General features: G+C 39.6%; 7 protein-coding genes across 17 annotated transcripts; 4 read left to right on the top strand and 3 right to left on the bottom strand.

Annotated features, from left to right (window-relative positions):
- Positions 1 to 6,298: 6,298 nt before the first annotated feature.
- zgc:113184 (uncharacterized protein LOC553745 homolog) lies at positions 6,299 to 14,235 on the top strand. 3 transcript variants are annotated; one of them, XM_034694506.1, is made up of 5 exons: positions 6,299 to 6,431; positions 11,265 to 11,351; positions 12,578 to 12,712; positions 12,798 to 13,165; positions 13,262 to 14,235. In XM_034694506.1, exons 3-5 carry the CDS (start codon positions 12,601 to 12,603, stop codon positions 13,436 to 13,438), a joined length of 657 nt encoding a protein of 218 aa, XP_034550397.1. In that variant the 5' UTR covers positions 6,299 to 6,431; positions 11,265 to 11,351; positions 12,578 to 12,600; the 3' UTR covers positions 13,439 to 14,235. The 3 variants fall into 3 exon arrangements, with proteins under 3 accessions (XP_034550397.1, XP_034550411.1, XP_034550403.1); XM_034694520.1 differs by having other exon boundaries at positions 11,265 to 11,388; XM_034694512.1 differs by having other exon boundaries at positions 6,312 to 6,441.
- Positions 14,236 to 16,195: 1,960 nt separating this feature from the next.
- nab2 (NGFI-A binding protein 2 (EGR1 binding protein 2)) lies at positions 16,196 to 23,582 on the bottom strand. Its single transcript, XM_034679820.1, has 8 exons — positions 23,198 to 23,582; positions 22,880 to 22,991; positions 21,681 to 22,586; positions 21,373 to 21,506; positions 20,764 to 20,815; positions 20,496 to 20,610; positions 20,217 to 20,402; positions 16,196 to 17,807 (listed from the first exon to the last, which is right to left on the bottom strand). Exons 3-8 carry the CDS (start codon positions 22,575 to 22,577, stop codon positions 17,710 to 17,712), a joined length of 1,482 nt encoding a protein of 493 aa, XP_034535711.1. The 5' UTR covers positions 22,578 to 22,586; positions 22,880 to 22,991; positions 23,198 to 23,582; the 3' UTR covers positions 16,196 to 17,709.
- A 4,115-nt stretch (positions 23,583 to 27,697) lies between these two features.
- Positions 27,698 to 37,409, top strand: dnajc14 (DnaJ (Hsp40) homolog, subfamily C, member 14). Of its 3 annotated transcripts, none has more exons than XM_034679797.1 (7): positions 27,698 to 27,850; positions 31,090 to 32,517; positions 32,641 to 32,747; positions 33,054 to 33,173; positions 33,316 to 33,476; positions 33,590 to 33,692; positions 34,022 to 37,409. In XM_034679797.1, the coding sequence occupies exons 2-7, from the start codon at positions 31,306 to 31,308 to the stop codon at positions 34,314 to 34,316; spliced, it is 1,998 nt and encodes a 665-aa protein (XP_034535688.1). In that variant the 5' UTR covers positions 27,698 to 27,850; positions 31,090 to 31,305; the 3' UTR covers positions 34,317 to 37,409. The 3 variants fall into 3 exon arrangements, with proteins under 3 accessions (XP_034535688.1, XP_034535680.1, XP_034535696.1); XM_034679789.1 differs by having other exon boundaries at positions 27,836 to 27,945; XM_034679805.1 differs by lacking the exon at positions 27,698 to 27,850 and adding an exon at positions 28,143 to 28,217.
- Positions 37,197 to 44,702, bottom strand: inpp1 (inositol polyphosphate-1-phosphatase). 2 transcript variants are annotated; one of them, XM_034679843.1, is made up of 6 exons: positions 44,384 to 44,702; positions 43,471 to 43,676; positions 43,317 to 43,377; positions 41,122 to 41,322; positions 40,856 to 41,030; positions 37,197 to 39,579 (listed from the first exon to the last, which is right to left on the bottom strand). In XM_034679843.1, exons 2-6 carry the CDS (start codon positions 43,672 to 43,674, stop codon positions 39,087 to 39,089), a joined length of 1,134 nt encoding a protein of 377 aa, XP_034535734.1. In that variant the 5' UTR covers positions 43,675 to 43,676; positions 44,384 to 44,702; the 3' UTR covers positions 37,197 to 39,086. The 2 variants fall into 2 exon arrangements, with proteins under 2 accessions (XP_034535734.1, XP_034535725.1); XM_034679834.1 differs by having other exon boundaries at positions 44,359 to 44,701.
- A 5,170-nt stretch (positions 44,703 to 49,872) lies between these two features.
- LOC117815684 (protein S100-B-like) lies at positions 49,873 to 51,985 on the top strand. The gene is made up of 3 exons (XM_034687553.1): positions 49,873 to 50,085; positions 50,249 to 50,392; positions 51,661 to 51,985. The coding sequence occupies exons 1-3, from the start codon at positions 50,071 to 50,073 to the stop codon at positions 51,805 to 51,807; spliced, it is 306 nt and encodes a 101-aa protein (XP_034543444.1). The 5' UTR covers positions 49,873 to 50,070; the 3' UTR covers positions 51,808 to 51,985.
- Positions 51,857 to 62,074, bottom strand: LOC117815658 (bile acid-CoA:amino acid N-acyltransferase-like). 6 transcript variants are annotated; one of them, XM_034687505.1, is made up of 13 exons: positions 61,961 to 62,074; positions 60,876 to 60,941; positions 55,416 to 55,536; positions 54,730 to 54,939; positions 54,499 to 54,598; positions 54,154 to 54,344; positions 53,883 to 54,058; positions 53,638 to 53,754; positions 53,403 to 53,488; positions 53,135 to 53,228; positions 52,912 to 52,992; positions 52,665 to 52,800; positions 51,857 to 52,563 (listed from the first exon to the last, which is right to left on the bottom strand). In XM_034687505.1, the coding sequence occupies exons 2-13, from the start codon at positions 60,876 to 60,878 to the stop codon at positions 52,466 to 52,468; spliced, it is 1,413 nt and encodes a 470-aa protein (XP_034543396.1). In that variant the 5' UTR covers positions 60,879 to 60,941; positions 61,961 to 62,074; the 3' UTR covers positions 51,857 to 52,465. The 6 variants fall into 6 exon arrangements, with proteins under 6 accessions (XP_034543396.1, XP_034543414.1, XP_034543387.1 ...); XM_034687523.1 differs by lacking the exon at positions 60,876 to 60,941 and having other exon boundaries at positions 61,961 to 62,063; XM_034687496.1 differs by lacking the exon at positions 61,961 to 62,074 and having other exon boundaries at positions 60,876 to 61,010.
- Positions 62,075 to 64,114: 2,040 nt separating this feature from the next.
- Positions 64,115 to 69,118, top strand: sys1 (SYS1 golgi trafficking protein). The gene is made up of 4 exons (XM_034685864.1): positions 64,115 to 64,276; positions 66,143 to 66,405; positions 66,502 to 66,569; positions 66,851 to 69,118. The coding sequence occupies exons 2-4, from the start codon at positions 66,244 to 66,246 to the stop codon at positions 67,089 to 67,091; spliced, it is 471 nt and encodes a 156-aa protein (XP_034541755.1). The 5' UTR covers positions 64,115 to 64,276; positions 66,143 to 66,243; the 3' UTR covers positions 67,092 to 69,118.
- Positions 69,119 to 69,461: the final 343 nt, after the last annotated feature.

Below are 69,461 nucleotides of genomic sequence, written 5' to 3'. Positions count from 1 at the left end.
CTGATAATGAAAAACAGCACTAAAAAATGTCTTTATGACTCACAAAAACAAACAAAACATCAACAACATATAACAATTTCTGTAACTTAATATTTAACCACTAAGAGGGGGTAGGTGTCAGACAAAATGATTTACAGCACGCTAATGAAAAAGCCTTTGTTGACTCTTCCTACAGCAAGAATTCCCAGTCAGTGTTACATCTACTGTTAATGGTACAGTGTGAAGTAATGGAAATATTAAGCAAAATTGCTGACTCCTCTCGTTGGTAAAATGATGCTGGCTGAAAAATAAATTCCTGTGATGCATGATAGATATGATCCTCTTTTTGTGAAGTTTTTACAAGTTTGTCCATTCTGTGCTTATGTAGAAACATGGTGGTGCATGATGGCAGCCTTCGTGGCCTCTGACCTGCTCCTTATGTAGATGTGACAGGCTCATTCTATGTTAATAAAAACACAATGAGTTTTTAATTACCACACACTGTGCCTTTCAAAGAGAGGTTTTTTTGGGGGGGGGAAACCTACTTGCAAATTTACAGGACAAGATCAGCAAAGATGTAAGGGGTATCAGTTTGTCCACAGGAGGCGCATGAATCAACACAAACGGGAGCTTTAAACAAAGACATTGTATGGATTTATTACTATGTCCAGAAGCAGTATATATGTCTGCTTATGTATGGGTTTGTGTGAAAAAAAGCCCTCTCAATGCACCAACATTACTTTAATGAGATTAAGTTTCATGATTTCCCACTGCAACTTTATGTTGGCACTACACTGAGGAAATTCCTTTTCTGCAGACATGTTTTCCTTATCATGAAGTGGAACAGGAGGAAAAAAACTGCCAAAGAAGGAGACAAAAACAGTGAATTGAAACGGTCAGACAGACGACTGACTATTTTGTTTTATTAGCCTAACATTTCAATTCTGATTAGTGTGAATTTAATGCAGCAGGAGGATTGCGGTTGTAAGATAATAATAATGTGTGTACATGTGTGCGCGCGTGTGCATGAGTGTGTGTCACTATGTTGGAAAGTTGTCTCTGCTCAGGCGGAGAATATGAGAATGTTACAATTATAAAACAAGATTGACAGGATGGATAGTGTTGCACTGGCAGATGACAGTTCCTGGCAACTTGCCTGGAAGTTATTTACAGCAGTGCCCCCCCCCCCCCCCCCCCCCCCCCCAATGCACACACACACACACACACACACACACACACACACACACACACACACACAAACATACTTCACAGACCCTCAAATACAGGGATCAAGTGCAGGGATGGCAGTAGAGGAGGGAGGGTTGTTGGACAGGGTGTGGTGTTTCATGTGTTTGTGTGTCCGTGTGTGTGTCCGTGTGTGTGTCTCTATGTCCGTCTGTGTTTAGGGGTTCAAGGTCAGAGCAAACACATGGCACAAACCAGCAAACACACTTGAACATGTGTTTTACAGTATAGAGTACAGAAAAAGTAGAAAATAGCTTTAGCAATTAACAGTTCGCTCTCTGACTAGATAATAAAGATGAAGATGAAAACATCCCCAACTGTAATTTGAAAATATACCTACTACAAGATGTGAAGCAGTATCTGACACATGCATCTAAGAGCTGTGGACGTGATAAGACATCCCACGAGTCCTTGGAAACCTGAGGAGTGTTAAAAATAGTTATTAACAGGCTTTAACAAAGTGTACAGGCAGAGTGTGAGGGTTGTTCATTATAATTGACAGTTTTAAACAATACCTAAATCACTGTCTTTTTTAAATGCCATATCACTGTGAGCTGAAAACAGAAATTTGTGTAGTTCTATTTCCCAAGCTGTGTTTTACTGAGTTAAATTATAGACACAAAGAAATGCAGATTTGTCACTTCCAAAAATGTATGACTTTTGCATTATTGGCCAACTAAAGTAAGTAAGTAAATTGACTTAAGATGACACATAGCACAATGTTTGGTGACCCTTCATGAAAAGCGTCACCACATTCTTTTCTATATGGTTTATGTATCCTATAAAGAATCAACAGGTATTTTTATTGTTTAGCGTCTAGATCAATGTGGTTTGGTATTACTCGGTGCCATGTCAATAAGCAGCTAATGTTTCTCAACAGAACAAGATAACAAGAACTGTATTATAACATAGTGACACCAATTAATATAGGGATATTACACAAACATGACCTCTTGGAGGAGAGGTGACTTGATAAATACATGACTCTCTTGGTATCAGAGAGATGAAAAGTAGTTCACACAGAGTTACATAACCAGTCTGAAGAAGAGGGATCTGGCACCTTGCATGGATCACAAGGTTTAGAAACACAGCTGTCAGGGGTTGACACTGAGGGCATAAACTGCTGCTGCTCCTAAGTAAATGGATGGTATAGAAGTCATTCTGACACTCAGGGGACTCTGCTAATGTTGGTCTATTTTTAAATAAATATCAGTCACAGAAAACACATGACACACACACACACACACAGAGATTACATACCTGACGATACAGGCATGACTAAACGTTCACATCCACCTTCTGATGGTGTTAAGGATCAAAATTAGCAGAGTTAACATCGCAGCATAGTTACTTATTTTTCACAAAACTATTTTCCCATGATTTCTCTCAGTAAGTTTATTCTTAAAGATTTGATTTTTGCCTTTTAGCTTCATTTAATTGGACAGACATTTGAGAGGGACCGATAATATAGGACAAGAGTGGTATGAGATGCAACAAATCCTGTTGGGACTTGGTTTCAATCCTATGACCTCTGTGATGAGGACTATAGCTACTCTAGATGAGGCACCTGCTGTAACTGAGCTAAACTGGAACCCAAGTAAATCAATTTAAAGCTTAAAGGAGATCTGATAAAGCCACGGTAACAAACAGAATTACACATTTTTTATAAGTAGTGAACATAGTTAAGCATGAAGCAGCTCAAGAGCTGCAGATTATTTGGGTTTTGTTGGTGACCAAAGTACAACATATAGGCTGTGGCAAGAAACACCACTTTGTATGAATGACACAATATAGGTGATGAAATCAGTCCTGGTGCTGCTATGTAAAATATTTGTGTAGTACAATTATAAAGCTGAAATTGATGCCAAGCCAGTAGTGGTGCCAGGAAATTGTAACTCCACAACTCAACAATTAATACATTTTGGTACAGAAAAATCCGAATCAAAGTGAAGGCAACAGAGGATGAAAAAACACTATCTGTTAGCGAAAAAATACTTTGGCATTAGCATTGAATATTTAACTGTAAAGCATATTTATTCTGTTATACAGCACTATGGAAACAGCATGACATAGCGAGTAACTGCCTGTTAGTAGCAGGAGCGGAACCAGGGGCCACCCTTGCAATCTGATTGACCACCCCAGTTACCAACCTAAAATCCTAAACCATGGCTATTTGCCTTGTCAGAGGCGGCCCTGATATTGAAAGCAACTGTTTGGGTTGTTCTTCAACCCGTTGCAAGTAGGTGCTTTTGCATTTTAGTGTTGAACATTTTCTTTTCTTAGAAACTTTAGAAAGTCATCTTCATTTAAGTCCTCAAATAATTCAGTTCAGTAGATTGAAATGTTTCCACTCTGTAAAATTATCTATTAAAGAAAAAATATATACACAAGGATATAACTTGTTTTTCTTTGGATTCTTTTATATAGGAAGTTAAAGTAGATGTGAGTAGTGAAGATCACCCTCCTAGGTTTGGGGTAAGCCCCTAATGTGTACCACGTCGGGCTACCCCTAAATGTCAGTGCCCCAGTTTAGTCACCCCAGTTAAAAAAAGTCTGGCTTCACTGCTGGTTAGTGGTAGCAAACAGCACACACAGCTCATTACAGAGGTAGCTTACTTTTGTAGCTCAATTTTGGCAGTCCTCTTTACCCTCTGAGCTCCAGCTAATTATCATCCCCCTGCAAAATGATCTCTTACACTTCTTCAATTACTGGCTAAAAAAAAAAAAGTAATGTTACCTAAAACCAACTGATTCGCACAATGTTATTATATTTCACCAATAAGATCACACTCTTGTTACCTAGTCATTTCTAGATTATAATCTATTGGAGAAACATTATTTGATTTGCTACTTCACATAACACACAAATAGACCCATGAACACTGGTGGACAGTAACCAACCAAGTACATTTACTTCAGTTTTGTACTTAAGTACATTTTCTGAGTATCTGTACTTTACTTAAGTATTATTTTGTTGGGGGAACTTTTGACTTTTACTCCACTACATTTCTATCAATGCTCTAGTTACTCACTACTTTTGCTTTGAAGTCAGCTCCTGAATTTCATTCTCTTTTCTGAAATCTGATCCCAAAGACAGTAAAATGTGTTTGTGTTCTGTTTGTCTCAGTGGTTTAGTCGTCTCTGTATAGTGTGCAAACATAGAGCAAATATCACTCAGATCAGGCAGTTTATTTAGAGGTGGTAATGATGGCTATAATTCTCCACCTGAGCACCCACGGCCATATCTTCAGCCTGTGTTAGAGGTTTTTGAAATGAAGAATGATACGTATAGTTTGAAATGTTCTCCTTGTTTCCCACTCTGCTCAAACATACAAAACATTCACAGTCCAGCCTGAGAAAGTGTGCTGAGCTACGTAACTTTTATTTCATTCCAACATTTCAAACTAAGTTGTCTGTGCTTGGAGTAACTTAGTTGCTGTTTTTATTGCATGGTATAGTTTTTAAGAGATTTAAAATAATGGTTTCTAGATAAACATAATGTGCAGAGCACTTAGGTCATCAAACCAGCTGCTCCTGGCAGTACCTCGGTCCAGACTCTCTACTCATGGGGACAGAGCCTTCTCAGTGGTGGCCCCAAAGCTGTGGAACAGCCTACCTTTCCAGGTTAGAGCTGCACAGTCTGTTGATCACTTTAAAATACTCCTGAAAACCTATCTTTTCTCCTTGGCGTTCAGTCCCAGCTTAACAAGAATCCTTGGCTTTTTACTTTTTTACTTTTTTTTCCCTAAATTGAGCTCTTACTATTCTTTTATTGTTTTTATTTATTTTTATATTTTGTATGATTATATTGTATTTTAATATCTGTACAGCACATTGGTCAACTGAGGTTGTTTTAAATATAAATAAAGTTTGACTTGACTTGACTTGACATAATGTAACATAATGTACTCCTATGTATTCTTTACTGCACTTATGTATTGTGAAAATACAATGTTTAAGAATGTTTAAGAAGTATTTTGTATACTTAAGTTTTTTTAAAAGGAAGTTCTTCTGTACTTTAACTCAAGTAATAATCTGACAGAGCAACTTTCACTTGTATTGGAGTAATATTTGACCAGGAGGATCTATACTTTGACTTAAGTAATGAAGCTGTGTACTTTTCCCACCACTGCCTATGAAGCCTCTCATTAAGCAGCAAAGGTCAACAATCATTAGGCCTATCACTCACATCACGAGTGTCGATATTTAATAAAAATGTGATCAACTTTATTTTTCTGAACTAATATTAACCACAGGAATGTCTCCATATGTATATTATACTATCTTTAGACTTTAAATAGACTTTAAAATCCTGCTGATGGTTTATAAAGCACTGAATGGTTTAGGCCCAAAATACATTGCTGATCTGCTGCTACTTTATGAACCACCTCGACCTCTGAGGTCATCAGGTACTGGTCTGCTTTCAGTTCCTAGAGTCAGAACGAAACATGGTGAAGCAGCGTTTAGTCATTATGCACCACATATCTGGAACACACTCCCTGAAAGCTGTAGGTCTGCTCCAACTCTCACCTCTTTTAAATCAAAGACTAAGACTTTTTTATTTGACACTGCTTTCCTATCTTAGATTATTTTAACCCACTTTAAATTAAAATTTTAATGTAATTTTTAATATATTTCTAATTTTCCTTTTCTTTTCTGTTTTATCATATTTGTCATTTTAATTGTGTTCTTTTATGCCTGTCTGAATGTCTCCAATGCTTTTAATGTGTTAATGTAAAGCACATTGAGTTGCCCTCGTGTATGAAATGCGCTATACAAATAAAGCTGCCTTGCCTTGCCTTGCCTTTAACTTTAACAGGTGTATGACAAATTCTGTTGCAGAACCTAATCATCACTGATTAAAAGTGTTATATGGAGATATTTCTCCTGGTTGCTGCACAAACTTCTTTCAGCGTATTAAAGACGGGAAAGAAACAATAAATCAGATGGTTCAATGTATTGGAATTTAATTTTGAAAGTATTGTAACCTTTTTTAAATTTTATTTTGAAGGCAGACTCTTTTGGAGGAAACTCATTTTTGCAGGTGTGTCTGGTTTGACGCAGGTGAACTCGATTTGTAGGTCGAGGTAATTACGTCATCAGAGGAAAATGCGGATCCAGTTCAGCCGACAGAAGGAAAGCTCCTCATCACGAGCTCCGTCTATCGCTGTGTTAGCATTTCCTGTGGTGACTGACCGGGTCTGAGTGTAAGTAAATGTAGGTTTATTATTCCGTCTGATCCATAAGAAGTAGAAACTAAAATTACTTTTGATGTGAGTCCCTCACTCTTTCAGTGAAACTGAACATGTCAGTTAAATCACACAGTTATGATTCATGTTTAGTCAGTTAGGGGAGACACGTCCAAAGTTATGCTGATTTAGGGCTTTTGCTTAAATAGAAGAACACTCAACAGAGATTCATAAACAGGACACTGAAAAAAGGGTCACCTCAGTTTCACTAGTAGAAGTTTTCCCCATCTTTCTTTCTTTGTGTCATAGAGAGACATGATATCTCACTGGTCAGCTAACACTTCACACAAAGGGGTCTAACTGACTGTGACAACTTATTACACTCTAAATGTAATGATTGACGCTGAATACACACATGAATACACACCATGTTTACTGAATGACCAGGTTTAAACTGTGTCACTTAAACTTTAATATTGCAACAACCAAATACTTTGATGGGCTGCTTACACAATTACTAACAGAGGAAAATTTTACTGCTCAAGGCTTTCTCTTCTAAGTATCTGGAGACAAAATTGAGATTCTCACTTCAGCCTCATTCAAGTTTCAAATTGTTCTCATTCATTTCTCCTAAAATTCACTAGGAGAAATAGTTGAGACCATGACATGAGTCTTATTTGAGACTTAAATGAGAGATCTCATTAATGGCTAATTTTCTTCTCTTTTTTAAAATGTGTTTTTGGCCTTTTTTACCTTTTATTTGACAGGACAGCTGAAGAGAGACAGGGAATGTGGGGAGTAGTGAGCGGGGGGCAGGCATGCAGGAAATGGTCGACCGGCCGGGAATCAAACCGGCGACCCCTACGACGAGGACTGTAGCCTCTGTATGTGGGGCGCTTAGTCCGCTAGGCCACCAGACAATTGAGAGAGCTCCCTGATTTCTCCACCTGAGCTCAAAAGGAGTCACAAAACTTGAGAAATACCTGAGAATCATTTCAGATTTTGACCAGATCTCCTTTTGAACTGAAAGGGAGACTAAGCTGAGACTTTTTGCAACTTTTTTTCTAAAGGCAAGAATGAGAAACAGGAGACATAAGCTATAGTCTCATTTTGCTTTCAAACAGATCTCATTGTTGTCTAGGAGACATAAATGAAACACTTTTGAGATCTCCTCTCTAAATTTATTTTCCTATGGGTATACACTGCGTGCACAATTATTAGGCACGTGAGTAATTTTGTGAATATGTTAAAAACTATGTTAACAGTCTTTTTCAAATTGGTCAAGAAGTCAGATAGTGAAAATATTTCTTCAACTGTGTGGTTAAAATGAATCTTTTCAAATTACGTTGACTGTATTTTTAAATAAATGCAGAATCTGCAGAAATGAGCGTGCCAAATTATTATGCAAGTTGGTGATAAGAGCATATAAGCATATATATATATGCTAGAGAAAATAAAACTGTTAATGTCTTTAAAACATTTCAAATATAAAGTGTTTCTCAAATGGCCATTATAACCTCCTTTTCTTTCAGTGAGGGTCAGAGGTCACTGGTAAACTGATTTAGTGAGGTTTCTGATGACTTCTCTGCTGACACTGTGAGCTGTACCTTGTATGGCTTTCCAAAGAGGTACTTTTGAGCTGTATTTCTTGCCATTACTGTAAATGATCTTCTTCAGTATTGACCACAAGTTCTCAGTCGGGTTGAGATCGGGTGAGCAGGCAGGCCAGTTCTTGGAATTTTCATGATCTTATATAGGTGTATGTAAGAATGTCTATCTATTGTATTCTTTCAATCTAAGTGTCAAGTTTAGAATTCTAAATCCCAATTAAAGTTTCTTTTAAATCTTGTCAGACTCAGACATGGTAATAGCAAATAAAAGTTTGCACTTACCAGTCTTTGTCGTTAAGACTCTTGTTCGTGACCCCAATTTGTGATGGAATTCATCAACAAACTGGACACTGGACACAGAAGACTCAGGAGACTCTGACGGCTTACGTTGAAATAGTTTATGCAGAACTTGGCCAAGGAGAAATAACATAACAGTACACAGGCAGGAGAGTGCAGTGCAACGCCAAGTCAGTTCTGCCAGACAAATCCTCAGGCATGGTATTTATTCTCCCCAAAGACGACACTAAAGTTAGATAACCATGTTTGGACAATAGGAACACAACAAGTGGGAAGAAGACCTGTGCTCTGGTTCTGGAGACAGTAAGTCGGCCACAACACATAGATAAAGACGGGAGCAGGGGGAGACACCTTGACTACTACCCTGACACTGGCTGTTTCCGAAATCCCCTACTATACTAGCAGTACGTACTGATATGTCCAAAATTCAGTATGTAGTAAGTAGTATGTGAACAAGAGCAAAATCTGCAGTAAGCCAAAACTCCCTGGATGTCTACTGATCAAGCGGCAAACTCCGGTCTCAAACGATGAAGCCAATGCGGAAGTGATATAAACTGCAATACATCGAAAATCCGCTTGAGGCTGGCTGCAGAAACACCAGAAACCACATAGATATGAATGGGAAAAAGACGATCTTTGCAGCATTAATAAACATGTTTACAGCCTGGTTCAAAAAACGGCTTGGCCCTACAACGCTAATCTCTCTAATGGCACACACTGTACGGGGGCCGAATTTTTTTCTAACATGACGGTTAAGAAGATATTAAGATTATGAGTTTTGCCCAAATAAGGACATGACTGACGTGACTCCCGGTCGGGAACACACAGCCATTGGCTAAGAGACTCACACTACGTCACACTCTGCCTAGTTGAGTTCCGCATTACCAATATGGCTGCTGCCGTCGATTTGCTTCAAAACAGCTCTCAGGAACAGATGGGTGACGTCACGGATACTACGTCCATATTTTTTACAGTCTATGCTACTGATACGGGAAAATATCTCAGTGTGCATCGGACCAGTCTGCCTCGCGTACTGTTTCCCATAATGCACAGCGCTCGTTCTGCTTTTTCTTTTTCCTCATTTTTTGACGGGAGGAAATCTGTTTTTGGGTGCTGTGAAAGTTATCAAATTACATATAAACCACTTCCTAACTTTTTAAATCATAAATGGATGCTAAATAAGCATTTTATTTATCGGCTTCGCCGTTGTTTACTTCCGCTTTCCGAAACCGGAAATCCAGCGAAGTCTGGCTCAGCATGCTGCATGACAGATCGAACAGAACAGTCATACTACATACTAAATTCAAACGCAGTATGTAGTAGGCAATACCTACTGCCTACTACATTAGTAAGTAGTATGTAGCAGGCCGTTTCGGAAACAGCCACTATCTCGCCCGTTACAGATGACATAGGAATGAAGTTACTCTAAACTTGACACTTGGATTGAAAGAATACAATAGATAGACATTCTTACATACATATATATATAGAAGATCATGAAAATTCCACAACACTTTTCCCTTGTTTGATATTAAGGCATTTACATTCAGTGTGCAATACGTTTTATGAAATCATTTTAACAAACCTTTAACAGTGTGACCAAGTACATTCGTGTTAGGCAGGGCCTTGCTGGTGGGATTATCATCCATCTCTTTTTTTGACTTTTCTGTCGGACACAATTATTCTTAAATGTTAAAATAAAAGACAATCACATTACAGACTCTGTCAGGTATCCCTCATGTAAATCAGAATCAGAATCAGAAAGAACTTTAATCACAATGTATCTCAAGAATACAGAGAATTTGACTCTGGTATTTTTGTGTACTCCACCCATAGGAAAAGAAATTTAGAGAGGAGATCTCTAAAGTGTTTCATTTATGTCTCCTAGACAACAATGAGATCTGTTTGAAAGCAAAATGAGACTACAGCTTATGTCTCCTGCTTCTCATTCTTGCCTTTAGAAAAAAAGTTGCAAAAAGTCTCAGCTTAGTCTCCCTTTCAGTTCAAAAGGAGATCTGGTCAAAATCTGAAATGATTCTCAGGTATTTCTCAAGTTTTGTGACTCCTTTTGAGCTCAGGTGGAGAAATCAGGGAGCTCTCTCAATTGTCTGGTGGCCTAGTGGACTAAGCGCCCCACATACAGAGGCTACAGTCCTCGTCGTAGGGGTCGCCGGTTTGATTCCCGGCCGGTCGACCATTTCCTGCATGCCTGCCCCCCGCTCACTACTCCCCACATTCCCTGTCTCTCTTCAGCTGTCCTGTCAAATAAAGGCAAAAAAGGCCAAAAATATATTTAAAAAAAGAGAAGAAAATTAGCCATTAATGAGATCTCTCATTTAAGTCTCAAATAAGACTCATGTCATGGTCTCAACTATTTCTCCTAGTGAATTTTAGGAGAAACGAATGAGAACAATTTGAAACTTGAATGAGGCTGAAGTGAGAATCTCAATTTTGTCTCCAGATACTTAGAAGAGAAAGCCTTGAGCAGTAAAATTTTCCTCTGGGCATGTACAAACATAAATAGACAGACACTAAAAATCAAGTACTAATAAAAAATAGATAAGTACAAAAGGCATGATGAAAGAAACAATAGTGCAACCATGTAAAGAATAAGTGAAGAATGTCATGTGCAAAATCATTGGTGTATAATCTTCAGAAACAGCTGTGCTTTTCTTGTATAGAACAAAGCCTGATATTTTGTCTTTCGGGTGAAACATAATCTCACAGTTTAAAACTGAGTGTTGGCGAGGTTCCTGTTTATGCAAAACAGATTTCACTTCCCTGTTTTCAGCAGCTACTTCCTTAGGTTTGACGTTGTCCAGCTAGTTTCTGTTGTTTGTGGTGCATTATTTCTATTGACTTACCTGAAAACAAACAGGCTGGGGAGTAAATATGCTTTGAATATGGATTTACATTTGAGACTTTGTATCTGACTCCATGACAGAGACAGGAGGCTTAATGGAGTCTGGATGGGAGAAAACCCTGAACCCCGCTGTAAGAAATGAGGAGGAGTTGTGAATTCTTCAAAGTAGTAAGTAAATGAGTGTGGCTGCAATAGACACTGTACTGTAAGTAACTCATTACCTTTAAATTGTACTTACATGCTAACAAAATAGATACATAATGGCTTCACTTTAGGAGTGACATTTGACACAGGTCTCTGCTTTGACACTCATGTAAAAAATACTTTTTAAATCCGGTTTTTCCACCTCCAAACAAATCTCCTCTGATCTGTGCAAAGTCATCCATGCTTTTATTTTTTCTTGTCTTGATTATTGTAATGCACTTTTAACAGGTGTCAGTCAGAGCTCCCTCCACAAACTCCAACTAGTTCAAAATGCAGCCGCTCAGATTTTAACAGGCACATCAAAATATCAACACATCACTCCTGTCCTCGCCAGCTCACATTGGCTGCCAGTTTTTTAACGTGTCAATTTTAAGATCTTATCGTTTACTTTTAAAATTTTAAATGGACAGGCCCCAAACTATTTAAGAGACCTTTTAACCCTCTATGTGTCTGGGTGGCCCCTCAGGTCTGTGGATGCATCTCTGCTGATTGTGCCAAGATCCCGCCTTAAAACAAAAGGTGACCGGGCCTTTTCAATCAGAGCTCCAAGTTTGTGGAACTCCCTGCCACTGATGATTAGACAGTCCACAACTGTAACTGCTTTTAAATCCTCACTGAAAACATTTTTATATAAGAAGGCATATCTCCACCCCTAATTCTTGAATTTGCTCTGCATTCAGATGTCTTGTTTTGCTTCTGTCTTTTTCACCCCCCTGTTTGCACTGTTTTTTATGCTTTATTATTTTCTGCTTTTTGTTTTGAAGCACTTTGTGTCCTTATTAAGAAAAGTGCTATATAAATAAATTTTATTAATATTATTATTACTGTTATTTGGATATGGTTTATAATTTAAAACAAAGGTGTGTATAGAAAAAAAATAATGAAAAAAAAAATTAAAACCAAAAACATGATGTGGCAATTTTTATGTTTTTAGTAATGACCATTTTTTTTTAGATAACTATGCTACAGGAATTAAAAGACAACCTTATCTAACTTTGGTTTCTGCAAACTCATGTAGTGCAAAAAGTCAAACAGAGATATTTGTCTTTGTCATTTGGAGCATGTTAGCATGTTGATGTTAACACAGCTGCTAGTCCAGCTTCACAAAGCTGCTTGCATGACTGCATTATTTTAGTGTTTTTCCTAATATCTCACCATCTGTCTGTGTGTATCATTATTTGTTTGAATAGCTGCAGATCTCTGAGCTGCTGAAATGGAGGAAGCGTACAGTGAATTGTACCAGCAGTTTATTCGCCTGAGGTCCCTCTGCATGAAACAGGCAGCTCTGTTACACCATCTCACAGCTGCTCTGCAGAAGCAACAAGGTGCACATCACAAAAACTGTTATACCAATGCTCATTATAATGTGACAGAACTTTTCTTAACATATTTAAACCTATCTGTTTGTAGGTGCTCCTGTTCCAAATAGAGAGAGTGATACGATGCCCTTTCCTGTCCAGTCCACTCAAGAAATCCCCGTTTGTCTCCATGAAAAGCCTCAACAATTCACAACCACAGCATACCACCCTGCAGCGCAGTGTGGTGTTGATGGACCCCATGGAAATGTTGGGACTTTCTCCAATCTCCTTGCTGAAGATATGTCCAAGCTCTGTGTGGGTTCACCTCCTCAGAGAAAGGAGGATTGGACCTTGGAACAACAAAAGGTTGCACCTTTGTTAAGTGTGGACTCAGGGTGGCAGGGTGCCTCTTTCAATGTCTCAAAAAATCTAGGCCAAGCAGATCATCTTGGTGGAGATAACATGGTGCTCACTGAAATGGTAAGTATCTTTGCCCATGGGTTTTTCAGTCTGTGCTTGGAGTTTGACTATGTCCTTCCTTAAAACATGTCCAAACTTGTGCTCTTTGTTGTTCAGATGCCTGTGTCAGCAGGTCCCGCCTTAGTCGAGGACTGCCTGTGTCCTTCCAGCGGGATGCTGATGTCAGACGTGACACTGCAGTCGCATGTTTGTGAGTTCTGCCAGGCAGTTTTCCCTGGAGACACCACCACCAGAGGAGAGTTCCTGAGACATCTTTACACCCATGTTAGCTGAACTGACCTGACTTTTCTTCTCAACATTTGAGTTCTGTCTTTTTTAGAATACACAGTGGTTGACCAGGTATAACTCAGTGGACCTGGGGCCTCATGTACAAAGACTTGCGTGGATTTCCTACTGAAACATGGCGTACGCTCAAATCTAGAAAATGTTATATGCACAAAAAATATCCAGACGTATAAATCTGTGCGCAAGGATCAACAGCTGTAGGATCGTGCGGATGCCAGCCATGAAGTTGGCGTGAGGCACCGTACATTTCCACGATCATTTCACTCTTGACACATCTGAACTTTGCCGTGAAAAAGAGCGTACGCCACGTTTTTGTGTGTACGCACTTTTGTACATGAGGCCCCTGGTCTCTCAAAGAAGCATTGAAGTTGACCCACCTCATATGGATTTTGTTTGCCTTTGAATGATCTGTGTAGAAGATGGCGTCATATTCATCTGAGATGTAAAATAAAGGGTGATAATGACCTCGTATGGTGCCTCTCAAAAAACATATATTAACCTGACAGCAATTTTTCTAATGAATGCGTGTAATATGTAAGCATATTTTTATTTGTCTAGTACTTTATATATTTAACTGTGATTAATGTCCTGTGTATGGTGCCCAATGATTTAAAATATTACAGTTAAAAAAGATAACAACTCTCATTCAAACACCTGTTCAAACATCACTTTGAGAGGGTGGTTTTAACCTCATCCAAAGCAGACCTCATCAATACACCTGTTCTTTTTGATCCAATGTATTTTCACATTTTGTACATAAAGGAAAACACTTACCTTTCCTGTTATTAAGTGTGTACTGATGTCATCATTTTTAGATGCATGTGTTTGTTCAGAATTAATTTGTTGACAGTTTTTTGAAGCTCTGTGACGTATTTTACAAAAGCAAACAATATTTTCCCAAAATAACATCGGCTCAAGTTGCAACACGAAAACATAAAAATGAAGAAATTAGAAATGAAATCTGAATGCTCAACCTCATGATCCCTTCAGAATATTTAATTGCAAATACAATTTCTCAATATCCAGAATGGTCATCTAGCTGTCATGTGATCAGCTGTCTGCTGCTCGGCCCTGTGTAACTGAGGAAAAGTCTGAGCTAAAAATAGACTCAAAGATTTGACTCCAATTGTGTGGTGCTGACAGATGATGATGTTGCCAAACCGACTGTTGCTCTCCTAGTCACAACAACTCAGACATGGGTGCTTCTTTAAAGTAAAAAAGGTAGATGGTAAAGTCTGCAGGATTCATACTCTGGGGAACCAGAATCAGAATCAGAATCAGCTTTATTGGCCAGGTATGCTTGAACACACAAGGAATTTGACTTAAGTAAACTGTGCTCTCTTTGTACAAGGCATAAGAATAAGGCATACAAATAAAAATAATAACAATAACATCAGCTATCAATACAAAAGAACAACAAATAGGCATGACTAATATGTACAGGCTAAAATAATATGATAAAGTGCAGTGGTGAGTAGCAGAGGTAGTTTTTACATTATAAAAATTGTTAGTTAAAGAATACAAAAATAGAAATATGGAATTCTGCTTGGAGAATTGTTGCATTGTATATTTACATGTATATTTACAGAGAGTATTTATCTGACAGGTATGACACTGTTATGGTTTAGTGTTCATCAGAGTGACAGCCTGGGGGAAGAAACTGTTCTTATGGCAGGTTGTTTTGGCGCACAGTGATCTGTAGCGCCTGCAGGAGGGGAGGAGATTGAAGAATTTGTGCCCAGGGTGTGAGGGGTCAGCGGTGATGCTACCTGCCCGTTTCCTGGCCCGGGACCGGTACAAGTCCTGGATGGGGGGCAGGTCGACACCGATGATTGTTTCTGCAGTCCTTATAGTCCGTTGCAGTCTGTGTTTGTCTAGTTTGGTTGCAGATCCAAACCAGACAGTGATGGAGGTGCACAGAACAGACTGGATGATGGAGGTGTAGAACATGATCAGCAGCTCCTGGGGCAGGTTGAACTTCCTGAGCTGACGCAGGAAGTACATCCTCTACTGGGCCTTTTTCCTGATTGTGTCTATGTGGGAGGTCCACCTCAGGTCCTGGGAGATAGTGGATCCCAGGAACCTGGAAGAGTCCACAGTAGACACAGTTCTGTTCAGGATGGTGAGGGGGGGGAGTGGAGGGGGGCTTCTCCTGAAGTCCACTGTCATCTCTACCGTCTTGAGCGGGTTCAGCTCCAGATGGTTCTGACTACACCAGAGTGCCAGCTGTTCCACCTCCTGTCTGTAATGTCATTAAAGAAAATGACATCAATGGTGATCTGACCAACATACTGTACATAGGCAGAAAAAAAATGCAAACATCACATCAAAAATGTAAACCCCAGGTATTCAAAACAGATGAGCTAATTCTTAAGAGTCTGTGTTATACAAACAGCACTAATGTAAACTTACTGTAAATTCAGTTTTTTTTAACTTACGACTGAATCTCTTCAGGTTTTCTGAGGTTTATATTTGTGGCTGTCTTGTATGTGTGTGTGTATGAGTGCGTGCGTGTGTGTGTGTGGATCAGTGCTGATGACACTACTTGTATAGATGAGTCATGCCTGATTTGAGGCCCGGTGTGAAACGTCAGTGCTACAAACAAGATGACAGCAGAGGTGTTGCTGGCTGTGTGACGCAGCTCCAGCATCCTCTTCCACACATCCAAGAACTGCCAAGAAAAGATGACTTTTGTACTGTACTTGATACTCTTTGGGGAGAAAAAAAAATGCAACACACTTTGGCTTTAAGAAATAAAATAACATTTATTGAGATGTAACAAAATAAATAATCTGTTATGCAACATATTAAAACTGAGTATGTTACTAATGCTCTAGAGACAGGCAGTTGTGAGTGATGCACAGCAAGCTACCTCACTGAAATACTTGTTAGGTTTACAAAAAATAGTCACATTTTTAACCATTATCTACATGAAATCAGTCATACAACAAATTCTGACTACACTTTTGCACTGCGCCACTGATGTAAATTGTAAGAGCTGCTGAATCCAGAGTCAAGCACCTTGAGAGTCTTAGTGTAAACCCCTGCGTGTGATTTTTATTTCTTAAATTTAGAAAGTACAGAATGATTAGTCCTTCTAATTTCCTTCAGGTCAGAAAAATTGTGAGATGTTATTAAAGACTAAGAAAGTCATCCCAGTAGCTCACAGAATCCTAAGCCTCTGCAGAGTTTCAATAAAGTAGCATTTAAATTTTAAATTCTTCTGAAAGTCCTTGGGTAAATGTATTTATTCATGAAATTTTGAATGCAATTCGCTGAAATGCTAACCAAAGTTTCAATGAGCAAGACACTGCAGCCTAACTTGAAACCTGACCTCACTGTTGCAGTAGACAACTAAGAAATAAACTTCCATCAAGCATCAGTTTTTACTTATTTCATGCTGCTGAGAATCAAAAAAGGTGTTCCGAGCACATTTTCACATAATGAAAGAAAATGTAAAGCCTCATTGCTGACAGACGCCACATCAGCCGCTTGTGAAAAAGTATGATCACAGAAAGCTGTGAGGGAGTGAATGAAGAGGTCCCATGGCTTTATGTCTCATAAACCTCAGCATGTCTCTCCAAATCTTCTTTCCTAATACGCCTACATGGACTTTAGTTTTCTTAAGCTTTGATTCTTTGAGGATATCTACCACTTCTAACATTACATCAGTTCATCCATTTGTTTCCTGAGGGTGAGGAGCTGCTAAGGATGTTATGAAGTGTCTTTAGATGGTCAGTTCCTGGAAAAGTAGAAAAAATTATCCAAAAAAAAAAAAAAAAAATCCTTTTACCTAACTCCAATAAGTTAGTGGAGTGAATGAGGAGGGCTGATTTCCAAAGTTGCAGTGCCCCCTGCTGCAGCTGTGTAGAGTCAAATTTATCTGAAACAGGTGGTAGGTTCAATGCTGAACATTTTGCACAAAAAAGTTGCTTATGTGGACAGAAATTTAATATTTTTCAGGCTAAAAGTAGTTTATTTTTCTACAGACTTCTGGAACATGTAGTCTATGTATTCTAAAAGAACCCTAACAAAAAGGGCCCACTACATGTTCACTGGATTTAAAGTCAAACCAGATCAGTAGTTGCTGAGGGTTTATGATACCGGTTGTTGGTCTTTTTTGACATTTACTGTATTGATTTAGAAGTCAATAAAAGTCCTCTTAACATCAGATTTGAGTGATACAGGTGCACATGGAAAAAACCTGCTCAGGCTCTAAGAGGAGTTCAGTGGCAGGATTGAGAACAACTTTTCTGTTTTCATTTCCCTCGATGATTAGAGTCATCTTTGATGATGCAGGGGCTACTGCTCCTGCACGCCGATATCGAGCTCCGCCTCTCCACTTTAACGTCAATGTCTGCAAGAGAGAGGAAACATTTTAGGGATGATATGCGGATAATTTCATGAGTCACTTTGAGGACAAATACTAGCTAAATAACAAGTAGGGAAAGAGTTTCAACCTAAAGCAAGTTTTTGGTAATGAATGCCTTACAGCTTTGATGTCTCTAACATCCAAATATCTACTGTGAGCTTTCAGTCAACTGGAAAATTAAAGTCAGATAACATGTTTTAATTTAAACCTGTTGCTTTTAATTCAGATGTTGCAACTTTAAGGAAAAATATGAGTCAAGAATCACAGTAACCAAGATGCATTTTCAGACGTTTGAATAACAGTTTGGGGAATTCAGCAAGAAACTCTCCCACATGGAGTGAAATCATCATGACCAACCCAAGCTGTTTATAACAGACAGTGTCCAGTATTACACATTTAATTGAGCGTGTGATTGAGTCAACAAACCAGTGAACAAGACACAAAAATAAATCAAGCAAAAATCGATGTTCATTGTGTATCTTTACTTCACCAAAAACCTCTGATGAGGATTCATTAGCTTGCAAGACAGAATATAAATATCATTGTAATGAAAAAAGTACCTGAGTGACAAAGATTTATTGACTGATCATTCTTTTATTTGCTCATTATCAAGCCCTTAGATTCCATGTGTTTAAACATTGGCATGATGTGATATAATTACTCCTAAAGACTTTGTGATTCATCAGCACATATTCAGTCACATATACGGAGAGAAACGCATGTACATACATTTATCAGATTGAGGTTTTTTACTGTATGATCCTGATGTTGGGAGAAATGACTCTCTGATTTGAATAACCACTGAGGGAGGATGAGAAATATAAGTTACTGCAGAAAACTCTGACGTTGACAGGAAGTGTGAGAAAGTTCAGATTAATGAGAGACACAGACGAGGGAAACTTGGTTGAGTTGGAGAGAAAGAGAGAAAAAAACAAAGTGAGGGAGATCAACGTCAGAGATGAAACATATGTCATTTTTTGTTGTTTCCGCAGTCCTTTCGGTGGAGGGAGAAGATGTATGAAAAAGACTGTGCCATTTCCCTGCCCACAGGTTTTATTTTTGTACACTGTCGCTTGGTGAGTCAATGCAACGCCCCTCCAATTACCTCCCACTCCCTCGCCCCCACGCCCCATCCATCCCGCCCTTCAGCCCACGCACCTAACACACTCTGACGTCAGTTGTAGCTGAGAGGGGGGGCTCCGATTCTGCCGCCCACAGAGAACTTCCTATGCCCCCCCCTTCTCCTCCCTCCCCGCCCCCTCATGTCTTTGCTGGCTTCCTTCTCGCTTCATCTCTTCGGCTGGCTATCACAGCCCAGAACGACTAACTTGCTTCTTTTTTTTTTGTTCCTTCTTGTGAGAAGCTGTGATGCATCCTTAAAAATGCTACTGTAACAGGGTATTGAGGAAGTGCTATAACAGAGTGACCCCCCCCAAACCCTCCCTCTCTCACTTTTTTTTTTTTCCTCTCTTTATATTGCTCTCCATCTCCTTCTGTTTCCCCTCCTAACTTCTCTCCTCTCTAATTTGCTGTCTGGTGAAGTTCAGCTGTGCATGGTGGGAGGCGTCACCGAGTCTGACTCACTAGAGTTCAAGCTCAAGAGCTATGAAATATTCATTGTAAGAAGAGGTAAGGAAGCCTCTGTCTGTAAATTGTAATCAACCCCAACATCAACTTCATCTCTTTTAATTACACATCTGATATTCAAATTTTAAGAACAATCTTAACAGGGGAAATACAATGTTTTCTTTGTTGCTGAGTGTAAGGCGAGAAGATCGACACCACGCTAATGCTTCATTGTGAAAATAGTCTAATGTCAGAATCTGCTTAGATTAGCTTAGCTTAGCACAAACACTGGAAGCAGAAGGAAACAGCTAGTGTAGTTGAGTCTAAAATAAACCAAACTGAAACACCAGCATATCTAAAGCCCACTGATTAACATATTAAATCATGTTTGTTTTATATCTGTGATATATTTAACATTCACAAGAGTGTAAGACTGCCTCCAGACAGAAAAAAAGTCCAGCACACAACCCTTGTGAAATAACAAAAACGGTATTTTTCTTACTTTATTTTTAGTTCACAACAAACATTAAGATGTAAACACTCCATTTGTGAGTTTAGAGGTGTTTATGGGAGGATTCTCGAACAATTGCACTAGCCACACCAGCCGTTTCCAGTTGCTGTGCTATGCTAAGCTAAGTAGTTGCTGGTCTCATGTTTACAAATGAAACTTAGAGCTCTTATTGAAATAAGTGCATCTCCAAATAAATAAATAAATACATGCTGACGTATTCCTTTGACCCAAACAAAGTTCTGCACCATTTCAAAACAGACTTTTATTCTGTGCCCATTATTAAGAACATCTTATTAGGTCATTATTGGAAAAGTCACCTGTAGAGTGAGTTCCTTCTGATCCAAGGCTGAGCTTGCCAGCCCGATCATGTGATACCAACCGAGCCAATCGCAGCCCTTCGTCCATTAGTGTTTGCTGTATGAGGTGGCGGCTCCAGTTGGCAGGGTTAGAGGTGTCGGTGTGTGGACGAGGGGACGGAGACTGGTTGCACTGCGAGCCGATGTCTGAAATGGACACACAAGCCTGGATCTAAACAGCAGCTTTATAAATCCTGAGGTCTTATAGCAACATGTAGGAGAAAGATCTGAAGTGTTTACCATGAGACACACTGTCGAGGCTTTCTGTGGATAAGCTGTCATCGTCTGCCCTCTGGGTCATGCCCTCTGAGCCCTCCACTCCAAGAAGAGATGATACGCTCTCAGGCACAATAACCTAAAATACATCACTGTCATTTGAGTGCTGATGAACCACTTCACATCACTGACAACTGACCTGAACTTTGGTTTCGTTTCCACACAGGGTCATGTGTTACAATGACATGATCATCAATTAGAAGTCACACTGAGTGCTGCTGGAGAAACTCACCTCATGCCTCGCTCTCTTCAGGGACAGGACGCTGTTCTCATCTGCATTTGTCCTACAGGAAGAAAACAGTAAAACCATTCAAAATGTAAAAGGACCTGGAACATCACATATGTCTTAAAAAATGTGTCTGGCATGAATCATTAGGACAGATAATTTAGAATAACTTTGACAATGTGAGTTAACACTTTAACCATGGTGTTTATCTTCTTGTTAAAACTCATCACAGGAGACTTTTGATCAGACCGAGCATGTGGCGTTGGCATTAACTTTAATACTGATGCTGTGAACATGTTTCAAGCAAGTTTTCTAACACTAAGGGGATTTGTGTTGTGTGAGTCTTATGTTTGCTAATTATACTAAAGCTGCAAAGGTTGGAGTTTGATTTCCACTGTGATGTGAACCTGGCTCACAGAGAAAATGAATGAAGTGTTGGAGAGATGACTCATAAAAAACACATGTAGAGTCTGCTAAACAGAATGAACTATGATTTTTTTGCATTTATTTAACAATTGTTGTAGCATGCTGATCCTCCATAGATACATTTGTGTAGTACGAATAAAGACACAGCAGGTGCTGGTTTCTGATGACTCTTCTTTACAGCGCCCTTACCTTGCATGCTTGAGCGTGGAGGTATAGGCACATTTTCTCGCCACCTGCCGAGCCAAAGAAAAGAGCTCCACCCGTCTTAGCAGAAGGGCATTGTCGCGCATACAGAACTGGGCTGCAGCTTCATTGATGATCAGCTGAGGAGGAAAAGCACTGAGTGAAGGAGGGACAGACATTGTGAATATTACATAATGACAAAATCAAACAGCACATTTTTATTTCTAATGTTTACTTATGCCCGATTAAAGCTAACCCTCTGGTAAACATAATATGAGACATATTTTTCTTCTTCTTGTCTTTGGTGGTTTTACCTCATGATGTGTGAGCTGCTTCCCCTCTCTCCTCTTGGAGTCAAAGCGCCCGTAGATGAGACTGTACTTCCTGATCTCCTCTTCTTTGTTCACATCCTGGGGGCTCATTTTGAAGATATGGCCCACAGTCTTTGCCATCTTCTTGTTCATCCTGAGCAGAGTCTTCACCTCTGTTGGATCAGACCTGGGCAGGGTCCTGAGGAGCCTATCCACACTTTCCACCACTGCCCTTGCCGTCTCCCCGTCCAGCTGTCCTCCAGGCCAGGCTGACAGAGCCGCAGGGGTGAAGGAAGCAGAGGGGCTCGGAGATGTGGAGGGACCAAGAGGACACTGTGGGCTGGATGGCTCCTCCTCAATTCCAGATGCAGAAGCCAAACTGCAGTTCCCATCAGGGTCTGGGCTGAGCCAGTGTGGGTCCATTGGGGACAGTTTTTCTCTGTAGTGTGTGTCTGGTGGCTGTGGGGAGGCCTGGGAGCAGGGGCTTCTGGGGCTTCCACTATGCATCGGAGTAAGGCACGCCCTGTCCTCCCTCTCACACGGAGACCCCGGCTGCCCATTGCTCACAGACTTCCTGGGCCCGCCTGCAGGTCCACTTCCTGTCCCATCAACTTTGAACAGCGGGATGCCCCCCAGAGGGACATTAGAGACGGGCTGGCTGAAAAGGGCAGGGTTGGCTGCCCAGTCTCGGAGAGCCTTTTGCAGCCTACGCACATGCAGTGGCTTGGTGGCCATGCCAACTAGTGCCATGATCTCCAGGAACTCCTCCTCAGCCGCCTCGCAGAGCTGCTGCACATCGTCACCACCCTGCTGGATGAAGGTTTCATAATAGGCCAGCAGGTTGGCTCTCTGCAGCACCCGATAGAGCTGCAGCTCCCCAAGTGTGCGTGGCAAAGACATGGCACAGCTCTGGAAAGTTTAGTTAGGAGAAAGGAAACATATGAACAAGCAGCTGGGGGAATTCTTTACAGTTATTGGTCTAGGGGAAGAATTTGAAGTCTAGACAACAAGCAGATATCTCAACCAGCTCAATGTTCTTCTATACGGACAAGGCAATAATATATTCAATGATGAACAAAGGAAGTTTAACACACTTCTAAACAGAAAGTTCTTTATACACGAACTATTTATCATTTTTTAATCATTCTTTCCATTAAATACATCATTAATTAAACGGATAACTATACAAAATGCTGTCTTACCTTTTCCAGGTCAGGTAGACGGATGTGCAGAGAGGAGACCTGCGTAATGACTAAAGGCGTCTCTCCAACCACGCGATGTCCCAGCTTTCAAGTCGGTACTCGCGGGGTGAAACTGATAGACAAATAAAAACTAATTTCGGTTGGACAAAGAGTAAACAGCACGTTGCATTCACACTAGACTACCGTAGAAACACTTTGGTAATTATTGACTGTTTGTCAGATATAAACATCGAATGGAGACAAGTGATCCTGAGCCAGATGTGGCAGAAAACCCCAGCAAAAAAACACATCGTAGTTGTAATCATATACGTTTCTTACCCTGGTACCTATTGCCGAAAGCTTCCCCGGCTCAGAGTGGCGTAGTAAATCCCTTTTGCGTATCGTAGCTCGTCTGAAATCACTGGCAGAAATCCTCCTCCGGCGCACCGTATTGGTTGCTGGCTGCCCTGTCTGTGTGGGCTGGAGAATGACGGGGGCGGACTGCAGCACGCCATCTGACCGAAAAAGAGCCTTCCTCTCCCGGTAGAGAGGCGGCTTTCAAATTGGAGATGTGGGTGGTGGTGGTGGGGGCTTGAAATTAACCCTCTGCGTCTTCAAGATTGGTATTTTATGCAAAAAGCTGTAGGGGGTTCCCACACTTTTTTTTTTTTTGCCTTGTCAAAGACCCCTAAACAAATAGTCTGATCACCAGCAGACTGAAAGAGAGCCGAGCAGATGTGACAGAAGTAGTTCACTGCAAAGTGACCCCCCCTCCTTTTATTATAAAGGAGGTGGGTGGTCGTTGATTATTGTAAGTACATTTAAAACTCATACTCACCTTATTAGTCCTGATTTCACAGTCTTTGCGAATCTAAAGGGCCAGTTCACACAAATGAGATCACCAAAATGGTCAAACCCTCTATCATCTCTAAGTTTATTCTCATGCACATGCAGGGTCAGCTGAAATCATATACTCTATCATGTATTTAATTGTAATTAGGCCTATCTCATTTATAGCATGACATTGCACTGCAAATTCTTGTATAACATCATAGAAGACCCAGTGAATATTCAATTCCTGATTTTCCTCAGTGATCTTCTCTTCAGTGGTCACACCAGGACTTCATACTTTTCTATTTTACAGTTGCCATTGTGTTGTATTTATTCTGCAACTGTTCCTCACCTTGATTGCCAGGGTTACAGTTAAAAAAAAAACCCAACACAATAAAAGCCACTTGTCACCTTCCTTGCAATTCGTTAACAAGTCCATAAGACATAAAAGGGCACTTGCAAAGTATTTTTTTGTGTTTAATGTCTTTTTGTGCACTTGCAAAAAAACATGTTAAACAGGACAATGAATTGATTGATGTCAGGATATAGTTTGCACTCAAACATAAGTTGGACATGGTGCATGGATTAGTGATAGAAAGCTGTAGTAAGCAACATGGCCAAGAGTACCAGGGCGGCCAGGAATAATTTCCTTGTGTGTTGAGTGTTGGTATTAAAGAGCTCATTTTGCTGCTCTGCTGCTAGAGCTGGGCGATATTGGAAAAGATGTTGTCACAACATATGTCATATCAGTCGATATCGGTATTTGTCACGATAAATATCAAATCATTATTTCATTTAAATGTAAAGGCAGATTGTTGCCCCTCAGAGAAAGATGAAGAAAGCAAATAGTTTGTTATCTTGTGTCAGGAGTTTAGTTCTCTGATGAGCTTCTTGAATCCCTAATTTTTGACAGTGCTAACAGGAAGCAGGTCTTCTGAGTAAAATTAGATTTTAGTGAAGTTTTTTGTTGGCAGATTCAAATGTTTCTTTTATGTTGGTTGGCAACTAGCATTTAAGCGCCCCCTCCCTTTCCAGTGGTTAGGGGGTGTAATTACAGGTTTGAATATATCACATTTTTATCGAACATTTTATATATTTACATTCAGAAAAATGATATCATGATAATTATCATTATTGAATTATCGCCCAGCTCTATCTGCTGCTGTGGTCAAAGTGACAACAACCACGAATCTAACTTGTAACTGACAAGAGACAGGGGAAATATAGAAGCTTGTTGGATCTTGTAGAGATGGCGAGATCTAGAAGATTTTCTGTAGCAGATGAACACGTTTTTACAGAAACCCAGGAGTGACATGGTAAAGAGACTTTTCCAAATAAAAACAGGAGAGAACCTTTGTGTATTTGGACATTGCCATGTAAAAAATAACAAAGGACTTTCTTAACCAGGTATCATGCAGTTGCCTTCACCATTGTCTGAGGCCCAATTCTATATTTAATGATTTACAAATTCAACACTTCTTATTTTTTAACCAGGTGCCCCTGCTCAAACCGTATTGAATACCATATTTTGTGATACATAAGCATACTGGGTGTAATTATTTAAATATGCAACTTCAATGGTCAGAATCAGAATCAGAATCAGCTTTATTGGCCAGGTATGCTTGAACACACAAGGAATTTGTCTTTGATAAACTGTGCTCTCTTTATACAAAGGCATAAGAATAAGGCACAAAAATAAAAATAAAAAATGTAATATCATAATAATAACAATAATAATACCAACAACTACAAACACAAAAGAATAACAAATAGGCATGACTAGTGATGATCAGTGATGGTGTTAACATATATAATTCTTTCAAGAAAAGCTGGTGTACATCGGTTCACAAGCACACTATGCGTGAAGTGAGTTCAGAGCTCCTGGCCTTACCAAGCCCAAGGACAAATTCCTTGCTGCAAACTGTTTAATAAAGAGGATTTACTGCCTGGAATATGCTTCCCATCGCTAATAGAAAAATCAAGAACAAAATATCTTTTAAAAAAAAACATAAAAAGATTTGTTTTAAGCTTGAGATAGACTCAATTATTATCTGTTGTGATCTTCTGACTGTTTCTGTATTCTTTGTATTATTTTGTATTTCTCTCATAGATTATTTTTCTCAGGGTTGCTATGGCTTATTCCATGTTCAGCATTATTTTATTATATATTTTGAGATGTTTTGAACTGTGATTGTAAATTACTGTTTTTTATTATTATGTGTGTCAAGTCAAGTCAAGTCACACTTTATTTATAAAGCACATTTAAAACAACCTCAGTTGACCAAAGTGCTGTACAGATATTAAAATACAATATAATCATACACAATATAACAATAAATAAAAACAATAAAAGAATAGTAAGAGCTCAATTTAGGAAATAAAAGAGTAAAAAAGTAGAAAGCCAAGGATTCTTGTTCAGCTGGGACTGAACGCCAAGGAGAAAAGATAGGTTTCCAGCAGTGTTTTAAAGTGATCCACAGACTGTGCAGCTCTAACCTGGAAAGGTAAGCTATTCCACAGCTTTGGGGCCGCCACTGAGAAGGCTCTGTCCCCAGGAATAGAGAGTCTGGACCGAGGTACTGCCAGGAGCAGCTGCTTTGACGACCTAAGTGCTCTGGAAGTACTGTGAGGCTGTACAAGGTCTAATAAATAAGACGGTGCCAGACCATTTAAACACTTAAAGACAATTAATGAAACCTTGAACTGGATCCTAAAGTTAACAGGCAACCAGTGCAAAGAAGCAAGGACAGGACTGATGTGATTCCTGGGGGTGTGGACCCCAGGAAAATCCAGCACCCGGACCATCAGCACTGGCGCCCCACAGGGATGTGTTCTCTCCCCACTGCTCTTGTCCCTCTACACCAATGACTGTACCTCAGGGGACCCCTCGGTGAAACTCCTGAAGTTCGCAGACGACACCACCGTCATCGGTCTCATCCAGGATGGAGACGAGTCTGCTTACAGACAGGAGGTGGAACAGCTGGCTCTCTGGTGTAGTCAGATCCATCTGGAGCTGAACCCGCTCAAGACGGTAGGGATGACAGTGGACTTCAGGAGAAGCCCCTCTCCATCCTGAACAGAACTGTGTCTACTGTGGACTCTTTCAGGTTCCTGGGATCCACTATCTCCCGGGACCTGAGGTGGACCTCCCACATAGACACAATCAGGAAAAAGGCCCAGTAGAGGATGTACTTCCTGCGTCAGCTCAGGAAGTTCAACCTGCCCCAGGAGCTGCTGATCATGTTCTACACCTCCATCATCCAGTCTGTTCTGTGCACCTCCATCACTGTCTGGTTTGGATCTGCAACCAAACTAGACAAACACAGACTGCAATGGACGATAAGGACTGCAGAAAAAATCATCGGTGTCGACCTGCCCCCCATCCAGGACTTGTACCAGTCCCGGGCCAGGAAACGGGCAGGTAGCATCACCGCAGACCCCTCACACCCTGGATACAAATTCTTCAAACTCCTCCCCTCTGGCAGGCGCCACAGATCACTGTGCGCCAAAACAACCCGCCATAAGAACAGTTTCTTCCCCCAGGCTGTCACTCTGATGAACACTAAACCATAACAGTGTCATACCTGTTGGATCAATACTCTCTGTAAATATACAATGCAACTATTCTCCAAGCAGAATTCCATATTTCTATTTTTCGTATTATTTAACTACTATTTTTATAATGTTAAAAACTACCTCTGCTACTCACCACTGGACTTTTATCATATTATTTTAACCTGTATATATTAGTCATGCCTATTTGTTGTTCTTTTGTATCTATAGCTGATGTTATTGTTATTATTTTTATTTTATTTTTATTTGTATGTCTTATTCTTATGCCTTTGTACAAAGAGAGCACAGTTTACCTAAGTCAAATTCCTTGTGTGTTCAAGAATACCTGGCCAATAAAGCTGATTCTGAAGACTAATGGGGATCTGAATAAAGAATAAAGAATAACATTTATAACATATCATTTTATAGTACACAATTTTTACAGGAAACAATTTTGGATTTATTGAAGAAAACAAATGATGTTCTGCTTGTTAATTCTTCACACTGTATCACATGGTGGCAGTAGAGCTTCATGGGTTTTGTTTACAGCCACAAAACAACGAAGAAGAAGAAGAGGAGCTGAGGAGGAGGAAGAAGAAACTGAAGAAAGTAGGTAAAGGAACAGAAGAAGAAGAAGTGGCTAAAAAAACAACACGGGCACTTGGCTGTCTGTTCACAAACAAGGTTACACAATTAGCTGAAAGGTATATATGACATCTAGTTTGTTTGTGTGCATAATGCAGAATGATTTACCTCTTTTCTTGACTCGTCCGGTGACAGAAACATGCTTTTCTTTACTCGTAAAACCTCACAGGAAGGAGAACATCCGTCTAAACTCACGTTAGCTTGTCCAGCTAATGTCTGTTTCTGCTAACACTTGGATATTTGTTTGGTTTCTGCTGTGGTAGAGTGAGAACAGCTGCTGTGCTGTCTTATAATCTTCGCCTGAGAGTGTCTTTAGTCGAAATATTGCCAGGTTAGCTTGCCAGGGGGAAAGCTATTTCGAGCCACTGTAGCGCCTGTCTGTCATCCTGTTGGCTGGCTGCTTTTTAATGCTAACATATTTACTGCCTGCTAGCGTTAGCCGCCTCTAAAAGATCTGGGGTAGTTTCCGGAGTTTTATTAGTAACAAAATACTTCCACTACTTCTTCGTTGAGTGTATTTTGATGTATGTGTTCGTGCTTTCAGTGGTTTAAGAAAGGTCAAACGTGTGTCCATGCAGCCCGTGTTTGTATTCACTGTGTTCATGTTTAGCTGACTGAGCTAGCAAACCACTAAGCGATATTAATGTCAATAATCATCCACAATGCCTGTGTGCTCTTTTTTTTATTCACTTATTACAATGACTGGACGAATAAGAAAATGTATCTGCAGCAGTGTGAGTTAATCATGAATGAATGACTTTATCTGAACCCTGTGGATGAAGGAAATCAAGCTAGGGTCCGAGCCCCAAAGTATCCAGTATACAGAGGTGTAAAGCAGAGAAAGGCAGCAAATTGAAGAACAATGTATATATTATTTAAAAAAATCCTGCTAGACATTGACTATTGAGGATTTACTTTTTATCAAGGTAGTTAAATTGGAATCAGTTTTCTTGCAATCAACCAACCTGTTCATTGAGGCATGATTATGTCTCTGCTGCAGGATAATATCAGTTCCAGATGATGTGTTATTCAGTATTGCTAGGATTTTCTTTAATCTGGTACTTTTAGAGAAAAAAATCCTTGATCTACAGTCATGGTGAAATAGTTAGATCTCTTTTGTAATATATAACTTGATGTAAATACATTTCCTACTAGGAATGCACGATATTATCGGCACATTATCGGCCGATACTGGCTTTAAAATGAACTAGAGATAGACCGATGTGTTTTTTTCAGGGCCGATACTGATACCGATTATTAGTAGTCAAGGAGGCCGATAACCGATATTTGGAGCTGTAACTGCTGCAGGCGGAAGAGCACGTCTGTGTAGCGGTCGTAAATAGTGCAAAAGCGAACTGACTTTCTAGGCGGCAAATTAAAGTGCTGAAAAAAATCCAAGTGGAGCGTACACCTAAACAGAAGTGAGTGCTCTGTAGAGATGCACCGATCCGATCATGGTATCGGATATCGGCTAGATCGGACTCAAAAAGCTAGATCGGATATCGGTGACAAAGGGCCGATATATAGTGCCGATCCATATGGCAGATCTATTCATCTCAGTTCTATGCTTTTCTGTGTTTACAACAGCCATGTGCGTCTCCTACCTCATCAGCGCTGGCCGGTCTGTGCATTTTTGCCCGGTGGAGCATGATGGAGGATAACTACAGAGGCTCTGCAGTTTAGGTGCATGTCACGCTTCTTTTGCTAACAACTCCGCTGGAAACTTGCAACAGGTGCAGCGGTAATGTTTCGACAGATGGCAGTCACACTGAAAAATATATTGGGTGTCCAAAGGACGAAGTTTATGTCAGCTGTAGCCTACTGCAAAGAAGCTAGAAACCTTCGTTTATGGATTCAAAGTGTGAAAAAATGGACAGGTTATTGGATTTAATTGGGATTCCAGCCTCTGGTTTAGCACTTGGAACCCAGGTACAGTTCACCATCAAGTCAGAAAAGCCTGAAGTTGCCTAAACATGATTCTATCCTCACATTAAGGGATAGAGATTGTTAAATCAATACCAGGATCGGATCGGCTAGTATCGGTTTCGGCAGGAACCAAAGCCCAGGTATCGATATCGGTACTGGGACCTAAAAAGTAGAATCGGTGCATCCCTAGTGCTCGGGATGGAATCTTTAAAAGTTTGCTAAATCACGTGGCAGAAATGACACCATCTGCAGAAACCGTAGCCTAGCTTGCGTTCCATTTCTCTCTGCAGTTTCTCATTGGCTGATTGGCTGTTGCCCGTGCCGTGGCTCTGAGTGTAACCAATCAGAGGGTGTAGTGACAGCTGACAGAGAGGCGCGGCTGCATCAGAGCCAAAATAACCCAGTTTTAAATTGATCTCTTATCGTCCGTCAGACTTTGAAAAAAAGGCTGATGCCGATATTCGTCAAAATGCCGAATATTGGCACCGATAATCGGCCCGGTCGATAATCGGTCTATATAGGCCGATATAATTAACCGATAAGACAATGGGCTGCTGCTTCACACATGTTGGGCTCATGTTTTAAGTTAAATTTGAATTTAAGCAGCAGTCTGTAAGGTACATGTAGCTGACTAATTTAGGCACATTTAATTTAATTTGGGTTTAATTGCTGTACAGTTGCACTTTGAACATGTTCCCTGTGAACAGAGGTTAGGTTTACTTTCTATGTCAAATGTGGAAATGGTCAAATTTGCCCTGGTTGTGGGGATTATTATGATTCTCTCAGGGAGAGCATCATCCAAGTTTTAAGTAGGATGTATCTTTTAGTATGACTTTTGTTTGAAAGCAGTTGTCATAAGTTAATATGCAGTTTTAAGTATTAAGTATTTTTCTTATTTTGCACAAGAAATTAATATTACATAAGAAATGTGATAAGAGTATCACCATAATACTGTGCACTAATTCTAGTACAGAAGAGAATTGATGATCTCTGCAATTAGATGTGCAGAAAAAATATCGGTAATCGGCTAAATGAGTTGTAAAATATCGGCATATCGGATATCGGCAAAAAATCCAATATCGTGCATCCCTATTTCCTACCATAGAAAACATTCATATATGTTTAAATAATTGCAACGCCTATGCTCTTATTTTTTCCATCAAGATTAGCTTCTAGACATTGTCTGTTGGATTTGATCTAAAGGATTTTTTAAATTTGACCTGTCAACAATCTGGGTGTGAACACTGATATATTAAAATCAAAGTTTCTCTTTTCAGGTATCGACCAGATGCATGATGTGGAGCGTGCACAAGCCTTTTAATACTCTGAAGCTGCTGCTGACATGGTGAACTTGAGACTGACTCTCAGGAGCCCCCAGTCTCACATTTCCATAGAAAGTCTGGGGAAAATGTTGTTGCAGATTATACATCTAGGATATTGTTCTTGATGAGAATCGAATTTCACAGCAGTTTCAACAAACAGCTGTAAGGAACATGGAAAGAGAAGCAGCTCTAAAGGAGATGGGTGGAGTGTCTGACACTGAGGAGGAGATCCTTGATGGAGATTTTGCCTCAGGAATGGAGTCTGGTCAGTGGGAGGCCAGACGGACTGAAGATGACCTCAAGCAGGAGGAAAAAACAGCCTATCTCAAATCTCAGGACACCACAAATCCAGCCGCTCCACATGACTCTGACCCAGAGTACTGTGGATCTACAGAGGCCAAAGAGGATTCTGAGGAGGCCCCGGATGAGTTAGATCAGGACAGTAGTGGAGAACACGATAACTTGCATGTCATAAATCAAGAAGAGGATGAAGCTGCAAAAGAGCAGCACATGAATGGAGAGTCTGGTTGGAGGAACGTGGGATCTGGAAAGAGATGCAGACTGAGAGGCAGCGGACTGCTTTCAGAACAGAGCGGTCAAAGTGCTTTTTCGTCGTTTCAAAGAGGAAACGTTATGTCTGGTGGAAGCCGGCACAAGCAGACCCGCAGACGCAATCACCACCACCATCAGCAGAACCGAGGCCGCAGGCGGACAGGAAACCAGCTCATCTTGGCTTTCAAGGAGATGCTGTCAGAGTCTGTGAGCTTCTGGTGCATCTCCTGCATCCACATGATGATTGAGATAATTGTCACATTAACTCACAACTGTGGAGTTGGCGTGGAAACAGGAGGTATAAAACTGTACAACCTCGGGCAGCAGCTTGTAGTAAAGATGACGGATATTGCAGGAATGAAGGCAGACGCTAGTCGGTTTGTGGGATGGACAAAAAGCACATCAGCAGACCTGGCTGATAAAATATTGAGGTCAGCAAAGTGGGTCAAGACAGCTGCCTTATCTTGTATGAGACTTTTCTGTGCTTTGATTATTCTTGGTTCCCGGTGGACAAAGGGTGTGTTTATCCGCCTCACTGGAGAGAGGGGAAAGCGCTATTGGACAGCTTTCCAGGAATCACGATTTTGGAAGGGAATATTGTCCTTGCTGGAGAGAGTTCGCAGCAGGTTCAAAAGGGTTGGACATGTACCACCATACAGCCCAGAATCACCGGGCAGAGCAGCGAGAGGACAGCCAGGCCAAGAGCTAGAAAGACTGCTGGCCTTAGCTGAGGTACCCGAGGATGAACTCGACCCCTTTACAGTGCTAGGCGTGGAGGTACATGCCACTGAAGCTGAGCTGAAGAAGGCCTACAGACAGCTGGCTGTCCAGGTGTGTGTGAAGCTACTGGGGCTGAGTGATAAGCACAGCTCTATTAATGAGTAATATACAAAATCAGAAGCTGAATTTTTCTCATTTACTCATACAACCTTTCCCCTGTCCTTTCTCTTTCAGGTGCATCCAGACAAGAATAAACACCCACGAGCTGGAGAGGCGTTCAAAGTACTAAGGGCTGCCTGGGATATTGTCAGTAACCCAGAGACACGACGAGAGTATGAGCTGTGAGTAGAAAGAAAAAAATTGTTTGTTTGTGGATGTTTAAAATATATTGCAAAAAAACCCACAGCGTATCTGATATGTTATTTTCTCAAGCTTTGATAGTTGCAGAAAGTGATACTGAGTTTACATTGTTTGGAAGTTTTAATTTAGTCTGACCTTTGGTTTTTGAATCATCTCTGCTCTCTGCAGAACTTAGTCTGTTTCCTTTGGATTCGGTGTAGTTATGCAGTTATTTTGAGTGTGTGTGTGTCATGCTTTGGGCATGTTTTCTCTTTGTATCAGCATCTTCTCTGTTCATTCCCCCGCAGGAAACGCATGGCAGCAACCGAGCTCTCAAAGTCCATGAATGAGTTTCTCACAAAACTCCAGGATGACCTGAAGGAAGCCATGAACACCATGATGTGTACCAAGTGTGAAGGCAAACACAAGTATGTCTCTGCACAACCCTTTATCAACAACTGAACCAGTTCAAAACATTTCCTCAGTCTGTAGTTAAACACAGCTGAGTCATGTATTTTGTAGCAGACTTTCACCAAAGTCCTGTTTCCGTTTGGTGGTGTGTGTGTGCAGGCGGTTTGAGATGGATCGTGAACCTGCAGAGGCCCGTTTCTGTGCTGAATGCAACCGTTGCCATAGTGCTGAGGAGGGGGACCTGTGGGCGGAGTCCAGCATGTTGGGCCTGCGTATCACATACTTTGCTTGTATGGATGGCAAAGTCTATGATATAACAGGTTATTATAAATCACATTTTATTCTGCAACTTGCATTTTACCCAGGACCCTCAATGAGTGTAATCTGAAGCTAACGTAGTCATGTGACCTGTTGTGATGCTGTTGTGTTGTAGAGTGGGCCGGCTGCCAAAGGATAGGCATCTCTCCTGACACACATCGTGTGCCCTACCACATCTCCTTTGGTTCTAAAAACAACGGCAACCCCACACGAAACAGGTATGTCCCTTCAATAGAAACAGGTTGTCAAGGAAACCAGATGACCTTCTCTTGGCATGCTTTTTAGTCACATATGAAGTGTGTACCATTTCATTTTCCTTCTGTTACCTTCTGTGCTTAGATTTATCCCCAAACTGGTTTGTGCTGATAGTTTTAGGGCAAATCCAGCGTACAGGAGCCTAAAGGGAGGCATGAAGTTAGTAAAGCAGCCATGATTCATTGTACTCTAACGCTGTTTCCACATAACCATCTTTAAAAACAGAGGAACCTCCATTTCAATTGAGACTCCAGCACAAAAGATGTCTCAACTTTCCAATTCTAACTTTCAGGCCGCCCTCGGAGTCGTCCCCAGGTCCAACCAACCCCGCAGACCTGCAGGACTTCTTTAACCGCATCTTCAAGGGAGCACCTCCTAATGACATGTCTGCCAACGGGGGCTTCTTCCCCTCAGGTCCGCCCCCTAACCAACCGCCTACTGCAGGAGCGCCCCCATTCTCCCCTCCCCCGGGCCCGACAGGTTTCTTCATGCCGGGGGGTCCCCGGCCAGAGTCCAGTGAGACATGGGCTGAAACCGGAAAACCTCCTAGAAGGAGAAAGAAGGTACGCAAACCCTTCCAGAGGTGAAGGGTGTGGACTTCTCAGTGTGTCAACATCACAACACAGGGACACAATGAATAATTGGCCATGTTTGTCTCTCGCCTGCCTGCTGGCATGCTGAGACCTGAACTGGAGAAGAGTCATGTGCGTCAGGCTGCTGTCAGATCAGCCCGAGCAGAGACGATTTTTGAAGAGGAGCCAGGGGACTGAATACAAGTATTGAAGGAGGGTTAAAGACATGGAAGTCATGGTGCTTATCTCTCATTTCACCTTATGTTCTGTTGGTCTTCGAGACAACTGTAGCCTTGGCATTGAAGTCTTTTTCAGGATGCTTTAATGAAACGTTTTCCCCTCATTATTTCCTGCCAAATCCTGCAATGCATGTACAATTCCCCTGCATCGTTACTCTTCAGTTATCTAATTTTTCTAGTACTTTGTCAGCGGTTAGTCTAAGGCTTTGGTTCCACACAGAGTGATGCTTGAATAGAGGGTAAGAATCAGTGCAACAGTGAGTTAATGATCACTGTTATCAACACAAAGAAGATACACATCCATGCAGCTTCACTCTGTTAGTGTTACTCATGTTTGTGGCATGTGGTGACGTGTAGATGTGCACCTAGCCAACAATAATTCAGGAATTAATCCAAACCAGCTCCACCCAACACATCTGAAAAACATTGACATAAATGGTGCATTGGTGGTGTGAATCTCTGGATGTTTGTCTGCTAACAGCAAGTCAAATTTACACACCTTTATCCCGGTTATGCAAGGCCAACCTCCAGCATTAGGGATGCCCTAAATAGAAATAATAGAAAATGTTGGCTCAAGAGAAATTGATAGTTAAAAATATATGTATTGCAAAATACAACTAAGTAATGGTTACTGTCAAAGTTATAGAAATGTGGAGATTTGCCTGAAATAAATACTGATATTTGTTCAGTGTTCACCAGAGAATCACATCCTACACCTAGACCATCGACCGAAAGAAGTGATTCCTTCTAGAGAGCCACAAAGATTATTCTGCCTGATTGGCATAATGATCCCAGCACAGGCTCACATCTAACAGCAGGAGTACTGAGCCCTAGCTGAGCTGCTGTGAGCGATCCTAAATTCTTGAGGGTGACAACTTGAAGTTTTAAAATGTTGGTATTTTTCCTCACCAAGGATTCATATTTTGAGTCATCCTGTTTAGAAGACTACATAGACTTGATCAACACTTGATTTATAAAGGGAATATTACAGAACAGCACATAACACTTAACAGCCATTTGAGCCTTTTTGGTATCAGATTTTTTTTGCTAATTTACAGTTACTGCAAAAAGTTCACCTTCTCAAATGTTTTTATCATATTGTTTAATCTGATCCTCACTGCCTTCACAGTCAACCTTAAGTAAGACAACATTAAAAAAAAAAAAAAATGCAACATATGCAAAGTGTCTCCTTCATATAGTTGATTTGCATAGTAGTACTAAATTTTACAACATTTTCATCAGGGTCAAACTTTATGAAGTGCCATTTTCATGCAAGCTACAACACTTCGGGGCATGTGAAGCCATAACTTGTAGAATAGTGAATGATCAAGTCAGAAAGGTTATGTACCAGTTAACAAAACAATGTTTGACATAATGATGCTGCTTCTGAGTGCGTAGAGCTCACACCTAAATTTGTTCCCCGTTTCTAAATATTTTTACAAGCTTGTTCTTTTTTTGTGTGTTCAATACTTCCTTCTGCGAGTTCAGCTTTCAAACTTGTCAAAGTCACAGGTTCACAGAAACTGTATCTAAATCTACACAGCCCATTTCCTTTTGATCACTGCAGTATTACTGTTAGAAACAACATGAAGGTGTTAAGAAAATGATAGAGGCTGTATTTTTTGTTTGGCTTTTGTTTTCTTGATTGGCTTCTGCATACAAATGACATTTTGATTTTTATAATGAGTTAATTTAAGAAGACAGAACTGTTATTGTTTACACCTGATATGTGAAGATAGTGAGAGTGTAGTGAAAAGGCTCTTTTACGTCTGATAACGTATTTGATAAAGGTTATTTTTTTATATTGTCAATTAATGAGAAAAAGTACCTTGTTCATGTTTTTTTTTGTAGGCTTTTGTGTTCATTTGCACACCCATCTAGGTTGTAACATCAGAGGGATTTTGAATCAGTCTCCCACGGCTGCAGCTGAGTAGGAGGTGTAGCTCGCTAAGCTATCAGCTCATTTGCTAATCAAGATATTGTTTGTGTGTGTGTGTGTGTGTGTGTGTGTGTGTGTGTGTGTGTGTGTGTGTGTGTAATCTGAATGTTAAATGAGTGACAAACCATATGAAAACTGCACAACAATGACACTCTGGAGAGAAGTATCAGGACTGTTTCGTGGCATTGTGATGCTTGTTGTGGTTTTGTCTGATATCTTGAAAAGGTGAAACTTTGTTGCAGGTGTTGTTTGGGTAATTGAAGCAGGACATTGAGTTTGCCATGTTTCTTTGTGTCAAATTGTTTTGGGTTTTTTTTGGAACTCATTTAACCAGCTTCCCAGACATGGATTAAGAAATTGTCCACTTAAAAAGGTACTTTGTCCAAATGAGACCAAACTAAAAGTGTAAAAAAAAAGGCCCTGGAATAAGGTTTGTTAGGTGAAAACTATTTAAAGTAATGATAAACAGCAAAGCTAGTTGAATGTTTTTTTTCTCACAGGGCTCAATCCAGATTTTTACTTTGTGACAATCAGAGGTTAATCTCTTATTCGTATCACAAATGTCAAATGTAGCCTGTCTGGGAAACTGGCTTCAGAGCATGTGTAGTTTTCCACAGTTTTCCACACGTCCACCTTGACTTGAGAATGTTCTGTGCTGTATTTCAAAGGTAGCAGATCGAAGTGTGAGAGATCAATGAAAGAGCCAACACTCAAAAATCTGATTTTTTTTTTCTTTTTTTTAAGTTTTTCAACAGAATATGCAGAAGTATTGCAAAAAAAAAATATATATCTGACAATCATCAGGGTTTTTTGTAGGGAATCACAATGCGAGTTCCCCTGGCTGGCAAAACAGTTTGAAAATATCACTGTTGGGTTTCTTTCCCCCGCTTTCTCTGATTTTCAAAATAAAGATGATTTACTATATGCACATTCTTGTTACACTTTATACTCAATACACAGAACAAATGATTTCTGAACAATAGATATCTTAAACACATTCAGAGACAGAGAAAGCCGGGTCACACATCGTGGTTTTTAAATGTTTTATAATGATCTGTTTCTGTCCTCGTTCAGCCTGCATAGATCCAAACCTTCAACTTAATGTTTCATTTTCCTGTAAACCGACAGTGAGCGGAGCTCTCTGTGTCACTGTTTTACCTCATATGGCTTTTCCCTGCTCTGACCTGATAAACTGGTGGTGCTGTATCTGTGGAAGGAGGGCAGGTGAAGTCTATCCCTCTGCTCCTTAAAAGGCGCTGTTTCAGAGAGGTGAAGATTCCTGCACACTGCATGATTTCAGTCTCATTTGCTCACTTGACTTATCATAGCCTTTTACAGGTTAGATAGGGTGGAACATTTACACAGTTCCTTTTTCATAACCTAATGACAAATTTTATGACCAATAAAATCCCAGAAACAACTCCCTATCATTCAGAGGCAGTCTTGTAATGTCATATAACCGTTCTCTTCCTGTTCCTCAGCTGTCCTGCAGTGAGCTTGTATCTTAACAAATATTTATTTAACCTGAAAAAGATGACACAAAGCCTTGAAATGTTTGCAATGTTAAACATTAGATCAGTTTAACTCTGCTGTTTGATGTAGCAGTGATGAGGAGGCCGACGAATCAGATCTAAACAGCTGATAATACGGACACAGATTCATCACAGCTAGCTTCTATCAATCCACCTCTTGACCTCACAGTGACACCTTCATTGACTGTCATTGTTAGATGGTTACACAATTAAGGACATTCATTTTATGACTTATCTCATGTTTTTAAACCCAAACAAAAACCAGGCCCTTTTGTCCCTTCAACAAGGCCGGCTAAAAATGCTTCTCTTTATTGTGGATTTGATAAACAGCACCAGTGACTATTCTCTCCCCTTTAAATTTAAGATTTGTGTTACTTTCTGATACTGCATCCTGATAGCAGTGTGAGCACTCAGATTCATTTCAAGCTGTGTTTCCATGACAAGAACTTTCACCAGGGCGAAGGACTTCATGAGGCACTCGGTGCATTTCCACCAGGAACCATGGTCCAAATAAAGCTCCTGGATCTTGATTATACCCACCAAAAGGCCCCTGCAGCACTTTCTGAAAGTATTTGTTGGGTGGAACTTACATGGCACATTTTTTGACGTAAGTACTCGCAACATTCAGAAGATTCTTTCACATATCAGCAGCTTAAATCTTCAGACTTTCACCGGCCTCTAGTCTAGCCTTCAGTGGAAATACAGACAAGAGTGTTAGAAGAGTCTTTAAACCCTGTATGTTCCAGGTACTCAATTCCTGAGTTCTTTTGTTGGAAACACAGCTTGAGTAATCTTTAGCTCCATATTGCACACTATACCTCACTCCCTCCACCCATAAAGGCTTAAACCAGGTAGAATTTAAAACTAATATTTTTACAGACTGGACATTCTTCTTGTGGAAGAAGCACCTTTAAGTCTATCAGGTTAAAAATTATACAGTATTTCTTAATAATTAAAATATTTTATCCCATACCCTGTCCTTCTTTCTTGCATATGGATTATATAGAAAAAAATAATATGAATATATCGGCAACAACCACCTCAGCTCGTGCTGATCACATCTGCCTCTCTCTGACTACAGCTTTCCTCTTAGAGCTCCTGTGATACTGCAGAGCTGAGAACAGTCTCGATAAGCCACCAGGCCGCCGTGGTTGGCCCAGCGGTCTGCTCCTTTACGCTCAGCGTTCGGCTGGTGATAGGTCAGTTCTGTCTGCTGATCCTGGACTCCAGCGCTCGACTGTAGACTCTTGTTAAGGTCCACCACACCACCTCCGAGGGCTCGGAGCAGGGCATGAGGAGCACAGGAGTCCCACTTAAAGGTGCTCCCCTCTGAGAGGACATAAACATCAGCCAGGCCCTGAATCACACAAAGGATCTTGAAGCCGGCTCCAGAAGCATACATCAGTCTGTCAGGGCTGCACAGAGAGGTCAGAGCTTCTTTTACCACCTGCTTCTCACTGGAGCTCAGCACCACAGACATTCCTGCTCCTGATGAGGCTTCAGGCCGGGACTCAGAGCACAGGTTGATGGCGCCATAGGAAACCCCCCAGAAGTACTTCCCTCTCCAACTGGGAATGAAAATAATTAAAGATGGATTAGAAGTATTTTGAAACCAAAAAATAGAATACTTTTATTCCTAAGACTGGCCCTCTACCAGTAACAAAGTTGTTCCCAAGGTTCAGGCCTTTCATCAGGCAGTAAGACACATTGTATCATAAACACTGCCAACAATTTCCTGATTAATTCCACATCATAAGTATCTGGTCAGTCTCAAAATGAAAAGAACAGTGAAGAGAGGCTAAATACTGCAGAGGATCAAGAACCTAGAAATATTTCCAGAACAGTTCCAGCACGGCACAAATCTGAGGCACCTTCCTTAATGTAGAGGAAGCAGCTTCAGGTAAAACACAGTGTCTGATGATGCCTTGATTAAAATGAAGATTTACACATTGACTTTGAGTTGTTTTTGTTCTGAGCTGCGTTTTATTGAAAGGTGAAAATGAAATAATACACCTTGTATCTCAGTATAATGTAGTTTAGTGATACACTACATAATAAACATGTATGTATTTGAAGGGTTCATTTGCAAAAACAGATAACTCACTTTTAAATTTTTTTAAAAATGTTTCAAAACATATTTTTTCTACTACTAGTTTTAGGTATTATCAATCAATTGAAGTTGGGTGGCTTTCACTAAGTCAAAATGACATTACTAATTAGCGGTATCTTAAAAATGTCACTTTATTAAACATTTATATTAAAAGGAAATATTTTAAGGACATTTTTTTGAAAATTTATAAAAACAGAGATATCTGTTTCTGCAAATGAACTCTTCATTTATTCAGAAATTTCAAGAAATTGGACTTAAACCTGAAAAACACGAGCGTAGTAAAAGCAGATGTTGAGGCAGGATTACTTTACTGAATGAAATCAGATTATTCAGGTTTATCCAATAAGGTCTGAACTGAGTGAATATTTACATTTGAATTTACAATGCAAGCCAATCTTTTTATTTGAGGCACTAGGGTTTGATTTAGGATTACTCATAAGTCTCATAAATTAAGCTGGATTAAAAAAAATAAAGTTTCTATGTCAGTGACATCACTCAGTGTGTTGTTCTTCCACATCAACAGGACTTGCACTAAGCTGCACTTTTCCTTTTTTTAAATTCTTCTGTACATACATTTTGTTTGTAAATATATTTATTCTATTCTAAGGGTGTTTTTTTTACTTTTACATACTTATTTATGTGTGTTTTTATTTATGTGCCTTGCCAGGAGTCTGCAAAATGTTCTTATACCTGCATAATGACAATAAAGAAACTTGACTTGACTTCATTCTCACCCTCCACCTGCCGGGTCCTTGTGGTTGAATGGCTGGTTGATAACGCCCATGACGGGCTCGCCGGTGTTCCTGAGATATACCCCAATGAGGACCAACGCACAGTGCAGCCCTGAAGGAGACAAGTGTCCCTCCTCCAGCACCTCCTCTCGGCCTTCTATGTACTGACTGGTGGCATCTACATGAAAACACACGAGACAAACAGCCGTCACTGAGGCTCCTCTTACTGCTGCGTGCTGAGACAAAGCTTCAGGATCACCATCGCTCACCTATGGGGTCGATCCAGATGCCAAGCTCGGAGGGACTGAGGGGCACCGTCAGACCATCAGTGTGGGTGTCGATGGTCGCTGGGTCTTGGTGGATGGCTCGAGCCAGCAGAGACGCCGCTGTTTGGTTATCGTCCAGCACAGTGGCGAGCAGTGTGGCGGTCTTCTGCTCCGTGCTGCACACTGTGACTGTGACACTCTCTCCTAGAGACCCAGACACATTTACGCCTCATTTGAATACAATATGATACATACATCACAAATATTTACACAGTGCAATGAGCAGACTCATGCCTTGACAGTGACGCAGTGATGTGTTTGATCTGTGTTTGAAGTATTTTACATCTTTAGGTAAAGTTCCAGTCTTAGCATGATAGTGGAGTGATAATATATAACCCTTCTGAATCTTACAGAGTCAAGCTTTTATAAACTTCTTTATTCCTGCAGCTAGAATCAATCAAGGGTATCTTTTATGTAGAGATGCTTTGATACCTTTGTTTCCTGATACTAACATCTAGTGTTGTAGTACTCAAGACCGGTCTTGGTCCTGAGACCGGTCTTGAGGCTGCTTATTTCAGGTCGGAAACAAAGCATTTTTACTCGGTCTTGACTCGGTCTTGGACTTGGCGGACTCCGTATCTTATATCAAGACCGGTCAAGACCACCACTGATGCTCTCTGTGTCCCTGTCATTACTGTGATAAGAGAAAAAACTAAACTTAAGGAGTCAAAAGAAAGGCAACAAAGACAAAACCAAACCTTGTTTGTTGCTGTCAATAGTATTTAAAGCAAACTTAAACAAAATAAACACAAGTATTTTATTTTGTTAACTCCCATAATGATTTTTCAATGATATATATGGTCTTGCCCTGCCTTGGTCTTGGTCTTGACTCGGTCTCGATCCCTAAATGTCTTGGTCTTGTCTTGGTCTTGGTGCACACTGGTCTCAGTTAATGTGGTCTTGACTACAACACTACTAACATCTACATGTAAGTACTGGCAGATAGTCCCGGTGCTGGTGCCAGGCAACACTATGATAAAAAATATTCACATATACTTATTTTCTGGCAAAGATTTTAAATATGAAAATACTTCCTTTTGTCGATAAAATTATCATAATTTGAATTGACATTTGGAAAAACAATGAATGCTGTCTTTTTGCTAGATTTAGAAAACATTAAAACCACTTAAAGCACCACTCTGTTGTTTGTTATCTATGAGAAATTGCCCTTTGCTATTCTAAAACAATACTTTAGTGGCATCCATAACACAGTATTTCTTTGTAGACACAGAAGAAGAAAAACTCTGTGTGCTTTGAGTGATGGAAAATTACAACATCATTTGATGCATTCACATTTTAGACCATTACAAGAGGGTTTCCTTTACCAGTTTCGGTATCATGATAACTCTATTTTTGTTGCATTCTGGTTCTTCATATATTTTTGTATCACTCTGAGTGTTCAGTTAATGGAAAAAAAAAAAACCTATGTGAGCCAAGAGAAAGAGCAGCACTTGGCCCTCCCTTATCACTTCCTACAAAGTGTTTAAACCCAGCTGCTGCAGTTTGAGCTGCTCAGTGTAAAATCTGGTTATAATAATCAGCTTTAAGATAATACAGTGTGTTAATTGGTGTTAACTGAACCCTTGGTTCCAGTGAGACAATTCATTTAAGTAACATTGATTGAATAATCTGCCACTGTTTCATCATGATTAAGCCATGTTCAACGCAATAATGTAAAGAACTGCTGCTTGCCTTTGTCTCAAGCAATAAAAACCCAAACGTCATCACTTTTTGATCAGTGGGTCGAACAAAGCTAAAAATGCAAAGACAACCTAAAACAGTTTGACAGTTGCATCTGTAATAAGATAAGATAAGATAAGATAAGATATTACTTTATTGATCCCCTGGGGGGGGAATTCAGTTGTTACAGCAACCCAGACATAATGTCAACTTATTTGGGAGTAAAAATAAAAGTAACAACAACATTTGTAGATCAGCATCTGGCATTTAAGTGTTTTCAGTGGACAAATTCTGAAACACAGCTGCAACCAAACAAACCCCAAACCTACCATGCAGTTAATCCAAACTATAGCCTCCCTGCTGTCTCCACTCACTGTTTGGTTCTCTAATATCGTACTATCACATATGTTTCTGTATCACTGTTGTGCTATAGTGCAAGTCTAATTTTAAGTAATTACCAAGGCCATTCTCAAACTTGTTAGACTCCTCTCCATTAATGAAGTCAGCCATCTCAGGAAACTGAACAAAAGAACAGAAAGGACATGATTAAAATGTTCTAGACCAGATTTTTTTTATGAGACAGACTCATTTCTCTCTCCCGCCGTTGCCTACCTGAGCACCAACATCATGCCGGATCATCTCCTGGATCACCACATCAGCCAGCGTCTTGAAATCCTGGACAAACTTCTTGTTCTTATCATCTCCGGTCTTCTCTTGCACTAGGAGCTGAAAGAGGGGAGCCTCCTGCCTGCAGACCCGAGCCACATTGGCAGCTTTCTCAGCCACCCGGAGCAGCAGCCTCAGCAGATCAGCCATGCCTGCACAGAAAAGAAGAAGAGAGGTTTTCAGTCAACATAGAGATGGAAACTGTGTGTAAGTGTGAGAAAGAGGAAAAAAAAAAAGGCGAGGTGGGTCACACTTGCACATACTGAGCTAATTATAGCCCCAGAATGAAAACAGGGCATTTCTGAAAAAAGAGAGAGTGTAAGGGAGGGGATGTGGTTTTGGGTTTTGCATGTGATCCAGCTCAGTATCTCAGCTGAAGTCATGTTTGACTTTAGCTGAGAGATATGCATAATGAACAAAACGATCCATTAATCCAATTTTACATAACTGTATTATATAACTATGAAACATTTTTTACAACATTGCTGCACATCTTCTGACGTGTACTGAACATGACGTTTAAAAAAAAACCCAAAATGCTTTGCAGGATGTTTACAATGTGACAACTGAGAACCACTCACACACTGCTGTGTGCTATTGGTAGTTTTGGAATACTATTACATAATATCATTGTTTTCTGGAGGTGGAAAAACACCAATAGTGTTTTTTTTTACATTGGTTGTTGACTCTTCTGTTCACACATGTACCTCTATTAAAGTTATACTTCTTACCATCGCATTGGATATGTTTACAAAGGTTTAGCTTAGCATGTATGAAGTAGAAAAGACACCAAAGCAAAAAAAAAACCCCACTGTGGAATGACTGAAACCTTACCAAAACCCAGTTTAACGTTACACACTGCTTATTTTCCTCTTGTCAGTCGCTCTCGGTAGCTGTCTTTTTTCCCTGTCCGCCTTATAATAGCAAGAACCGATTAGACAGTTCGAGAGATATGCAAAAAGAAGAGAAGTTTCAGTGCAGCGGTGGTAGGAACGCTCTTAATTCACTCTGGGATCCGTCTGCTTAGGTTTCTTTACGTCAGTTTCCTATCGCAGGAAGGGCGGACGCTCCCCTTTCATCTAGGCCGACAACCTAAAGGTGACGACAAGCGCGCAGCTGTAGAGAACACGGCTCGACGCAGCGACAAGGATCAGACAACAGGAAGTCATGCTGCGGTGCGTTCATGGGCAACACTGAAATTCAAGCTTTCCGAGTCGCGCAGGATTCCCACCTTTTTCTTTTTTTTTAAGTCTATGATTCCAACGCTCAGGGGCGTCGCCAGGAATTCTAGGCCCCCTGAAAAGATATCTCAGTGGTCCCCATAACCACAGCCAACCCTACAAAATATAACATTAATATCACCTCTCTCTCTTACTCCCCTCTATCTGTCTTTCCAGACCCAACTCGGTCTCAGCAGATGGCTGTCTAACATGAGTCTGGTTCTGCCCAAGCGGCAAACTCCGGTCTCAAACGATGAAGCCAATGCGGAAGTGATATAAACTGCAATACATCGAAAATCCGCTTGAGGCTGGCTGCAGAAACACCGGAAACCACATAGATATGAATGGGAAAAAGACGATCTTTGCAGCATTAATAAACATGTTTACAGCCTGGTTCAAAAAACGGCTTGGCCCTACAACGCTAATCTCTCCAATGGCACACACAGTACTGGGGTGATTTTTTTTTCTAACATGACGGTTAAGAAGATATTAAGATTATGAGTTTTGCCCAAATAAGGACATGACTGACGTGACTCTCGGTCGGGAACACACAGCCATTGGCTAAGAGACTCACACTACGTCACACTCTGCCTAGTTGAGTTCTGCACATATGGCTGCCGCCGTCGATTTGCTTCAAAACAGCTCTCAGGAACAGATGGGTGACGTCACGGATACTACGTCCATATTTTTTACAGTCTATGGTTCTGCCTGAGGTTTCTGCCTGTTAAAAGGAAGTTTTTCCTCGCCACTGTAACTAGCTAAATACTGCGATGTGCAATGCTCATGATGGATTAAGGTGGGGTCAGACTGAGTCTTACCCTGTCTTGAAGTTGGGTCTCAGTTCATAATTTGACATAGAGTGGTCTAGACCTCCTATGTTTGTAAAAAGTGTCTTGAGATAAAGTTTGTTGTGATTTGGCGCTATACAAATAAAGATTGATTGATTGATGATTGATTGATAATACTATGGGGCGCCGTTTGTAAAGTTGTGCACACCAAAAATAACAGCAACATTTCTCCACATTTAGCTCCAAAACGTCATAAAAATGTAGAGTGAATTTTTAAAAGTCACTTTTGCAACTCACCACTGCACTTTTATCTTATTATTTTAGTCTGTGCATATTAGTCATGCCTATTTGTTGTTCTTTTGTATTTATAGCTGAAGTTATTTTTATTTTATTTTTATTTGTAGGTCTTATTCTTATGCCTTGTACAAAGAGAGTTTACCTAAGTCAAATTCCTTGTGTGTTCAAGCATACCTGGCCAATAAAGCTGATTCTGATTCTGATTCTGATTCCGATTCATATCAGCTAAATATTTAGGATTGCAGAGCAACATTTAGATTTAGATTTAGCATTTATATTTATATTTAGCATTTAGATTTACATTTAACCCCTAGATTTATATTTAACATTTAGATTTACATTTAACCCTTAGATTTATATTTAACATTTAGATTTATATTTAGCATTTGGATTTAACAATTATTTTAACTTAATATATTTTTCACAACAAAATTAAATGTGAAGAAGATCACAAATATTCCTCTAAATGTGATAAAAAAGTGACTTTTAAAAATGCACTCTACATTTTTATGACATTGTGGAGCTAAATGTGGAGAAATGTTGCTGTTATTTTTGGTGTGCACAACTTTACAAATGGCGCCCTATATTATACAGGTTTATTTGCATTAAACAAACATATATGCTTAAAACTATCCTGGTTAACTGACTCAAACCTAAGCTACATATCAATATATATATATATATTTATTTTTTCACAATTTCTCCAAATGTAACTGCCCAATAATGACCTTCAGACTGTCCACCTCTTTATAGACTTTATTTGTTTTTCTCACATTCTTATTCACATATACTCAATTGAGTGGTCATGGAATAATTGGTTCATATTACTTCATATATGTGAAGTTGACATGTTTGCCACTGTGTGTAACATCAGCAGTGGTGACAAAGTACACAGCTTCATTACTTAAATCAAAGGATAGATCCTCAATGTCAAATATTACTCCAATACAAGTGAAAGTTGTTCAGTCAGATTATTACTTGAGTTTAAGTCCTGGGGTACTTGCTTTTAAAAATACGTAAGTACTCAAAGTACTTTTAAAATATCTCAAAATGTATTTTCACAAAGCATGAGTGCAGTCAAGAATGCATGGGTGTACATTCTGCTACGTTCTGTTTATCTAGAAAACATGATTTCATGTCTAAAAAGTACACCATGAAATATAAACTAAGTTACTACAAGCACAGACAATTTTAAAATTTTCATGTGGAATATAACAAGTGTGTTAGCTACAGACCTCCACATGCTTTCTCAGATTAGATGGTGATGTTTTGTAGGCTGTGATGAAGTTTGTGTGGTAAACAGATCAGAGATTTACAACAATACCAATCTTTCTTTATTTCAAAACCTCAAATGTGGCCATGGTGCTGGTTCTGAATGACATTTGATCTGCTCTAAGCTCAACCGAGGTACGGCTACACCATTTAGACAAACCAAACACAAGTACACAGACAGTTGACGGTCTTAGGGATCAGATTTCAGAAAAGAAAAGAACATTCATGAGCTGACTTCAAAGCTAAAGTAGTGAGTAACTAGAGCACTGATAGAAATGTCGTGGAGTAAATCAAGGTTGCATAAGTTCTACTCCTCTGTTTCCCCTTTGTGTGACAGATGCAAGATTTCTGAGAATACATTGTCTCGTGCCTTTGGTTTTGTCCTTCACTAACTGATTTTTGGTCCAAGGTATTTGACTGGTACTCTAAGGCCTATAAAAGACTCTTTCAGCCAGAACCTGGACTTGCAATCTTTGGCTGTTCACAGTCCACTAAGGATCTCTCCTCCTCTGTGCGATGATCACTAACACTGGGGATGATAGTTGCCAAGAGACTTATTTTGAAGCAATGGAAGTCCCTGTCCCCTCCTTCTTTTCAGGAATGGATTTCTAACATGATGTCAGTCATACAAATGGAGAGACTAAGGTTCCTGCAATCTAGCTCTGTAAAGACATTCTCAGCTATCTGGAACCCGTTCCTTGCCTTTTTGGATGAGGCTGACGTGTGATGGAAGTTGAGTATTTCTTTATACATATGCAGACTTGACACATAGCACTCCAGAGTACGCATTTTAATTGGCAGCTTTATGTTCTTATTTTTATTTTTTTTTCTCTGCTTTCTCTCTACATTATTTATGTTCTCTCTACATTATTTATGTGTGTATGTATGTGTATGCATACAAATGCATGTGTGTGCATATGTGTATATATGCACGTGTATTTATGTGTATATATGTATTTCTATTTATTTTATTACTTCTCTTCGTTTATTTGGTCATTTAAAATCATTTCTAAACTAACATTTTCTTCACATGTTTTCTATTAATTTATTTGTCTGTTTTTTATTTTTCATATTACAATGTTACAATGTTACAATGTCATTTAGCAGACGCTTTTATCCAAAGCGACGTACATATGAGAACAAGAACAACACAAGCAAAGATCTAGACAAGAGGAAACAAAATCAGTACGAGTAACAAAGTGCTTCAAGTCCATTTGGGTGCAGGTACTGCCAAGCAGTGTAAAGGCAATGCACAAAAGTGAGGATTTTTTATTTTTTTTTCAAAATAAGGAACATCTACAATGAAGCAAACAAACAATTTAAGACCTTCCATTATCAACATCAACAATTAACATCACCACAATAATGACCAAAGTACCAAGTGCTGGGTCAATCAAGAGCTGAACACAGATTCCCAGAGTAGAGCAGGACAGTGTGAGTCAACTGTAGCTGGAAGACATGATCTGCCACTGGGGACAACAGTAGAGAACAGTCTAGCTAAGTGCATAGTGCTTCCTAAAGAGCTGGTTCTTTAGCTGTCTTTTGAAAGTACTCTGCAGATCGAATGGAGTTGACCAATTCATTCCACCATTTAGGGACAACAGAAGAGAAGAGTCCAGCTAGTGATTTTGATTTTGAGGCCTTATGTGCTGGAAGCACTAGGCGCTTTTCAGAGGCTGAGCGTAGCGGACGAGAAGGGCAGTAGACCTGGATGAGGGGTTCCAGGTAAACTGGAGTGGTTTTGGTGACTGCTTTGTAAGTCATGATTAGAGTTTTGTATCTGATGCGAGCTGCAACTGGAAGCCAGTGTAACAAAATGAGCAGGGGAGTGACATGAGCTGTCTTAGGCTGGTTGAAGACCAGACGTGCTGCTGCGTTCTGGATCATTTGCAGAGGTTTAACTGTGCATGCAGGGAGGCCTGCCAGTAGAGAGTTGTAGTAGTCAATGCGTGACATTACAAGAGCTTGAACCAGGAGCTTATCAATTTTATTTTGTTTCATTTCACATGTCTGAGCACCTGTTTGATTGTATTTGTTTTGTCTTGTTGTTACATTACAAAAGTTACAAATAAAAAAAATATATATATATAAAAAAGAAATGTCGTGGAGTCAAAGCATGATATTTGTCTTTCAAATGTAGTGGAGTAAAAGTAATAAGTACCCCCCCCAAAAAATACTCAAGTAAAGTACAGATACTCAAAAAAATGTACTGAAGTACAGTACTCAAGTACATTTACTCTGTTACTGTCCACCACTGAACATCAGCATGCTAGAGTATCTGGCAAGGGCGGTGACTTACTGCCAGGAAACACACATTTACTACACTACTACAGATGAAGTAATTGTGTTAAGATATTCAGCCACAGTAATCTCATCAGAAGGTTGCAAAAAAAAAACCCACCAGAAAAACAGTCTGTGTCTTTTCCTTTCCTATATCCGTCTCCATATATACAGCACACTATTGTGCATGCAGTTTGAATCTGGATGGACACTGAGTTGATGTCAGGCAGTACAATCTTTGTCATTTTTTGTACAGACAATGTATTCTCATTTGAATTTACATGATTGTGAAAATATATAGTGATCTTGTTCTTGTGGTGATCTCTCAAAAATTTTCACTACTTGTGTGACATGTAAACTTACACACACACACACACACACACACATACTAACAAACACACAATAACAAACACACGCACAGACAGACACACTCACTAACAAACACACACAAGGCAAAATGGTGAAACTCAATCAGTGTAAAATGGCACATTTGAAGAGCAAATGCATTTTGGTCAAGGCTCTGACCACTGACTTCCATTAGTCTTCCATTACATAGCACATGAGAAACCTTCATGTGGTTCATCAATACGGTTTAGCATCCACTGTGAACTGGGCGAGGCAGTCATCACAAAGCTGGGGGAGCAATCGGTCGCACTTAGGATCCCTACAAGGCAGAGCAGCTTCTCAGGATGGAGGTTAGAAAGGTAAGTGTCCATCTTTATACATTTCCAATCCATTCCAATATAATATGATATGAAGTGCATGCATTACAATATATAATATATCAAATGTAAAAATATCACTGCATGCTGATGTGTGTTAAACAAATAAATGTGCATTCAGTACTAGCTTCGTTATTTGTTGCAGTCCTCAAAGAGCGACATGTCAGACCTGGAGAGTGGCATGATCACCATCATCCGAATTTTCCACAAATACTCGGGTCACAAGTGCATCCTGAAGAAAGCAGAGCTGAAGGAGCTCATCAACAATGAGATGACTCATTTCATAATGGTAGGTTACTAAAAAAATTAAAAGTGAATGAACTGGCACACTCATTTAGCACTTTAAAGAGCAATGCTTGTGGTAAGTTAGCTGAAAGTTAATGGGCTCTTAACAAGCACTTCCATGTTGTGGCTACTTGAAACTGAAGTTTACCACCGTAGACATGTGTTTAGTGGTGAATTAGCTGACCAAAGCTATGCAGCAGCTGGCTCTTCATGACTGCCCATGTTGGTTACTCCTTCTGTAAGTCACTTGACAGCCCAGTGATTGTCTCTTATCCTTTACACTTGTCACCCACATACACATGGCTTAAGTGAGAAAATCCACTTAAACATTCTTCTGCAAACACATTTAGAAAAAATAAGCTTCATTCTTACCAAAAAATGTGTTTTAAATTCTACAGTGTTGCTTTACACTTAGAAGCCCTCTTGAATTTATTAGGCTGGATTGACCATGTATGTTAATGTAACTTAGACTCAGGTTTTACCCTTTAGTTCATCTCTATTTACAGATTCTGCATCAAAATACAGATTCTGACTGGATTTTGCTACCAGTAGTGGTTCTGGTTGTGTGATTGCTGTCTAAATAATATAACTAAGGGGCGCTGGTGGCCTAGTGGTCTCAGCACCCCACATACAGAGGCTACAGTCCTCTTCGCAGGGGTCGCTGGTTTGATTCCTGGCTGGTCGACCATTTACTGCATGTCTTCCCCTTCTCTCTGCTCCCCACATTTTCTGTCTCTCTTCAGCTGTCCTATCAAATAAAGGCAAAAGGGCCAAAAATATAACTTAAAAAAAACAAAATAATAATAATATAGCTATGTATCACCAGGTGTTGACTGTGTGCAGTAAAATAGTCTGTGGGGAAAGCAAGCAGGGCCTAACACATTTGCCACAATGCAATCCCTGAACATATCTGCAGTCACCTGATGTTGATTGAGGCTTTATTTTTGTCTGCATAAAGGTAAGGAAAAAAATTACATGTGTACGGTCAGGTTACTTCTCCAGTTGTTTCACAGGAATTAAGCCAGTGAGAAACAAGTTTTGGGCAGATGTCTTTTCTTGTGAAATGCCTGTTTGACCTGAAGCCAAGGAAGTCAACCATCCCTCTCAGAGGCCACATTGTGGTTAGATAATACCTGCTGGGCTCGTGATTGCATTTTGTTCAGTTTTTATCCAAAGTAGGACAATTCAAACGTTTATGAATTTCCTTAATTAAAGTAAATGTGTTGCCTATTGCCTGCAGCTGAATTAATTGGTTTTCATGTTGTTTGACAGAAAATCCAAGAGAAAGAAACTCTGGACGAGCTCTTTGCAGACCTTGATCAGAACGGAGACCTGGAGATCGACTTCAAAGAGTTTATCACCCTCATAGCCATGGTGACCTCAGCGTGTCATGATCTTCTTCCCAAACCCAGACACTGACGACTCATCCGAAACGAAGAGTTCAACTAACCAACTTCAATCATGGTTCTTTATTTCATCATTGAGTAGAAAAAAAAAAGTTTATGACGTACAAATAATATGTACAAGTGATAAAAGCACATCAAGAACCACATATAAGTACCGATTGTTGTAAGGATGATTTCAATAAAGTGGCTGAAGTAGGTCTCTTGTAAAGTGTTTCTAAATACATTTACCATATAGACAAAGTGTCACCCATACAAAATACAATATAACAAAAGTTTTCATTCATCTGTGAATTGTAACAACTCTGTTTGCATCCAACAGAACAAAGGTTGTGATCTTCCACTAAGGTGACTTTAATTTCTTCTCTTATGGAGATGCTGGTTGACTAGTTTATAACCTCTATCTCTTTTTAATTGATTTGATTATTCACCATGTTTTTTATTTGATGTTATTGGATAGTCATACAAGCTAGGAGGCTAACAGTAAAGGCAGAACATGGGATGGGGTGGGAGTGAGGTTGGATCAGGTGAAGTGGAAGCGCAGAAACGTTACGCTGCCCCATTAGTCTGGGCTTACAATCTTTCTGATGGTTACCAAACAGCACCCCCTTGTGGAGATACAATTAGTAACTTTGGATAAATTCAGCTTTTCATGTCACGTTCACTATGATTTTCTATCTCAAATGATTTTCCATAAAAGCCAGCATCTTCTTCCAGGAATCCTCTTGTGCAGCAGCATGGGGTGCAGGGTGACCTCCCCATTGGACAAACACTGCATCAGAAAGAAAACACACTGTCTGTTGAGTTCTAAAATAGCACAGTTTTATTATTGCAACCAGAATCACATTGAAAATGTAACCAGGCAGGGCTCACGTTTTTCTGGTTTGACCCTCCACAGCGACATTCTTGCATTTGGTGCGTAGGGTGGCTCAATCAGGTGACCGGCACCGGGGTATGATAAGCGGGTGAACAGGTGGGACTTGCCCGCAGCTTTCAGGGTCTCCTCAATCTGATGAAGAATAAATCAGTGCTATAACAAATGAGCAATGACTGTGCAGTGAACACATAAACTTTCAGAAGAGCATTAGTTAACTCAAGTTACATCAAGATTTTGATCTACCATGTCTGCGTTCTCTTTGCTTGCAGAGTTCTGGTCATCTTTACCCTCTATGTACATCAACGGACATTCAATATCTTCTACCTGCAAAAACATTTTAATTGGAGCAAACTTTCTCTCACTGAAAATATGGACTCATGATTTGTTGATTTGATATTCTTTAAATATGCATATATTTTGTGGTGCTTTCAGGATTCCAGGGAGGCTGTTAGGAGTTTCACATCACCTTCACTTTGTTCTCAGGTAACAATAAGGCAGGCAAGGAGACAACTTTGAAAGTCACACGGCCTTGATCATCATACGTCCAAGACAATGTGTTACTAAAAGGCAAATTGATAGAGAAAAACAAAACTTGGATCATTTTCTTTTTATCAGTCTTTGGCAAAATTGTTAAAGAAAACCTCAGTGATAGACACTTTTCACTAATTCATGTGAGGATAAAAAACAATTGTTAGGACAATTTTACAGACAATCTGTCTGCGATTACCACTCACTCTTCTAAGTCTTCAGTTACACCATCTCCATCTGGAAGACTGAGGGAGCTTCCTACTGGGCCGTTAATACAAATCAAACAAGATGGCTGAAAAGGACAATTTAAGCTGCAAGTCAGTGAACTTATCAAACTTAAAACAATTCAATATCTACTTTTCATTTAAAATCATTTCATTCTGAACAAGCAGCTGGGATATTAATTGTTCTGAAGATTTCTGATGAACAGAGAAGCCTTACTTTGACACCAGTTCGGGTTGCAATTCGAAGAGTGACATAGACTCCAAAGGAGAGTCCAATGACGCCAACTTTGTCAGCACAGACCTTATGATGGTCTTGAAGTAGTTGGAATGCAGCCTGTCAACATGCTCTAAGTTTAATATTTTGAGGAACTGAAAAAGTAACTACATTCAATGTGTTTTCTTCTTAAGTGAGAAGTATAGATGATTCAAAAAGACAAGGTTGAATACTGCATCTCTTCTTACCTTGAAATAAGAATCACCAACATTTACTCGGTTTTGTGGGCCGGGCAAGTCTTTGTGCCCAAAGTAGGCCAGGGACAGGCTAGCATAGCCTTTGGATGCAAACATGGCAGAGCGATACTCCACCAGCCCGCCACCCATCCCCCACAGGTCCAGCATGGCGGGAAATGGGCCTGGGCCTGCAGGACATCATTGCAATGAGTAATGTTCAGAGGACAAATTCTTCACACAGCTGTCTTAAAATGTGTCAGGGAATGTCTCTTGTTGTGCTCACCAGGTGGTAAAAACAATGTTCCTATGACACTGTTCTTCCGAATCTCTATTCTCTGTACGCCTGGTGCCATGTATGAGCGCTCTGCAGTTACTGCAGCCAGCTCAGTGCCCTGACTCACACTGGGAGAAACATGGCCCTCCAGTAAGGACAAAAGCACCACGTATGGAACCTCTACATTTTTCTTCCTCAGCCTATAGAAAAGAAAATCAGCACATTTTCAACAGGTCACTGTTAACTCTCCAATGCATTGGCCTTCCTATAAGTATTTAAGACAAAAGACAGCTGGATTTTTTGCCACACTCTTAATTTTCTTTGGCTCTCAGTGGACTTGTCTTCAACACCTGCCTCAATCCTTCTCTTGCTCCAGGAGCTGACTGCAGACTCCAGAAAAGTCCCATTGGCTCACAGCCCAAATAAGTACCCCCAATTGAATGATCCCTGGTCACTGTAAAGAGGAAAGCAAGATGGTGAGGGAAGGAGAATACTTATGATTGGATCATCCAGGTTGCATTTCAGACTATTGAATTTAGTAAATGTAGCCCATTCATATATCAAATTTAACCCATTGAGACTCACAGTTGACAGTGCCATCTGCATTTGTCTTAAAATGGGCATATGACTCCCACAGGTCACCATCCTCACAGTGCATTCGAGCACACACAGTGACGGGACAGTGCGGCGGTAGGAAGGATCCTTTAATGCTGATCTGTTCATCGATGAGGGCACGAACAGGCGTGGCTGTCAGTCGCGGGGCTGGTCTGGTGCTGCTCATCCACTTAGCTCCACCTATGAGACCAAGTAGAAAGAAATAATTTGCACTTTTAAAAGAAACTGTGATAGTAGGTTCATTCATGGGCTGCCAAAGCATTCCTTCACACAGGCACTGACAGAAAATGAACTACATTGAGCAGACACATTCTACCAAACATACATACCTACTGGGAGCAATTTTGGATTCAGTGGCTAGCCCAAATACACTTTTACACATGGACATTAGGAGCTAGGAAGGAAATTCTAAACCTAACAAATTACCTCTTTATGACGCTGTGTTTTTATGAACCAAACTGAACACAATGAACACAATCAAGGAGACATTTAAGACTGTGTTTTCTGGAGGTTTTATGTTGTAATTCATGATTGAAGACCTAGTAGAACTACAATATTCCTGCAGTGTAAGAGTTGTTAACCCTGAGTTAATAGGTAGATTTCAATGCCCAACTAAAACACAGGCTCTCCAAAAACCCCCAAAACAATATTCTTACCCAGAGTTTGCTGCAAACATGCCATGTACCTGTGTGCGCTGACACATGGCACCATCTTCATTAGTACAAACTGCCGTATTTTTGTCTCAATCACATGTGCTCTGAACATGGTGATGTATCCCTGGACCACAAGAAAGAAAAGAGAAAAGATCAAACACTTAAATGAACTGAACAGTTCTGTGTCCTCTGTGTTGTGTTAAATAAGGTGTATTCACCTGTAGAGAATAGAAGTGCAGAATATTAAACCTCACAACTGACCAAAGGGTGATCTGCACCCTCTGCTGCCAGGCTTTGTCTGGCTAACACTTGATCCCCTGTTAGAAATTAACCTTAGACTTTGCCCTGCATTACTTTGCAGACCAGTACAGGTACAAAACAGATCCAAGATGGTGCTTTAGGAGCCACAGAGTCCTGAACAGGAAGGACCTGAATCTTCAGGACTGTAAAAGTAACTTACAATAATAAACTATCAAATAAACCTGTCAAAGTAACTATCAGATGGACATTGTTGATGCTGATTGATTTATCAGATCACATCATCAGTGGCATCAAACGAAAAATTTACCATGATTTAAAAAGCTATACCAGCTGTGCAGCATGTTCTAAGATCTATGGATGCAAAAGTTCTGTAAGAATAAAATAATGGATAAATACAGAATTTTAGAAGTTTGAAAAACAAAGGTTCAAATTAAATTTAAATGCAAGCATGCATTGCAATTGGCTATCTTTAAACTTTGACTTGTCCTCCGAGGGAAAGTGATCGAGCAGTTGTGCAATATAAATAAGTTGTCCTTACTTTGAAGCTGGGGTTGGTAGTCAGATTTAGATACACTTTTTGTTACACTGGTTAAATTGATCTTCGTGAATTAACCTTTAACTTTGAAAAATAAAGTAGAGTGAAGGACTTAAAGCTGGGATTGGTAGTCACAGAAACTAACATGAATTTGAACGTAGCATGTCTTCAGGACTCTGTCTATCCGGTCTAATAAATGATGACACAGTTATGGGATATTGCACAAGCACTGACACAAATTATAGGTATTGCACAGAGGTAATTATTGCACATGTTTTTAGTTTGCACATATAATTATTGCTTGAACCAAAAAGAGTTCAGAGTAAACCTAGTGACACTCAGAGTGATGTACTTCAGATACTACTCTATAACCCCTGCGATTATGAACAAGTTTCTTCTCTTCTATAAATAATATAATATAACAAATTATGTTTTTCCTGTTTGCCAGAATTTGTATCCCCACCCAAAAATAGACAGATGAAGCCTGACCAGCAAATGATTTTTTTTAAAAGTACTTCAGATACTACTCTATGACCCCTGCGATTATGAACAAGTTTCTTATCTTCTAGCCAAAGATATGAGGGGGAAACAAATGATTTCAGACTGTTTTTCCCGTCTGCCAGAATTTGTATCCCCCCCCTCAAATTGGACAAATGAAGCCTGACCAGCAAATTATTTTTTTCAAAAGTACTTCAGATACTACTCTATAACCCCTGCGATAAAGATCATGTTTCTTCCCCTCTAGCCAATGATTTGGGGGGGAATCAAATTATTTCAGACGGTTTTTCCCATCTTTATTGTACTTACAATAGATCCTTGTATCATGCTTACAAATTTGTGAGGATACAGATGGGAAAACAGTGGGAAATAATTTGTCTCCCCCCCCCCCCCCCCCCCCCCCCCCCCCATTATCTTTGGCTAGTAGAGAAGAAACTTGTTCAAAATCGCAGGGGTTATAGAGTAGTATCTGAAATACATCACTCTGAGTGTCACTGATCCGGACTCTTTTTGGTTCAAACAATAATTACATGTGCAAACTAATAACATGTGCAATAATTACCTCTGTGCAAAACCTGTAATTTATGTCAGTATTTGTGCAATATCCCTCAACTGTGTCATTATTTACATACCATATATTTCTTAGTAGATTGTACATACTTTATATTTAGGTCCCAAGCACCGACAAGGTTGGCGAAGACCCTATTGGAACCCGAAAGATTTTTCTTTCTTTCTTTCTTTCTTTCTTTCTTTCTTTCTTTCTTTCTTTCTTTCTTTCTTTCTTTCTACCTACCCAAGTAAATTGCCTTTTTGGAGCCTTCAACATGCCCCAAAACTCACCAAAAGTTGCACATGCATCAGGATTGGTGAAAACGTTGATACTTGGGTGGTGCAAAAAGTACCAAAAATGGCTCAATACTGTAGCTCCACCTTCCTTCCAGCACCACACCTCCTTAACACAGTTCAACCTACATGCATGACATTTTTTCCCCATATCTATCAGGCCAAGACCTACAAAAAAGATTCCTAACGTCATGGTGAAATCCCAACAGGAAGTCGGCCCTCTTTTTTTTTTCTTCCAGTTTTTCGCCTGATTTGAGAGGGTACGTATTTAAGAGATCTTGCCCGAGGCCTTTTCTCCAATCAAGTCCAAACCACACACATTCTGTAGTAGACACATTGAACATTCAAAATTGTTCAAGGTATACCTCATGCGCCCACAAAATCTTGTGATGGCATTCTCCCCTAGGGGATCAATAAAGTATTTCTGATTCTGACATATAAAATAGATCATTTGATGGTCAGGCTTCATCTGTCTATTTTAGTACATTTCAAGTGAAGTAGACTTAATAAAATTAATCGAAGCCAGAAACAATCACAGTAATCTTGATTTAGGATAACAACGTTTATCTAATACGACAAACTCCATACAAGGACTTGAATTAAAGCGTGTTATATGTCAAATCATCCAAGGAAAATATTGCCTTGTTTTTTTGGTTCAGTACGAAGTACAAAGTTACGACGTACAAAAGAATAAAAGCATTTATTTTGACTGGTGGGCCATGTTACAAAACCTTGTAGATAATTACAACACCAAAACATTGAATAAAAAAATGCAATTTGTGTTGTTAGTTTTAATTTACTTGGATGAAATCAAGCGTAGTGCTGTTGCTCCACCTTCGCTGAATGCATGCAGGCTCCCGCGGCCAGAGGAAACCGCCTACTACACTAGCAGTACGTACTGATTTGGCCTAAATTCAGTAAGTTGTATGTAGTATGTGAACAAGAGAAAAATCTGCAGTATGCTGAAACTCCCCGGATGTCTACTGATTCGGGAAAATGTCAAAGTATGTATCGGACCAGTCTGCCTCGCGTACTGTTTCCCACAATGCACAACGCTTGTTCCACTTTTTCTTTTTCCTTCTTTCTTGACAGGAGGAAATTCGTTTTTGGGTGCTGTGGAAGTTATCAAATTACATATAAACCACTTCCTGCTAAAGATGCTGTTTCTCTATTGGCTTCGCCGTTGTTTACATCCGCTTTCCGAAACCGGAAATTCAATGACGTCTGACCCAGCATACTGCAACACAGATTGAACAGTCAGACTACATACTAAATTCAAAAGCAGTATGTAGGAGGCAGTACCAACTGCATACTACATTAGTAAGCCTTAGGCTGTTTTCGAAACCGCCTACTGTACTAGCAGTACGAACTGATTTGGCCAAAATTCAGTATGTAGTATGTCCTATGTGAACAAGAGCAAAATCTGCAGTATGCCATAACTCCCCGGATGTCTACTGATTCGGGAAAATTTCACATTATGCATCGGACCCAAGCGTGCCGGATACGGCCCTGGGGGTGAAGCTTTCAGCAGTGTGTCTGCCCCCTGGTGGCTGGCTGCAGTATAGGTCAAAAAATCAATTTCCCCCATTCATTTGAATAGGGGAGCAGTCAAACTTTAAAAAATAAATACACGTCGTATGAATGTTTCTCACATCCGTATGCTGTGGTGATATGTAGTTATTATTTGACTGTTTTGTGTCCAAGGCCTCTTTTTTCTGAAAAGTTTCTTTTTCATTAGTTATTACAGTTTAAAAAACGGGGTTTTACTTCCTGGTTTCCTTTGATTCACAGCCGCCGTAGAGTGAAATTTCAAAGGACACACAGCGTCTTGTGACGCTACGCTGTAGGGCGGAGCTTATTACAGTGGCTTCGCGTACTGTTTCCCATGATGCACAGCGCTCGTCCTGCTTTTTCTTTTCTCTTCTTTTTTGACTAGGCGAATTCAGATTTTATGTGCTTATTTTTATTAGTTATTAGATTCTATATAAACCATCTCCCAACTTTTAAAATCATCAGCTTGGCCGTTGTTTACTTCCGCTTTCTGAAACCTGAAATTCAGTGACGTCTGGCCCAGCATCCTGCAGACCAGATCGAACAGAACAGTCAGACTACAGACTAAATTCAAACGCAGTATGTAGTAGGCAGTACATACTCCCTACTACATTAGTAGGTAGTATGTAGCAGACCGTTTCAAAAACCTAATTTCTGTTGGGGATAAGTACATTGGCACAATACCAGTTTTGAATCAGTCACAACTATATGGTCGCGAATCAGCAGCGCTTGTTATTGTGAGCAGGGGCCTCGTTTTGGAGGAGCTCAGAGGCTCCGAGGGGTCGGGGACGGGTTAGACTGGTTAGACGGAGTCCTGAGGACATGCTACTTTCAAATTCCTGTTAGTTTTCCGGGACTAGCGACCCCAACTTTAAGCCCTTCACTCTACTTTATTTTTCAAAGTTAAAGGTTAATTCACATCAAAGTGTCAATGAATTGTCAAACATAGCCTTTACAGTTTGATCATCTGCTTTGATACATCTTCCAGATCACATTTAAAAATGTCTATTTTTTTTTCATAAATAAGGTTTGAATCAGTGAATTTCTCCCTGATGAATTGTTATGGTGACATAACGTGATATACAACTGAAAGGTTTTGATTTGACAGAACTCACTTTGGAAAATCCTGCACATTTAGATGTGTGATCCGTTTTTTGTAGTGTTGAATCTTGACCGCCCGTGACTTGTAGATGCAGAAGGAATCTTTGTGACACTGACTTGCTTGCATAGTAATACGTTTATTACAAGAAAACAATACCAGGTTCGAACAAGCACCTGGAATGCTGTTGAGAACAGCTCTGCAAACCTGCTGACTCCCAGAATGCCGTTGACCAAGACTTTTATAGGTCTGTGAGCCAGTGACATAGCCTACTAGAGAGCCCAAACTTATCTTAACCTCTAGTTATTTATTGTACTTTCTTTGGCTCTGCTTGCCTAAGGGTCACAAAACTTGTCCATGCAAGTCACTAAACAGGAAGGGGGTCTCAATCTAAATATCCTGGAGAGTCTGAGACAACATAGCTTTCTCCTTGACTAGTTTTATGTCAGTTACTTATTTCATGTCAGATACTTCAGTCGCCTACCTATAATAAAAGTATTAAACAAAAGTGTTAGGTTTCCATTAGTCAGGTTTTTGCAATCTACAGCTAACTTTGTTGCCCACTGTAGGAGTACAGCAATACACTTCTACCCTCATGCTGCTTTTACACACAGATACAGTTTTTTGCACAAAGTTAGCAGAGAGTTGGTCTATGGAGCATTTTCAGAGTTCTCACCATTAATTGCTGACAGAGTTCGTTCTTCCTCTTCTTCTTTTAATTTCTGGCAGACTAGACGCAGGTCTGTAAGTTGTTGAAAAAGTTCGTTTTGCAGAGTCAATACAGTCTGAGTCAAACTTCTTATCACACTGAGTGAAGTGAAACTGCGTGTAGGGAAGGGGCGGGGTTTACTTTCATCCGTGAATGATTACGTTTATTTTACTCCCTATGACAAACCAATGTTTCACTATTATTTGTATTGCTAATTATTTGTAATTTTAACCCTCCTGTTATGTTGCGGGTCAATTTGACCCATTTTAAAGTTAAAAAATCTTAAGAAAAATTTTAAAAGTACTTTTTCGATATGAAACTTCTTCTGCTTGGATTAATTAGCGCAATCAACATATAGAACAAATTATAATCACTTCATAAAAAAAAAATATATATATAAAATGCCAAATAAAGTCATGTTAAACTATTGTATTTATATTTAGAGCTTTCCAAATGTACATTAAAAAAAGTTTTAACATGATTTTTTATTAAAAAACAAACAAACAAGTGAGTTATCCTCATTAAACCATGATCTGTGAGAATCATAAAACACCATTGCACTAAATATTCATTTAAATGGTTAGTAATGGAGTTAATACAGAGATTAAAAAATGTTATTGGGGATTTGTTTGTGGTTCTGACACTTATGTATCATTAAATATACCCCGGGTCAAATTGACCCAGGAACATTATTGCTGTCCCTAAGAAACGAACATAACAGGAGGGTTAAAATAGTCTACCTAAACATTATTTTGTGATTAGTTAATATTTAAATTAATTTCCTCAGACAGATAGATGAAACCCTGTATGACAACCTACATATTTATAATAAGTTACTATGCCTCACAATGGTCAGCAGTTTTGTTGTATTCACTGACATCTACTTGTAATCTATCTGCAGGGGCTTTACCTTTAAATCAATGTCACATATGCCCTACCCCCACAAACCAAGCCCATCCCGCATAAGTGCAATAAATCACATCTGTACACACATACGCTTTAAATAATTAAAAACGTATGTTGGACTCTACAAACAGGGGTTAGATACTCACAGGAGAGCAAGAACTTTCAACATGAAGATTATCACTTAGAGAGAAATATTAGAAAACCTTTATGTTGTGTCTTAAACAGATACAAGTAGGACGACAGCACGGAAAGTTCTCAACATGGTTTCTTTATTGAACTCTGACTCTGACAGGGGCAAATCGACGTGGCTCAGCAGAGCTCCCACAACACAGCGTCGCCCTCTATCTGCGTTGACATGCAACAACATGGTGCCTCCACACAGCACCTAAATGAGCAGACACAACTTCTGCTTACTGTGCTTATCCTTTTAAACTCCACACTTGACTTTAATATCAGGCCCATCAGTGAACCTTCATCCATAAGGGTTATTACCCCACCCGCACTGCTGCTCCCATGTCAATGTGTACTATCCTAGACATGGCAAGCATTTCATACACGAGGGTAACTCAATGTGCTTTACATCAAAACATTAAAAGCATTGGAGACATTCAGACAAGCATAAAAGAGCACAATTAAAATGACAAATATAATAAAACAGAAAAGAAAAGGAAAATTAGAAATATGTTAAAAATAAAATTAATATTTGCATTCAAAGTGAGTTAAAATAAGCTAAGATAGGAAGGCAGTGGCAAATAAAAAGGTCTTAGTCTTTGATTTAAAAGAGGTGAGAGTTGGAGCGGACCTACAGCTTTCAGGGAGTTTGTTCCAGATATGTGGTGCATAATGACTACCTGTTCACTTTTCAGCTCTATCTTTACACTGTAACAGTTCATCTGCTTTACCTTTTTATTTATCTATTTTGAAGTTTTTTTCACTAAATATTTGTTATGTTGGGGATTTAGAAAATAAGATAATTACTTTCATTAGGAAAATGTATGATGAAATGTCTTATCCTGTTATCACTCTATTACTCATGTCTTCTCAAGGGACATCATACGCTCTTTGAGATCAAAGTATTTCAAATTCCCTATCACTTCGAAAGCTTAAGAAATACACTTTAAAATTTTGAATGGTGTGTATCCCTCAAATTGATTTTTACGCCAACAATTTGGTTTTGAGACAAATAAGTGTGTATTTTGTGAGGATATTGAAACTACAGATCATTTATTTTTTCAATGTTTTTTTTTCTCAGAAGCACTATGGGTTGATATACATGACTGGCTCCGTACCAATATTCTACTGAAACCCTTTCTACAAAAGGGCATTATTTATGGCTTTGTCTCAGAGAACAAAGAGTGTGAGTTTTTGATTAATAATATCCTCATCTTAGCTAAATTTTACATACATAAATACAAATATAGCAGTGCCTGTGTTCTTAAATTGTTACTGTAAAATAATTTCTGCACTTTATTTGATAAAATTGCTTGTATTTTATATTTTAATGTTTGTTGTCGTTGTTATGTCTGTTTTGTTTACTATGTCGTATGTTGCTGCCTCTCTTGGCCAGGTCACCATTGTGAAAGAGGTCTCGATCTCAATGGGTCTCTTGGGAGGTTTTATCTGGTAAAATAAAAAAAATAAAAAAAAAATAATAAAAAAATATATATATATATATATATATATATATGAAGGTAAATCCTAGGTTTATATTTCTTACAATGAGTTTCTCTCCTTCACTAAAGCCCTTCAAATAATGAAAAGCACACATGATATGAAATAACAAATATGATCTGCAAAGAAAGCCCTAGCATTATGGGGGGGGTTTGTTCTTTTTTTATCCCTTCTTTCCTGTTTTATGATTGTATGTCATTTTCAGGCTGCACTTTATATGATTTCTAGAGTTACTTTTTTCTAAGAGATATATATTTGTTTAATGTATTATTTGCACCTGTTCATTATAAAACAATTGTGAAGAATGTTTGCCACAATGTTTTGTGAATTGATTTTGTTAATAAAACAATAAAAACAAACAAACAAAAAAATATATATAAATGACTTCCGTAACGTTTAAAGGAAGCAATTTCAGAATAAAAGTCCCTTCGAATACAAATCGTATGTTTTCCGCGTAGGATGACAAAAAAATGCAGGTGTTCGGTAGAAAACACAATGCAAACATTTTTTTTGTTAAGACTTGTGATGTTACTTCCAGGAAGCTCACATGTGAACTAACACAGATTACATTTTGTGGTGCAAGTTATTTTACTTTGAAAATAAGGGTTTTAGTTCTGAGTCTTTACTTCCGTATATGCAATCGTCACTTCCGTGTTGTTAACAAGGTTCAACCAACTAGCCAATTTCTGTTACAAGGCCCGGTGTGTGATCGGTAGAGTTTTGTGAATAGTAACCAACTGATGGGACTAAACTTTTAACAACTCCCTAAAAACATTCGTGACCCTCTTCAGGTTGGTATTAACTGTCTCTCTGTTTTGTTGCTCGCGCTCAGTCGCTGCTCCTGCTGTGCTCGCATGCTGTTTAACTTTCAGACACCTCTTGTGTTGTTGTAACCTATGGTTAGCCGAGAGACAGACTACGCTGTTGTTTACACTAATAGTTAAATATTGCCTTTTGTGTATTTATTAACTACATGTCAAATCACGCTTTGAAATAAAACTCAGTCACCTGTTAAATATAAGTTTTAGGTATGAGGTGAAGCAAAGAGCTAGCTAGCTTAGTGCGTTTAGCCTGCTTTGGACTGTAAATACACTAAACATTGATACAGTAAAATACAGATACAGCAGTCGAGGGACTTCTCTGGGTATTTTCATTTAATCAAAAGATCTCTGATCGATCATCTGATGTTATGACCTACAGTTCTACCGGATCGTGTCAGTATTTAAAGTACTCCGCTGGTAGCTAATATAAGGCTGTCATGTAATTATGATGTTCCCCACAAAAGGTTCCTTATTTCTCACTTGAACATGTTTCTATGGTTGATCACCTACACATGTTCTGTTGTCTGTATGTTAATTTGACAACAAGTCCATCCAAACAGGTGAGATCGTATATAATTGGTGATATGAGACCATAAAAGTGTACTTTGTATATATTGCCTCCTACCTGAAACAGGGTTCATAAAGTTTACACCCTGCCAAGCTTTTACTCGTGGACTGATGTGTCGACATTAAACGAATCTATAGTGACTGTATCAATCAATCAATCAATCAATCAATCAATCAATCAATCAATCAATCAATCAACCAACCTTTATTTGTATAGCGCCAAATCACAACAAACGTTATCTCAAGACGCTTTTACAAACATAGGAGGTCTAGACCACTCTGTGTTAAATTATGAACAGAGACCCAACACCAAGACCTGTGGACAAGACTCAGTCTGACCCCACCTTAATTCACCATGAGCATGGCACATCGCAGTATTTAGCTAGTTACAGTGGCGAGGAAAAACTTCCTTTTAACAGGCAGAAACCTCAGGCAGAACCAGACTCATGTTAGACAGCCATCATGCCTTGACTGAGTTGGGACTGTAGGTAATCCCTAATTCTTCCTTCTTAAATAGTAGAGCTCAGTCTTTGCTACCTAAATGTATTTATTCATTACGTATATTATACATTTCATGTTTGATATACAAAATATTCATAAAGCCAAGAGTGTATTGATTTATTATTGGCATTTGACCATGATTAGTATTTGTTGACCGAGGCAAAATAACATAAGGAATGATAGTACTAACTAAACTAATAAGATACTCTCCACACTCCATATAACCCGAAAAATACTTCCCTGTGTGTGTGTGTGTGTGTGTGTGTGTGTGTGTGTGTGTGTGTGTGTGTGTGTGTGTGTGTGTGTGTGTGTGTATTAATTTTATTGTCATTTTATAGTTGTTAAAATAAAATAACTTATTGTTAAACTTGGAACCACGTCTCCGGCTCTTTAAGAGGTAGAATGAACCCGAGTGTCTTATATATAAGCTTCCTCTTTCATTAATTCTTTGGGCGAAATTCCCAAGTTGGCGTTGCTGGCTCTAAAATCATTCAGGACAATTTGTACCTTTAACATAACATCAAATCTACCCTGTCTCGCCCTCCAGTTGCCACAATCTGGCCTTTCAGTGTCTTAAATGTCACGAAGCAGTTAACATTTTTCTTTCACATTTTCTGCCCTTTTTTCAACATCAGAGGTTGTTGTGAGCATCAAAATGAATCTACTGTTTGTTGTCCCATTTTTGTGAAATCAGACTGTCCAGCTAAGATCAACACTGAGAATGAAAAAGATTAAAGCATTTCATGGATGTTGCTTCTTGTGTTTCAGATTTTTCTGACCACAGCAGGGCACACTGGATGGACCGGCGAGTAACAGTCAAGGCCTGCTCTTGACATCCTCTGGATTTGAATGTGTAACATAACTCCACAATGGCCAGTAACTTCCGAAGCTACATCTGGGACCCGGTCCTTATTGTGGGTCAGATTGTGTTAATGCAGTGCATCTACTACAGCTTCCTAGGCCTGTGGTTGGCTGGAGTGGACAGTCTGGTGCAAAGTAGTCGGTCACTGGATCAGATCTTCAGCTATGAAGTAAGTCCTGAGAATTCAGCACCTATGTGATCTGTGTTTGTGGCACATTTTTTGCACTCCTTGTGCATTATAATAATATTTCACCTGTCTTTGCAGGTCCTTGGCTTTGCAACAATACAGGGCAGGCTCTCAATGATGGCATTCATATTGAACTCACTTACTTGGTAAGTCTTTTGTCCAAGATTTCTATGTACTCAAATAAATGAAAGCTACAACACCTTTCACTGAAATACTGTTGCTCAAGCATCTGATAGTACAAACAATTACAGGACATAATTCATTTAATCACATCTACACAACTTCAGGATTTACAACAGACTTAAGACTGCTACAAAAGAAATTACCTAGGAGAAATATAGTTCCTATACATGTACATCAGAGAGGCATCTTTGTATCTGCACAAATTGGCTGATAAAGTACCTCTTCTGTCTCGACTCTCCCGCAGTGCAATCGGTCTGTGGTTTTTCGTCAGACGAGGGAAACAGTGTCTGGACTTCACTGTCACCGTGCATTTCTTCCATATGATTGGCTGCTGGATCTACAACTCTCATCCTCCAGCCGCCCTGTCCTGGTGGCTGGTCAATGTAGCCTGCATAGCTTTAATGGCGGTCATTGGGGAGTACTTGTGTATGCGGAGCGAGCTCAGGGCCATTCCAGTCAATAGTGGACCCAAGTCTAACCTGTGAATTTCTTTTGACATCACACTGAAAACCTGTGGACGTAGATGTGGGCGCATAATCTTGCTAAGAGGACTCTTTCTACCAGTTTGAAGAGAAACAGAGGATGATTGTCCGTTGGTGCAGACTTTGGATTTGCGTCTGTCTACGATTCAAGTGAAACACCGGACAAACTGATCTATTTATTCATAGCTATCTTCTAAATGTTGGATAGCATCAACTCTGTAGCATATTAAGATAAATGTTTTAATGCTTTGGAAAGTGGATGGCAGTTTACATCTGTCTCTGAACCTAAAAACCTAAAGATGTTTTTCTTAATTATTTCATTTTTGTTTTCATTTTAAGGACATTGAAATAAGTATCCCATTCCCTAATTTTGAGATTTAAGATATTTTGACTTTTCCAGTTATGTGCACATTTATTAAAATGTTAAGGGACGGATTCAGCTTACAAACTGTCTTTTAAAGCAACAAACATGTCTTCTCTCTCTTTTGGTTATTTCACCGCCGAGCCTGGAGGGTCGGTTAACGAACGAGACCATCATGTTCCAGCATCATTTTGGAATTTGAAATTCAGAGTTATCTTTCACAGTTTTATCATTTCAAACCGTGATACCTAAGGTCTCTGATTTAAAGTCATCCATCAATCATCCAGATGCAGGAGAAACTTGTCTGCTTAATAATCTCAACGCACACATGCGGTCAAATCAGGCTTATTTGACCTCTTTGGACAGAGTTTGTACATTCAGGCTCATAATACTCACTTTAAGTCTTCTTCGTTGGGCGTGCATACCACTTTGCACAGTGAGGGTTGTTTTCTTCTGTCTCCACATGTCATGATGTATTATTCAGACAAGGTGGCCACTTGGGGGTTGGTTTGTCAGCCACCAGCTGTGTTCTGACAGCAGGCTGTGTCTTTGTTACTGAAACACTCACTGTTTGTGGGGATGTGATGTTAAAGAACTGGGATGTGCAGCCCTCATGGTTTCACAAACAAATTCTGCTTTCTCATGTAGTGGCGGCTTTCAAACGCCTGCCTAAATCTACAGCTTTTTATTCTACAGTTGTTTTATATTGTGTGGTGACTGTCAGATCTAGCTGTCACAGCATTGATAGTGTGCACTAAGCAGTGGCTTGTTTTTAAATCAGGTGTTGTGGAAGTTCAGTCCATTATTACTCTACATTTAAAATTTGTAAAATGGTTGGGCACTATGGGAATCACATGCTCTCGCTTCCTTCCTGAGATTTTAAGCAAAGATCATAACAAGCCATCAGTCTGTGTGGTAAATATGAAGCTTGAACCATTACATGCTTTGCCGCAAGAGGTGTTGTTTAAAACTAAACTTTATACAGCATTCATTAATCTATCTGATTATCACATCATATCTTGTTGTATGACCACCATAATGCAAAATGAGAAGTCATGCTTTTGTGCTTTAATGAGCCTAACTCATTCCTTGGCTGGAGCTGTGACTTCCTGGTGTCATGCTTACAACTTGAACTTCACCATGAAACAAAATGTTATCAGGCAACTACAACATATATGTAAATGTTTGGCCCACAAGTTTTTTTTTGTGTGTGTGCAAATTAAACTGGATACAACTTTGCAAATATGAGTTATAAAGGTACTGGCAGGGTTTATCTTTGTTTTGGAGGGATACAAGGTAGTAGTTTCTACCTGCTTTCGGTCTTTGTGCTTAGCTGAGCTTCATATTTATTGCACATTTAAGACAATGGCATTGATTATCACATCTAACTGTATTAGAAAACAAATTAGCATACTGTGTATTAAAAAAAACGTTGAATTCTCTTTATCATTATGTTTAAAGTCAGGACTGCTCTGTTTGAACAGATGTCCTCTGTCATTTCATTATTTCTAGCAAAGACTGCTTCGAAAGATTTCCCATGCAATGCTGTCCTTTTTTTTCCTTTAACAAAAGCGTTCCTTTGTTAAAGCTCATTGGAATACAGAGAGCTGAAGAGATGGGCCTTTTTATGTGAATAAATTCTCTGACTTTTTAATCTTGTGCAAAAACATCCTAGACAGTGTACACATTTCTTTCTCGTTACGATGTGTCCATAGGGTGTAAGGCATCAGCATGGAAGAGCTATTGTACAATACTTTTGTGAATATGCTCTTAAGTGAAACTAGAAATTCTTAGATTGGAGGGAAAAGTGTGGAAAACTCAGTCCAGAAACTGCAGGTGAAGAAATAATTGGCCATTATGCTTCAGACGTTAAATAAGGGTCCTCTAACGAGGGAAACATTACAGGCATGTCTTTGGATCTGTGAAAGTTTTCCACCCAGGGCCCTGATCCCTCATTCTCTCCCACTACTGCCTCTGCTAAAGTGTCCAGGTGGAGAGGAGCAGATGGGAGA

The sequence above is a fragment of the Notolabrus celidotus genome, chromosome 1 (assembly GCF_009762535.1).
Source record: "Notolabrus celidotus isolate fNotCel1 chromosome 1, fNotCel1.pri, whole genome shotgun sequence".
In the NCBI taxonomy this organism is placed as follows: domain Eukaryota; kingdom Metazoa; phylum Chordata; class Actinopteri; order Labriformes; family Labridae; genus Notolabrus; species Notolabrus celidotus.
The sequence above is the reverse complement of the archived record's forward strand: the minus strand, read 5'-3'. Positions and strand labels throughout refer to the sequence as shown.

Coding starts and splice junctions, on each gene's coding strand:
- zgc:113184 (XM_034694506.1), top strand. CDS start 12,601: ATGGAGGAAGCGTACAGTGAATTGTACCAGCAGTTTATTCGCCTGAGG. Junction 12,713..12,797: donor TGCTCTGCAGAAGCAACAAG/GTGCACATCACA, acceptor ATCTGTTTGTAG/GTGCTCCTGTTCCAAATAGA. Junction 13,166..13,261: donor ACATGGTGCTCACTGAAATG/GTAAGTATCTTT, acceptor TTTGTTGTTCAG/ATGCCTGTGTCAGCAGGTCC.
- nab2 (XM_034679820.1), bottom strand. CDS start 22,577: ATGTCTTTGCCACGCACACTTGGGGAGCTGCAGCTCTATCGGGTGCTG. Junction 20,816..21,372: donor TCCACGCTCAAGCATGCAAG/GTAAGGGCGCTG, acceptor TTCTTCCTGTAG/GACAAATGCAGATGAGAACA. Junction 17,808..20,216: donor AGAAGGAACTCACTCTACAG/GTGACTTTTCCA, acceptor TCTCTCTTGCAG/ACATTGACGTTAAAGTGGAG.
- dnajc14 (XM_034679797.1), top strand. CDS start 31,306: ATGGAAAGAGAAGCAGCTCTAAAGGAGATGGGTGGAGTGTCTGACACT. Junction 32,518..32,640: donor ACAGACAGCTGGCTGTCCAG/GTGTGTGTGAAG, acceptor TTTCTCTTTCAG/GTGCATCCAGACAAGAATAA. Junction 33,693..34,021: donor GGCAACCCCACACGAAACAG/GTATGTCCCTTC, acceptor TCTAACTTTCAG/GCCGCCCTCGGAGTCGTCCC.
- inpp1 (XM_034679843.1), bottom strand. CDS start 43,674: ATGGCTGATCTGCTGAGGCTGCTGCTCCGGGTGGCTGAGAAAGCTGCC. Junction 41,031..41,121: donor CATCTGGATCGACCCCATAG/GTGAGCGATGGT, acceptor GTTTTCATGTAG/ATGCCACCAGTCAGTACATA. Junction 39,580..40,855: donor AAGGACCCGGCAGGTGGAGG/GTGAGAATGAAG, acceptor TTTCATTCCCAG/TTGGAGAGGGAAGTACTTCT.
- LOC117815684 (XM_034687553.1), top strand. Junction 50,393..51,660: donor AGATGACTCATTTCATAATG/GTAGGTTACTAA, acceptor GTTGTTTGACAG/AAAATCCAAGAGAAAGAAAC.
- LOC117815658 (XM_034687505.1), bottom strand. Junction 54,599..54,729: donor TGCAGATGGCACTGTCAACT/GTGAGTCTCAAT, acceptor TCCTCTTTACAG/TGACCAGGGATCATTCAATT. Junction 54,345..54,498: donor GGAGCAAGAGAAGGATTGAG/GCAGGTGTTGAA, acceptor TCTTTTCTATAG/GCTGAGGAAGAAAAATGTAG.
- sys1 (XM_034685864.1), top strand. CDS start 66,244: ATGGCCAGTAACTTCCGAAGCTACATCTGGGACCCGGTCCTTATTGTG. Junction 66,406..66,501: donor ATCAGATCTTCAGCTATGAA/GTAAGTCCTGAG, acceptor CTGTCTTTGCAG/GTCCTTGGCTTTGCAACAAT. Junction 66,570..66,850: donor ATATTGAACTCACTTACTTG/GTAAGTCTTTTG, acceptor ACTCTCCCGCAG/TGCAATCGGTCTGTGGTTTT.